Here is a 70,979-nt window from a genome sequence, read left to right as displayed (position 1 = left end):
TGGGTGTTGAGCAAGGTGGAGTTCAATTGCATTGTGATAATCAGAGTGTCATTTATTTTGCAAACAATCAGGTGTATCATGCTAGGACCAAGCTTATTGATATGAGGTTTAACAAGAACAGAGAGTTACTTGCATCTCGACAAATATTACTTGAAAATGTTCATACTTTAGAAAATACTATTGATATGTTGACCAAACAAGTCATCAGTGACAAGTTCATGCATTGTTTGGACTCATTATATGTTTCTTAGTGTTTCTTAGTGTTAAGCGGGAGGTGTACCTTTCTAATTTTCAGGATGTGATCGTCTTGTAAGAAATTTTCATAGGGGTTTGATACTAGACAAGGTGGAGATTGTTGAGTATGACTCATATTATGTGGAAACTCCAAACGGATCTTAGGCCCAACTGTTTGTTGTGGGTAGGTAATTAAGAATGCAGGGACTTCATGAGTATTATTCTAAACTGAGCCTCTGTATTATATATATTTGTGTTATATATATTGTTTGTAATACTCTAACCCTAATTATTAGATAGAAATCAAAGGAACTATAACTGCTCTATAGTCGTAGAGGTAGGCATTATTGGTCGAACTATGTTAACAAAAATTGATTGTATTCATTATCATTTATTTCCGCTTCTCTTTAATCTTCTATACCGGTTGTTATTTTAACAATTTATGCAACTTGAAAAATGAAATATCTGTCATTAAACCAACCTGAGAAAGTATGTAGAAGCAGCTGCAAATGTAAGGATAAATACACCTAAGCATATGAATGCTATTACATAGCCAACAATTCTTTTTCTATTGCCATTATGTACAACTGCATCCATAAACAAAATAGGAGTCAGGAGAAAATGGTATAATCAAATGTAACTAATCATGTTGATGTCTAACATTACCACATATCAGATATCAGACACACATTCAATTTGAAGTGTATAGGTCATGCAAGATAGAAAAACTAAATAGAAAACGAAAATCATAACTCACATGTGTCTATTGCATGATTTTTGGGAATAAGGAGATAATCAAGAGATACATCTTCTTTAACAACTAAGGGTTTCTTTTTTGCATCATTTTCAAATGTTTCCAAATGGCTCCAAACGTATTCCATTGACTCTACATCAATTGGTTCTTGTAGAGAAGGGGGCAATGAAACCTCAATTGGTGGGATATATCTTACAATCAACACCGATATTGCCGATACGGTGAATGCAAGAAGAGTACCTACACTAACCTGTAGAATACAAAGTAGGACTTGAATTCAGTTGACAAATCTAACACTATCAAGAAATTTTCCTTCAATATATATAACACACATACAAACAAATCCATTATATATTCGAAATAAAGAATCACATGGACACCATCTGCATCTCTCCGTTTTTCTTTATTATCAAAAGAGTTTGGATTTACTACAATGGTAGAATCACAAAACTATGTGGTCAAGAAATTTAATCCCACTAGATGAACATCAATTAACTCATCATCATTTGGAATTTGGATTTCTGACTCATAAACTATAACTATAGTGACTTCTTGTTACTTGTACTACAAGGAATCCGGGGCCGTTATCAGAGTCTCTTTGATCTAGTGACCAAGTTCAATATTTATCTCTTTTAAAAGATAAACTTAGAAAAAAATACCATTTGTCAACAAATTTAGTACAACAACCGTTCTAAAAATTGCAAATATAGATTTAGACTTACCATCCCGGCAAGTTGTGAGACGTCCATGAAAAATGCCAAGGCTGCAGAAGCAAGGCCAGTAACTACGGTACTCTTTACAGGAACATAGCTGTGCTCATTTATGTCAGAAAAAAATGGAGGCAGCAGTCCATCCCTTCCCATTGCCATCAAAATTCTTGGCTGAGGCAACATTCCACCAAGCAACGATGAACACAGTGCTGTAATAGCCCCAGCATTTATAATGTATCTGCAATCACAATCAAGAAAAATGAATTTGAAAACTATTGCATACTTGTTTGGCTGTTTGAAAAATCAGAATCGAGTTGCAAATTTATACAACTTACGCTGCCCATTGCATTCCGTTGTCCGCAAATGCAGATGATATAGGGGTGTTAGGATTGATATCATAGTAAGGTACTAAACCAACAACAACAATGGATACTATCATATAGAATCCACAACATAGAGACAAAGAAGCTGCAATTCCTAGTGGCAAATCTTTTTGAGGATTTTTCACCTGTTAGATCACAGTAAAAATATTATTCGAAAGTATCAAGTTACTCTCAATGTTTTAAAATAACGTTTCGCATCATCCGAATTTGACTTAAAAGGTAGGTTACATGAAACATGATATATCATCATAATGTATACCTCTTCAGCAGTGCTGGCAACTGCATCAAAACCAATGTAAGCAAAAAAAGCTGTTGCAGAACCAGCAATCACTCCATCTATCCCAAATGGAAAATACCTATTATTAAAAGTAAAATAAGAGACAAATATATATAAATGGAGTAAGGGAATAGTAGAAAAGAAAGATGTAAATTACCCTGTTGGAAGTTTATATCCAACCCATCCTGATTTGAATCCTAAATAACAGCCAACTACTATTACAAACATCAATGCACACATATTCACCATTGTGAATATACTTTGTATCACTGTACTCTGCATACAAGTAATTACATTCAAATTAAAAATGAAATAACAAAACCGTGACGGTACACTAGTCCAAAATGAACAATCATAAGCAGATTTAAGGAAGGCCTAAACATTAAAAAGCTTTACCTCTTTGATGCCAGTACAAAGGATCCAAGTAACAATGAATACCATAATTGCTGCAAGTGGATCTACAACAATATCAATCCCAGGAATATGTTGATAGGATAAAAATGCTGGCAAGTTGTCAACACCGCCAATAAGTGCAGCCTAGTCACATAAATGTCCAATTAGATCGAAGGTGTGTTTAGTGTCTAATATGTGTGAGTATTAACCACCGACACTACACACAAATACACGTGGTTACATTCAATCACTTTCATCTTCTTAAAATAATATATTGTTGTTTACGTAACGATAGTCTGAGTGTTGTATCCATTATTTGTGTCTATGCTTCGTGGATGTATATCAAATAAAAACTGAATAAAATAATTAAAATAAAATTATACCAAATTAGGAGTTATGCCGCGAGCAACAGCAGCTCCACCAATCCCATATTCCAGAATTAAGGACCAGCCAATCAACCAAGCAACCCTACAAGCATAGTACATAAAATATTTCAACTCTCAATTGATATATTATATAATAAGCTATATAGTCTACACAAGAATTTCAATCATTCAAAAAGCAAATTCAGCATAGCAAAGAGCTGAAAGAGCAGCTGATTCTGAATTCACACATTCTAGAGTTAGGTAGTGCAATCAAGATCTATTTAAAATATCATATTTAAATTTAGACCGTTCTATCTTTGATTGAATGGACACCGATATCACGACTTTGTGAAATCAAGAATGTAAAGATGGTGAATAATTATACCCTTCACCGAGACATATGTAAGCATAGTGATAAGCACTTCCGGCAGAAGGAAAGCGACTGGCCAACTCAGCATAGCAAAGAGCTGAAAGAGCAGCTGCAAATCCAGCAACCATAAATGAAAGTGGTAAAGCAGGTCCAGCATGTTCCCTTGCCACAGTTCCAACTAGAACATACACACCAGCACCAATTGTTGCACCTACCCCTAAATCATATCAAAATAGATTTAATTCATATACACCCTTATGAAAAGCTACATAATTTCAAGAGATATGAAAAAGAGAAAGATGAAATTGAATTACCAATTGCCATGAGATGAGGAATAGTTAACTCCTTAGCAAGTTGTACTCCATGAGAATTGTTGTTGTTGTCCTCAACATGAGAATTAACCTTCTTCCTCCTTGTTAAAAACCTCCATGAACATGATGAACCTTGTTTCCCCTCAAAACCATCAACCCCCATTAAAAAAAACTCCACTTTTTATCTTTCTTACTGAACAAGTAATCTATCAAACAAGTTATGTGCAAGATGGTTTCAGATTTCAGAATAATAGAGGAAAAACAGAACAATGATGCAAATTGGAGTGAAAAAGAAGGAAAATTATTTATTTTCAAAAGTGTTTATCACTATTTTGTGAATGTGAAGTTGTAAGAGAAATGAAACAAAGAAAAATTGCTCTCTTATTATCAATGTGAAGCTCTAAAATTGTATGTACTTGTATTTATAGGGGCATTATGTACTTGAGACAAAAGTTAATTCTTTGTGTGTTTTTCTTTAAGTTGGTCTTTTACTTGGTTGGTTCGCAATTCGTTTTGGTACGTGGTACGAATTCGGATACGCGGTACGCAACTCTCAAAAAATTCAGTACGTAGGGAGAGGTATACATAATCGGTACGCTATCAATATTTTTATCTAAACTAATCAACTCCGATAAAATGCATCTTTATAAGATGTAATAAAAGTAAGAATATTCTGTTAGAGTAGATTTACGCATAAACTTTTAAAAAATTATGTCCCACATAAAACAATTTAGAAGAAGATTGCTATAAAAAAAAAAAAAAAAAGAGTACGCATGTGCTAGTTATTTATTCAAAGATGGGTTTGAGGACTAAAATACTAAGTCAATAGCCTTCTCTCACGTAAATATCTTTAGATAGCTCATTTGTTATGGATAAGTGGCTCCCAATTTATTAGGTGACTTATCATTCTAGCTTGCATGTAGTACATTACTCCCTCCATAGACTCTTTTTACATACTACCATTTTAAAGTTATAATATTTCTGTTGTCTATAATACTTTTCATTTTTTAATCATTTCAATATACTTTTTCTCTCTCATAATAATTAGTTATGGACAATTTTGACAAAACTATAACAATTACTACATTGAAATTTGAAAGTGACAATTAAATTGAAACAAATTTTTTTCACAAAAGTGATACTTATAAAGGAACGGAGGGAGTATTATATTGAGTGTCATTTGAATACGTGTCTTCTAGTCACGTCCTTAGTATTTGGTTCGTGGCTTTAGAAGAATTCTATGTGAATTTTTACGAACCAAATTCATGAAAGTACCGCGAATTGGTACGTACGAATTGGTACGCAGTTCGCAGCCATTTTGGCGAATTATGTGACTGTGTTTCAAAGTCTCGACGTGTCTATTATACACCAAATTACCTAATCGAAGTAGTATTTTAATTTTGCCAAAAATATGGTCCTGATTTCAATTTTCGCAATAATCTTTGCCTGCGTGTTTTTTTGTCTTTCCTTACAATAGAAACAATATTGTTTCAGATTTTAATCTTCGGATTAATCTCTTGAAAATGTTTTACACACTTAAACAATAAGTTAGAAGAATTTTGACATTTTTTAATAAATCTTATATTATAAGTCATTTGTAAATCAATCTGACAATAAACCATACACATTTGTAGGGGTGGCAAAACGGGCTCAGTCCGCCGGGCATACCTGTTTCGCCCAAACTTATGTTTCGGGGAGGGCCAAGGTTTTAAACTTGCACACTTTAATGTGTCTGCTCCGCCCCTTTATTTTATTTTTTTGCGGCCATTTGCGGACGCGAGCATTAACATAATTTTTTGCATTTTTAGGCTTTAGAAGTACAGTGCTCGCGGGCCCGTCGAACTCTGCCCCCATTTATTTTCAAGGCGGACCAAAATTTTAGGCTCGCACCCTCAATTATGCTCGCCTCGTTTTTTTGTGGGCTTTTGCGGAGCTGATCTAAACTGGGCAGGAATGTCCATTTGCCACCCTTATCCGAATGTGTATATCTTAAGTCTATGTTCCTTCTCTGTCGTTTCTACCGTAACATATGTCATGCCTCAGCTGAGATGGCCTGTAGAGTGGCTATCTGAGGAGTGCCTTCCTTAAACTCGCCCATAGTTATGGTCTCTCTTCCAGGAGCCACAATATGGTGACATATCAGTAACACATCAACGACATGATCCACCCTTGCTTGCTCCTCCTCTAAGATCTTATGATGAACTGTCCTAGGAAGGTCTACTTTTGCATCTGGTGTAATGTACAGATGTAACACTCTGTAACCCATTGTATGTATCCATATAGCGCACTCCATAGGCGAGGAGCTGGCACACGGCGTACATCCCCTGGACCATATGATCGTAGTATTATGTAAAAATCTCATCAACATTTGTAAAAGACTATGGTAGCAACGGGTTATCTAGTAATACCCTACATATACTCAAACAGCCGTATGACTCACTTAGGTAACTGCGGGTACGCAATACACAACTCTCAAAAAATTTGATACGTAAGGGATATACATAATCGGTACGCTATCAATATTTTTATCTAAACTAATCAACTACAATACATAAAATGCATCTTTATAGATGTACTAAAAAGTAAGAGTATTCTGTTAGAGTAGATTTAAGCATAAACTTAAAAAAAAATGATGCCCCACATCGGAAATGACTAAAACAATTTAGAAGAAGATTTGCTGTAAAAAAGGGAGTACGCCTGCGCTAGTTATTCAAAGATGGGTTTGAGGACTAAAATGCTAAGTCAATAGCCTTCTCTCACATAAATATCTTCATATAGCTCATTTGTTATGGATAAGTGGCTCCCAATTTGTTAGGTGACTTTTCATTTTAGCTTTCATGTAGTAGTACATTACTCCCTTTTTTTTCTTTTTTTCTTTTTTTTTTCTATAATATTTTTCAATTTTAATCATTTTAATATTTTTTTTTCTCATAATAATTAGTAAGGGACAATTTTGACAAAACTATAATAATTACTACATTAAAATTTAAAAGTGACAATTAAATTGAAACAAATTTTTTTCACAAAAGTGGAGTGTCATTTGAATACTTGTCGCGTCCTTAGTATTTGGTTAGTGTCTTGAAACAAATTTTTTTTCACAAAAATGGAGCGTCATTTGAATACGTGTCTTCTTGTCACGTCCTTAGTATTTGGTTAGTGGCTTTAGAAGAATTCTATGCGAATTTACTAGAACCAAATTCATGAAAGTATATATATATATAATGCGAATTTTGACATTTTAATAAACCGAATTTTCACAAAATGACACCCACGGCCACACCCGTTGGATTCGGGTTATATATATATATATATATATATATATATATATATATATATATATATATATATATATATATATATATATATATATATAAGCAGGAGTGATTTCGGGTTTCGGGTGCAAGTTTCACACTATGGAAAGTCGCATCCGAAATATCAGGTGGCACCCGAACTCAAACTCAGTCAACTCGGGTTTTCAATCTTTGACTCGGGTTCGGGTGCAGGTGAGCCCCGCGGGTTTGGGTCTGCTTGTCATTCCTATTCCTTACAATATGAAAAATATTGTTTCGAATTCCAATCTTCGAATTAATTTCTTGGAAATGTTTTACACCCTTAAACAGTAACTTAGAAGAATTTTGACATTTTTAATAAATCTTATATTGTAATTCATTTGTAAATCAATCCAACAATAAACCATAAAAATTTGTAGAGGTGTCAAAACGGACTCAGCCTGTCGGACATACCTATTTTGTCCAAACTTATGTTTCGGGGAGGGCCGGGGTTTTAAGCCCGCATATTTTAGTGTGTCTGCTCCGCCCCGTTATTTTTTGCAGGTATTTACGGACACGAGCATTAACATAATTTTTTGCATTTTTAGGCTTTAGAAGAACAGTGCTCGCAAGCCCTGTCGCACTCCGCCCTCATTTATTTTCAAGGCGGACCAAAATTTTAGACTCGCACCCTCAATTATGCTCGCCCCGTTTTTTTCTGGGCTTTTGCGGAGCTGATCTAAACTGGGCAGGAATGTCCATTTGTCACCCCTATTTGAATGTGTATATCTGACTGTAGCAACCTGCCCTAAAATTTTAGATTTTAGAGTCGCCATCTATTCTTGCCAGGGCGAATAGGAAACCTTATGAAGATTAGAGATCTGAGTAAGTTATTATAATCAGGTCAAAGGAAGGTGTTAGGCACCCTTAACCCTTTCCTAAGGTTTTGTCTAAGGTAATGGTTTATGACTAATAAAGAAAGGTGACAGAAAGTTAAATAGGGTAAACCTTAAGCCTATTGAAGTTTTGGGGAAGGGGACTCGCCTTGTTACCAAGTGTCTACGTACCTCCTTAAGGAGGATCAGAGTTTACGTAGTTCGGGTATGTTTGTGTTTTTTAGAGGTTGTACGCCTTTGTAATTTGTATGTTGAAGTGTGTTTTAAATTGCAGTTCGTAGTTATGCAATTATCGCAGTTTCGTAGTTCGTAATTCGTAGTTTGTGAAATGTTAATGAATTATTACGTGGCATACAACCCTGTTTAGTATTTTAAACCTTAGTATTGTTAATCGAGTTGATCAGTAGCTTTGATCAACATAATTAACAAATTAACAGGTATCAATTTTATTACTAATTATCATAATCGATTGATTCGATTACAACCGTTAGCAAATTAGTTTGTTTTTTTGGATTAGATTATTTAAATTAAAGTTGAATAACTTATTATTAATCATCGTAATCAATTGATTTGATTAAAATAATAAATAAATCGACCCTAAACCTGAATTAGCTAAATTAAATTAATTGACTAAAATAAATTAAAAGGGAAGCCTAATCCTAATTTTACTAATTATATCAATTTACCTATAAAAACTAAGTCATTGTTTTATTTAAAAAGAAAAAGGGTTTGATTTTGTTTTTTTTTTTTTAAAAGTAAAACAAGTTTTACAAATAAATAATAAATAAATTATTAAAAAGACTTGGGCGCTGGATCTGGTGTTATTGGCTTGTGAGTGTCCATGGTGGGGACTGCATCCCAGGTCCTTTAGATCTGGCTGGAGGATGATCCAGTGGTGGAGAGATGAGGGGTGTATCGTGGTCTTCAGGAGAGGCGCAGCGTAGGATCTTTTACCCACGGTTTTTCGTCGTGGCCAAAAGCCTTAGCCCTTAGAACCCGTGGTGATGGTGAGCGTGAGTTCAGATGCTTTTAGGCTTCGATAGTGATCGAGGAATGATCAGAAGTGCTTCAAGAATATGTTTGAATCCTCCAAAGTCCCTGAATCTCTTCCAAATTCGCAAATTGAATTCACCACTTTCTTGAATTTTGTTTTTGACTATCAATGTGTTCCTCCTCCTGCCAATCCTTGTTTTTTGATCTAAATAAGTCTTGATACTTATAGGGATTGATTTTAGGTTAAAAGCATGAAGCAAATCCAATTCAATCTTGATATTGAAATTTGATTGAAACTTGATTTTTCAATCTTTTCAAAATTGTTCAATTTCAATTTTTTCTTTCCAATCATGTTTTTTGCACGAAATTTGATTAAATATGTGGGTATTTTGATGCTTGATTCTGATTGAAACTCTCCCTCAAATCAAATCTTTGAATATTTTCCAAATTATTTGATTTATATTGTATTTTTAATGAATTAAATTTAATAAAAAATCAAATATTAATCAATAACTCGTGGCCTTGGATATGGACCTCATGGGTGACTTGTGGAACAAGATTGGATCATAAAAAGTTGGGCCTATTTGCAAGAAAATCCAATTTGACCTCTATTTGCTTCACAAAATTCACCCAAAATTAACCAACTTTGACAAGTCATATCTCCCTTAATATTTAAGTTATGGAAGTGATCTTGGACTTTTTGGAAAGCCCAAGATGTCCTCTACGAGCAACTTTTTAACCTTTTTGGCATTTAGAGATTTTATCTTGAAGATATGGCTCCTGACAAAAAACAGCTTTTTGAGAGCTTCTAGAGGAACTAATAACAACAATGGTTTGTTGAGTTCTTTTATTTCGACATCTCCTTCGAGCCTATAAAAGTACTAAAGACCTAGGTGTTCGCATACTTCATAGAAGAAATGACTTTAGTTGCGTTCGAACCAAATACTACATGGACCATGTTTACAGATGGTCATCCAAATATAGGGCAGGCGGCATCAGTCTCACATTTGAAAACGACGCCAATTTGGTAATCGAGATATCTTTACGCTTTGAGTTCCCCACTAACTTTTCATTGAATTGTGTCATGGTCTTTTCCAGTATTTAAACGGGACCCTCGGTAAATGCAACAATGCCTCAAAATGAAGGCGAAGCCACGCCTAGTGTAACACACATTCTCGATAGCTAGCCACTACATAATGTAGGCGGTAGAGCTCCGAATACGTCATCCTCAAACTGGATTTCACCTGGGGAAGGGAAGAGGAACCGACCGTTAATCGTGTGTGGTCCCCAAAGATGTCAAAGCAAAGCTCGACTTCCAACTCGACTAACACAAGCCCATGATTAGGCTGACCACGCCAGAGCAATGATGAAACAAAATCATTTGCAACACATAATGAAGAAATAAAATCATTCAATACATAAAATAATGAATCAAAATCATTCAAGGGAATAAAAGATGAAACATAATCTTTGGTGACGCATAATGATGAAATAAAATCGTTCAAGACATGGGATGATGAAATAAAATCTTTCACAAAGTTAAATGATGAATCAAAATCATATGCGCGAGGAAGGAAAAACAACATTAATCATAAAGCGAGGTCAAAAACGAATATTCACCAAGTGTTTACAGTTACAAACACTGTGGGAGACTACTATTTCGGACCAGGCAAAGGCCCAAAAGGCGAAAAGCCCAATCACATGAGAGACCGGCCAAAAGACACCTTCACAAAGCAGCGAAGGATCGAGTATAATAGTGTTGGAGAGTCCAACACTTAATCCCTTCGTCCAAGGATCACCCCCCGTCAGATTTGATCATATAATTTCACACATCTCACGTCGGAGAATACGGGACAGTTCTAACTGTCTTCGATATATAAATTCGACCATGTGTTGTTCACAGGTATGATCTCATTCTTACTCGCATTATCACTTATGTTCACTGATTTAGACGTTGAAATATTAATCTGATCCATCTCACCTAATCATACAAGAAACTCTCGCCGATGTGCCAAAAGAGCTCGCCCTGGCAAGCCCCATTCCCCTTCTATCTATACATTAGGGTGTTGCATCGAAGAATAGCTTCAAAAAGCAATATAATGTTATACTCACTCTACTTGATTTTTTTACCCATACTTGGAATTAAAAGATGCACTCAATAACACATATCATTAACAAAACTCAATCTAATAACTTTTTAAAACTTCAATTATAATTATACATAAATATATATTAACAATTTTAAGTTGTTGATTGAAATATCAACAACTAAAATTTCGTATACTTTATAAAATACACTCACATGGTCCATTTCTTCTTCTCTTAGAAAAATGACTATGACTATGACCTATATAAACAATACAGATTTTGCATTTTTCTATACAATGATTACATGTACCACTAATGAAGTGAAAATATTTTTCTTAGACTTGTATATACTTAGGCAAGAAAGCTTGAAGGAGTATAATTGGCATCATCAGCTTTGAGAGAACTATGGTTTCTACCATAGAAAACATATATAATAACTCCCAATGCTAGCCATACAGAAACTCTCACCCAAGTAGCACCCCTTCAAAATTATACAAAAACATAAATTAGACATATTAGATCATTTTATATCAGACAGTTTATTTTTTAAATTTATTGAATAATCAATATGTTTGAGCCATATATATATATATATATATATATATATATATATATATATATAAAAGATATATTGATTATTGAATGAATATAAAAAATGAGTCACTTGATCTTTTAGAGAGGAAAATATTAAAAAAAAAATTAATTGAAAAGAAAGTTAAAATGGATACTTACCCAAGACTAATAAGTAAATAGGAATTTATAATAATGCAAATTATAGGTAGCAGTGGCACCAATGGACATGTGAAACCTGAAAACAAATTAATAAGATTTTTTTTTAAATTTTCAAAACTCATTTAACCATAAATAATGTAAAGCATATATATACCTCCTGAGTTTCCAAACTTGTGTCTTGCATCATCTTGATCTATACATGTGAGGAAGACAAAGCCAGAGAAAACAAGAGTGCCACCAACTCCACATAATGTAAATCTAACTGAACTATTAATAACAAACATTAAATGTGTTAAAAACATTGAGAAATATCCCAATGATATCAAAAAATATATAAATTATTAATGTTTTTGCAAGTTGAAAAATAAAATATCAGCCATTAAACCAACCTGAGAAAGAATGAAGAAGCTGCTGCAAATGTAAGGATAAATACACCTAAGCATATGACTGCTATTACATAGCCAATAATTTTTTTCCTTTTAGCATTATGTACAACTGCATCCATAAACAAATATCGGATGTCAGACGCGCCTTTGATCTGAAGTGTCCGTGTAACCTGTAACATAGGTTATGCATGATAGAAAAACTAATTACGGAAGGAAAATCATAATAACTCACGTGTGTCTATTGCGAGATTTTTGGGAATAAGGGGATAATCAACTGATACATCATCCTCTTTAACAATAAAGGGTTTCTTTTTTGCATCTTTTTCAAATGTTTCCAAATGGCTCCAAACGTATTCCATTGACTCTGCATCAATTGGTTCTTGTAGAGAAGGGGGCAATGAAACCTCAACTGGTGGGATATACCTTACTATCAACACAGATATTGCCGATGCATTGAATGCAAGAAGAGTACCTACACTAACCTGTAGAATACAAGTAAAACAAACATTAACACAATATAAGGATTCCTAACAATTGCAAATATAGATTTAGACTTACCATCCCAGCAAGTTGAGAGACATCCATGAAAAATCCCAAGGCTGCAGCAACAAGGCCAGTAACTACGGTACTCTTTACAGGAACATAGCTGTGCTTATTTATGTCAGAAAAAAATGGAGGCAGCAGTCCATCCCTTCCCATAGCCATCAAAATTCTTGGCTGAGGCAACATTCCACCAAGCAATGATGAACACAGTGCTGTAATAGCCCCGACATTTATAATGTATCTGCAATCACAATCGAGAAAAATGAATTCGAAAACTATTGCTTGCTTGTTTGGCTGTTTGAAAAAATCAGAATTGAGTTGCAAATTTATACAACTTACGCTGCCCAATGCAATCCATTGTCAGCAAACGCAGAGGATATAGGGGTATCAGGATTGATATCAAAGTAAGGTACTAAACCAACAACAACAATGGATACCATCATATACAATCCACAACACAGAGACAATGAAGCAGCAATTCCTAGAGGTAAATCTTTTTGAGGATTTTTCACCTGTTTATCAAAGTAAAACAATATTAGAAAGTTTGGAGTTACTCTCGATGTTTCAAAATAACGCAATTGCGATCGTGGTCGCCACAATCGCTTCATTAAGGTGGTGAAAGATATTTGAAATGATTGAAAATCTTCGCATCATCTAAGTTGGACCTAAAAGGTAGTAAGTTAGCATGATATATCATCATTATCTATCTATACCTCTTCAGCAGTGCTGGCAACTGCATCAAAACCTATGTATGCAAAAAAAGCTGTTGCAGAACCAGCAATCATTCCATCTATCCCAAATGGAAAATACCTATTAATAAAATTAAAAGAAGAGACAAATATTATTCAATAAAAGGAAGATACCATAGATAAATATGTATAGACGAAGTAAGGGTAGTACAAAAGAAAAATGTAAGTTACCCAGTTGAGAGTTTATATCCAACCCACCCAGATTTGAATCCTAAGTAACCACCGACTACTATGACAAACATCAAAGCGCATATATTCACTGATGTGACTATACTTTGTACCATTGTACTCTGCATACAAGTATCAGCAATTCAAATTAAAATGAAACTCTTTTCTTACAGTTTACGAAACTAAGCTAAGTTGAGAATCATGCATAAACAGTAAAAAGATTTACCTCTTTGATGCCAGTACAAAGGACCCAAGTAACAATGAATACCATAAATGCTGCAAGTGGGTCTACAACGATATCAATCCCAGGAATACGTTGATAGGATAAAAATGCTGGCAAGTTGTCAACGCCGCCAATAACTGCAGCCTAATCACATAAGTGTCTATCTCATATCAATACTTTGCATCAGATAATCTTTACTTTCAATTCAATCAAGTCAATTTACTAAAGTTTTAAACGGAAAGCAACAGATTAAGCTTATCGTCCACCTGTGAAACCTAACTTCCAAAGGAATTGGGATGGGTGACATGATTACTATAAAACGTACGGTTGGACCTATGGAGGGATTAAAGCATGATGATATTATTTAACCAAACATTTTCAAAATCTACGTAGCACCGAGACTTTGGATCGAAGGTGTATTCAGTATCTGACATGTCTCAGAGCATTAGCCACCGACATGACACATACACGTGTAGTTACATTCAACAACAGTGTCATTGTCGCGTCCATTGTCGGTTTCTATGCTTCATAACTCTATATCAAACAAAAATAAAATAACATTATACCAAATTAGGGGTTATGCTACGAGCAACAGCAGCTCCACCAATCCCATATTCAAGTACTAAGGACCAGCCGATCAACCAAGCAACCCTGTAAACATCGTACAAAAAAATTATATCAACTCTCAATTGATATACTAATAAGCTATGCAGTCTACACAAGCACATCCATCATTCCACAAGCAAATTCGACATTATAATTAGAATTTCAATCATCAATACTAACATTTTAGAGATATCTACAATCGCAATTTAAGATCTTGTTCACTTGATCCAGAAAAGCAGATCTTAATTTTTATTTTATAATTCAAAATGTCAAATTTAAATTTGAACCGTTCTATCTCGATTGAATGGACACCGATATCACGACTTTGTGAAATCAAGAATGTAAAGATGGTGAATAAATATACCCTTCACCAAGACATATGTAAGCATAGTGATAAGCACTCCCAGCAGAAGGAAAGCGACTAGCCAACTCAGCATAGCAAAGAGCTGAAAGAGCGGCTGCAAATCCAGCAACCATAAATGAAAGAGGTAAAGCAGGTCCAGCATGTTCCCTAGCCACTGTTCCAACTAGAACATACACACCAGCACCAATTGTTGCACCTACCCCTGAATCATATCAAAACACCCCCCAAAATCCATTAACAAATTAATATTTAACAACTCATCAACATAGCTGAAATCAAATATAATACACAAAACATAAAATTCAAGTCAAAGGGTAACTTCCTTTTTCTAGGGGTCTGAAAAACCAAAATTCAAACAAGACAGGAACCTTAAACTAGTCAAACAACACCATTAAAAAAATGTTAACTGCCTCTAAAGTCACACATGTAATTGATTCTGATCTGGAATGTGAATTTTTTTTACACTAACAATATTATCAAAATTAAACTCTTACAAAAATTTACAAAAAACTAGAATCAATCAAAAACATGTAAAGCACAACAACAAAATCAGAGTCTGAATTATGAAAAGTGAAAACAAAAGTTGGAACTGAAATTGATCAGATCCAATAAACACCCTTATGAAAAACGTGACTGAAAAGAGTTAGTTAGTTAGTTAGTTAGTTAGTTGAATTACCAATTGCCATGAGATGAGGAATAGTTAACTCCTTAGCAAGTTGCACTCCATGAGAATTGTTACTGTTGTTGTTGTTATTATCCTCAACATGAGAATTAACCTTCTTCCTCCTTGTCAAAAACCTCCATGAACATGATGAACCTTGTTGTCCTCCATATTTACAAGTACCACTACCACTACCCTCTTGTGAATCAAAATCAACAAACCCCATTAAAAAAAAACAACTTCTTTTTCTGCACAAGCAATATATCAAACAGGTTAAGTGCAAGAAATAGATTCAGACTTCAGAGTGAAGTGGGTAATATAGAGAAACATAGCAATCATGCAAATTGTAGTGAAAAAGATAAAATAATTATTTCTTTTCAAATTGATTATTAGTAATAGTGACATATTTGAATTATTTTGTGGATGTGAAGCTCTATGAGAAATTGCACACTCTGTCTCTTTCTGAGTGGTGGTTTAATATCAACCAGATGCTTTTGTTTTTGTGTCCTTTTCTCACTGTCACTCTGATTTCTTTTGTACTATAATCCAATTATCTTGGAATTTTGTGTCATATAGTATCAAATTTGTATTTTTTTTTTTTTTTGATAAGCATATCAAATTTGTATATAACTTATATATCTTTTTTCATACTCTCTTTCTTGTATTATAAATGTTTTTTGAGATTGTCTTATTTTCTATAAGAAAATTATTTTCAAAATTTTAGATATTCTTTTAATAAAAATGTTCATATAAATTTAAGATAAATTCTTATATATGTGAGTTTAAGTTGGATATCGTTACCTAGTGAAAATTATTTTAAAATTTTAATTTATTTTAAAATAAAATAAAAAGTGATATGATATTATAATATTTAATTAGTGAGAATATCGATACTCAACTAAATTTAAAATACAAAAATGTTCGTCTTTAATTAAACGATGTTTGTTTCAGCGTTAAAGTGGCAAAATAGCAACATACTTAATACTACAATTTCTATGTTTTTCATGATGAACAAAAATATTCTCAAAATGAAATGAGTTATCAAACACAAACTAAATTTACTATTGAATAATGTAGATTTTTTTTATCTTTTATAATATTAATAATTATATGAGTGAATATGAAAAATAATACATTTTTTAAAATTTAATACTACAATATATATTTTTTTAATACCTGTGAATTTTGTAAAAAATATATAAATATTGGACACAATATCTCAGAAATGTGTACAACCAAGTTATGACCATTTAACTTATACAAGATGATGAAGCAATAAAGAACACAATATTGTTAACTCAGTTTAGTACAAACCACACATACATCTAGGAGCATCCAACCCAAGAAAGGAAATTCATTCTTCTATAGAATTAGTACATTGTGTCTTAGACGAACAATCTCCTTGTTCAATTCTCCTCTTCTTAAGTATACCCTAGTGACTTTCTATTTAGGGCTCCCTATAGAATTATTTCAGTCTTAATAGTCAGAAGATCAAATGGGCTTACTCTAAACTCTCCTAGTTCAATGCCACTTTCCTAATAATACTTGTGAAGCTTCATTCAAGACTTCCCTTAAATATGAGAATCCTCTCACTTTCACTCAAACACTCTCTCAAGTGTTTAGACAATAACAATATGATTGATAGGATGAAACAATCTAAAACTCCCACCAAAAACTTTTTTCTCAAGCTTATATAATTAGTATCTAGGAATAACGTATTACAACTCAACTAATAAACAAATCCCTAAGCCTTTAGATATGAAACTTTGGCACTTATGCATAAATAACAACACAAACAAAGACTCAAAAGATAAACTCTAACACAAGGAATCTTCAATACTTGCACACTCAACAAAAATTGGGTTTGAGTCTCCTTAAATAGCAATGTTTCTCTTAGGCATTTTTCAAATGGACATAAGCAGCTTTAATCTTGTCCAGAAATCTATGATATTTTGTTTTGATTTACTCCACAAAAGCCTCCAAAATATAATATTTGTTTTAATTCAAATTCAAATTTAAATCTCCAATTAAATTAATTTAATCATGTCCAGTCTTATTAGTTCTCTATTTTGTTGATTGACATTAATTTTAGTCAAACAAATATATCATTAATATGTTAAATAGGATGTGTTAACTTGCTAAGAAGAATAGGTTGATCAAGAAGTCTTATTTTATGAAGAAACAGGTTAAGATGAAATGTTTCATCATTTGGAGCAACATGTCGGACAAAATGTCCTATATAGAGTCATTCAACATCGTGACTGTTTAGGCTGGGCTGTTGGATCAGTTTAAGATTTAACAAATGCAGAATATTCTAAAAATATTATGCAGTCCTATGTGGCGCAGATTGATAGGTTTGGAAATATCAATTCATAATCAAGAAGAATATTCACTTTCTAATTATGGAGATAATTTAGGAAGATTTGATTAAAGATCTATTTTTATGCAGAATCTTTTGCAGATTTAGAGTAGCTGATACACTATGTTTTTGAAGCCCAAATCCAATTGGGAAAATGTTATAAATAGAAGTGTTTGTAACCTAGAAGAGTACGAGTCCAAGATGTAGAAGCATTAGGGCTTAGTAATTGTACTACTCTTTAGTAGAGTTGGTTTGTGTGATACACTCGGGTTGTGAGTTGGACTATGTTATAGAGTTGTAAGTCTCTGTTATTGTTCTCCTCGAAGCTGTAAAGCAAGAGTGAGTATTTTTCTTGATCAAAGCTTTTAAGCAAGATTAAGTATTTGTTGATTAAGGGAGTCTTAATCATGTATTGTTTGTAATTGACAATTATGGTCAAGGGACGTCAATATCAGTAACGTGTGTCGTTAGTGTGAGACATCACTGCGGTGATTGGAAGTGAGAGGGGTCTATCTTATCTAGGAAGTTCTTTGGTAGAAGTTGCATTGGGTAGGGATTAAGTAAGAAGTCAGTAAACTGGAGGTTGTTTACGTGTGAAATGGAGGTTGTTTGTATAGTACTTTGAATTGATACTACTAATAGTGGATTTCCTTCCTGGCTTGGTAGCCCCTAGAGTAGGTGTTGTTGTACACCGAACTAGGTTAACAATTACTTATGTTGTTTACTTTTCAGTACTACTGTTAATTGTTTATAGCTTGCTTGTGTGATGTATCATAACAGATGTCCCAACAAGTCATAGGACATCTTGACTTTGACAAGCCAAAGTTTCAAATCTAATCAAACAAATCTACATAAATGCATTGCTAAAAGATAACAACAAATCTGGTTGAAACCCCACCAGAAATTACGTTCAGAATAACATCCATCATGACCTGGTGTCAAGGCTAGATGTTGCACACATGTAACCATTCTTAATATTTTAAAGTTGTGAAAATTTCTGATGTTTAATATTATTTCGTCTACGTGTAAAAAGTTAATAATATTTTCAATTTGGCTCAATGATATTTGCATATTTTTAAAAATTAAAATGCTTTTTAAGAAATTGATTTTTATGTACTATAAAATAATTCCTCCTTACTAGTACATCTAATTAAAATGTGTCGAATAAATATTTAAATATACTTTATGCAAATGTTTGCTTTTTTGACATCCCACCGTGCAGTCGGTGTCAATCACTTTTATGTAGAAACTTACTTTCCAAACACAAACTAAGTTCACATTATAGGTAATATTTCTCTAATGAGAATAAATTAAATAATATTGAGTCAATTTTTTTGGAATAATATTAGCTATTAATAAAATATTTCAACATATTTATGATTTATAAGGTATGCACACTAACTATTAACAATTAATTTATTAGTTAATTAATTTATAGTTGAGATTTATATCTTACACATTACAATAATATATGTTATAATTTCTCTACCAAATTTTTATTATAAAAAATATTATGACTACAGAAGAATTCATACATGTTACCTTTGTAACTAACCATATAGTTGTTATAGTGGTTGAAATTTGTGTTCATGCACGTAGTTTACAAAAAAATTCCTAGTAGATAAAGATCATAAAAGGATCAAAAAGGGAAATTTAGTATCTAGTACTCCCTCCGTCCCACAATGAGTGACCCAGCACACCATTTCAAACGGTTTAAGAAAAGTGTATAAAAATAAGAGAGAAACTATAGTACCCTTATCATGTATTGGAAGTTGTGAAATTTTTATTAATTAGAGGGTAGAATTGGAAAAAGTGCATTAAAAATTGAAATGAATCATTCAATTTGGGGCATCATTTTATTTCAAATAAGTCACTCATTATGGGACGGGAGGAGTATCATCTAAAACATCATTAGAAGCATCTTATGAAGAAACATCTAAAGAATTAAATGAAGAAGAATGTTTTGCAGCATCAAAGGCTAAGTGTCAAATCAAGAAAAGTTGTACTGAGTATATGTCCAAATATTTCTCAAAGATTTGGTGGAATTCTTTGAAAATGGCTTCATTGGTGGATTTTTTAAAAAAGGAATCTCACAAATAAAAAGATTACATAATTGTATCTTGTATCAAAATATTATAGAGCTTCGAAAGAAAGAAAATTAAGTTTGGTTCAAGAAATAATCAAGGAAAAGAAATCCTCTAAAGTTCACTTTTTGTTTGGTAAAAGGTAAGTCATTTGGTAGAGAATGAACTCAAAAAGCTTTGGTTATTCTTCTAACAAATGCTAATGGATCATTTTAATACATTTATTTTATTTGTATCATTAATTATGTGTTTAACTTTGTGAGAAAAAAAAGGCTAGAGACTTAAAGAGGAAATATATGAAGAAAATTGGTCCAAAGTTCTTATCACACACAAAAGAACTTAAAAAGGTAATTGTTTTCAGTAGTCAATAAGAAATAAATTCCGCGTAATGCTATAATCAATTAGAACACATTCCATATCGAATTTAAGAAATATAAATAGGGTTCGTACCTCTACAAGCACTTCATCATAAAGTTATGGGTATGAGGAATTCTCGTCTCCAAGACAATGGTGTCTTAAAGTAAAGTGCACATGCTAAGCATGCATACTAGGCTCCAAGCAAAAATCTTCTCAACAAACAAGTCCATCATGGGGAGAAATATGGTCTTATGTTCTACTTAAAAATACCTCTACAAGCTTACGTTTCATCAAGTAAGTCATCATTTTTATGAGCTATTATTTATGTGAAATGTGTTGTTTTTTCTCCTTTTTGATAATGTGGGAGAGGGATAAGTATACTCTCATGAGTAGTAGAATATATTTTCTTTATATGTGAAAGGGAGTTTAATCACTCCAAATCATTACCCACATTTCTTTGCTTTCCACCTTTCTGAGATATGTGTTGTCGTAATCAAAAGGGATGAGAATATGGATTTGTGTGATGTGCAGATATAACCATTTTGTAATTTTCGGTTTGTTTTCATGATAACAACTGTCAAGAGATGATGACAACTACCAAGCTATGATGACAACTTCAGTTCGGTTCAAAACGATTCAACTATCAAGTGAAACAAAAGATGTCAACTTCATAAAGTTAAACGACATGTGGTGTTGATTCAAGAAGTCCTTAGTGACAACTGACAAATAGGGAGTTGCTGGCAACCTTCAGTGGTTTTATCATGATGCCATCTACTAATAGGAAGATATATCAAGCCTCATAAGTCAAACGTTCCAAGTTCAAATTAAAGTGTTAGTCAACGATGAATCAAACAAGGAACTTGAAGATCTGAAGTTAGGAAAGACAGAAAGTGCAAAAGATTTCCTGGTCATATGCTTAGCGTTGTTTGAGTGATTAGTTTTTTTGTAAAAGGTATAAGAGTAATTATCGAGATACTAAGACAAATCTCACACACAGAAAGATCTTTTAAACTTCCCCAATTAATTGATAAAACACGCGACAATGTAAAACAATAAAGATTTGTTATAGACAATGCAAAAAAAAAAACAATAGAGTTTTGTTCTTCAAATTACAAGAAAATGAAAGTGTAGAATAAAATCAAATCTAAAATCAGTTAAGTATATAGGGTATACGTAGACCTTGACGAATGTTTTACAAGCATTATTTATAGCCTAAAACTCATTATGATAGGTGTTAACTCGTAATAAACACACAGACCTTTCAATTCATCACATAAATATCAACATAAAATAGTCTGGGTGGTTGAGCAATTTTTTGGTGCTTGGAGGATTATTGTTGTAATGCCCATTAGAGGCTTATTATAATCCCCTCTGGTTCGTGCCAAAATCAACTTTTAAAAATCAAGATTTCAATGGGGTCATTACGGTCTGGCTATTATACCCCTTGTATTATACCAAATTCATTTATTCCCTCATCGGTCTTCTCGGAACATTCAAACGATTATTTGGCTTATCTCTTCTTTCACTTATGTATGGCTTGAATCCCTTTAAACTTCTTAAACATAATTAGGGATGACAAAACGGACCCGGTCTATTAAGCATGTCCGTTTTGTCTGCACTTTAGTCCGAGGAGAGCCAAGAGCTTAGGCGTGCATCCTCTAATATGCCTGCCCCACCCCGCCCTATTTCCCATGGGCTTTTGCAGGCACAAACATTAACTTAATTTTTTTGAATTTTTAGGCTAAAAAGGTGTAGTTCCTGCAAGCCCGCCCCACCCTCATTTTTTTGTCAGGCAGACCTAAATTTTAGACCCTCAGTTTCAAATATGTTTGCCCCGTTTAGTCCAATTTTTCTATGGACTTTTGTAAAACAGACCTAAATGAGATGACATGCCCATTTGTCATCCCTAAACATACCAGAAAATAAAAAAGCAAGAAGTAAATAAAAAAATTAGATAATAAACTATATGATTTAAGCTAAAGACCATGAAAACATGACTTATTACTAAACATATTAAATCAAGAAAATATGTAAAGCATATATTATTATATAAAAATATAATATGATTTCTAAATAAATACTATTTTCCTTCTATTCAAATTAATTAATATCACTACAAAATAAATTATAAATTAAGTAAATTTGAGACTTATCACAACTTAAATAAAATAAAAGGACAGAAATTAAATAATAAGGTTTTATAAGTTTAGAAGGGAACAAACCCGGAGTAAGACTTAGGGTCCGTTTGTTTTACCATTTTTTAAAAATAATTTTATAATATTATATATTTTTATTAGAAAAATTACAATTTTTTTTAATAAAAACTTTAAATAAAAAATTGATTTTAATTGTTGTTATTAAAATGTGATTTTAGGTATTCTATTATTTTATTGAATTTTTTTTAATATTAACATTTTAAAAAATCATTAATTTTTTAAACTATTTCAAATAACTTTTTATAAAAATTATTTTTAAATATAACTTTTTGAAAAAAAAATTATATTTTTGACTATGTCTTTAATTTTAATAATGTATGTTAATGTTATAAGATGTAAAAATTAATATTTCAATTTATAAAACATGAATTCACAAAAATTAACAATTTGAAAAACATTTTTATAAAATTATTTTTAAAATTAAAAAAATAAATAAAACTAAAACAAACATACCCTTATGTTCATTAATGAAATAAAACTTTTACTGAAATATAAAATTGAAAAAAAAATTAAAAGTAAAAGTTGTTTTGTAAATAAGTTTGGTTGACTCATAAGTGACGATAACCTTAAAATTAAATATAAGTTGCTTTGAAATAATAAGACACAATCTCTACTCATATAGTCATATGTAGTGTGTTTGGTTTTTTCTCCTATTTTATTAATATTATTTTATCTTTTAAATATTATAAACAAATAAAATAAAATAAAGAGAGAGACATCAACTGTTTATTCAAGATAACTTCATTAGTTAATAGTTTCAAACAGCATCTTTTATCAACAAGAAATTTGAAAATTAAAAATTGGAAGAACACAATAATTGGTGATTATATTACTCCACTTGGATAGTGACTGCTGGCTAGGAATCAAATCAATAAACATGTGACTGTCTACCTAATAATATTCATTATAAAAAGTATAACCTATGATAATATTTTAATACATTTCCCGGCAAAAACGTGCGTCTTTAAATATTTATACAAATGTATATGTTTGATGTATTAATAGTAATATACATATACATATGCAATAAGGGACAAAGCTAATGCAATAAGGGATAAGATGCAGCTCAAAGGGGAGTATGTGGATAATTATGATCACCATGCCAATGGACGGATTTGGATTCACTGGGATAGTAATAAAGTTGATCTCAATATGGTTAGTAGCTCTAGTCAATACATTCATTGTGGTGTATATGACAAGAGGGGTGGTTTCAAGTACTGGCTTACAGCCATTTATGCTCTCAACCAGTTGGAGTATAGGAAAATCCTGTGGCTGAAGATGATTGATCTCCATAACAAGTTCAAGGGACCTTGGTGTGCAATTGGTGATTTCAACAATGTTGCCACTTCACATGATAGGGTTGGGGGTAAATTGATAGTGGAAGCTGAGTATGAAGACTATAATAATATGCTGGGAGCCACTGATCTTTGTGAGATGGATAGTAAAGGTGAGTTCTTCACTTGGTCAAACAAACAGAGTATGAATCCTATCTTCTCTAGGATTGATAGATTAATTGCTAATGCTGCCTGGTTTCAGAATAATAGTGACCTGAATCTTGATATTCTCTCACCACATGTATCTGACCATGCCATGCTTTATCTTAATCATCCTAACCTCCCCAGGCAGAAAAGAAGGAATTTCAGATTCAATAATAGCTGGACTGATATTGAAGGGTACCAGGATACAGTCAGGTGTAGCTGGAATCAGCCTGTGTCTGGTAGACCTATGGAGAGACTCTGGAGGAAGCTTCAGAGACTGCAACATGATCTCAGGAAACTTAGCAAGCCTATGTCTGATATTCAGGGGAAGATAACTGAAGCCAGGAACAACCTTGACCAAGCATACTCTGATCTAAACTCTAACCAGATGAAAGGGCAATATATGGATGCTGTCAAAAAATGCACTGAAGCACTTGTTAAATGGAATGATATGGAGGAGAAAAGTATGCAGCAAAGAACTAAACTTAACTGGCTAAAAATGGGGGATGATAACACTGCCTTCTTCCATGCTTATCTTAAAACCAGGGGGAAAGCTAAACACATACAATTTCTGCAGAAATTAGATGGAACTATGTTGACTGAGCAGGACCAAATTGAGGAGGAGTTTTTACTGTTGTACAGGGATCTTATGGGGAGGGCTGAGAATAGGCTTACTCACATAGACATTGAGGCTATGAGAGGTGGAACACAAATTACTGCTGAGCAGAGCAATATGCTAACTAGTCATGTTACCATTGCTGAGATTGAAGAGGCTCTCAAGGGCATAGGAGATCAAAAATCTCCAGGTGTAGATGGCTATGGAGCCAAGTTCTTCAAATCCTGTTGGCCTATTGTTAAACCTGATGTTGTAGATGCAGTCAGAGAATTCTTTACAACTTGTAAAATCCTTATGGACTTCAACAGGACTATAGTGACATTGATTCCTAAGCATACTGATGCTAAGCAGGCTAGGGACTACAGACCAATTGCTGGTTGTACTATTGTCTACAAGATAGTTTCTAAAATCATGACTAAAAGGTTGGGTCAGGTTTTGCCTAGTATCATTGATGTGAACCAGTCTGCTTTCATACCTGGCCAGGTGATTCACAATCACATTATGCTAGCTTTTGAGTTACTCAGGGGATACAATAGAAAGGGAGGGACCCCAAGATGCATGCTACAACTTGACTTGCAGAAGGCATACGATATGGTGGACTGGTTTGCTATGGAACAGGTCCTGCAGGAAATAGGTATGCCTATCATCTTTATAAATTGGATTAAGGTTGCTGTTTCTACTGTCACCTATGAATTCAATATTAATGGGAGAGTTACTCAGAGTATGCAGGCTAGAAGGGGGCTGAGGCAAGGGGATCCCATCTCCCCCTTGCTTTTTGTAATAATGATGGAATATTTTAATAGGATCTTGGTGAAGATGTACAGTAGGCCTGACTTCCATTTCCATGCCAAATGCAAGAAAGTAGGTTTAACAAACTTAACCTTTGCTGATGACATTCTTCTCTTTTGTCGAGGAGATATTGTGTCTGTGCAGAATATGATGAATACTGTGAAGAAGTTCTCTGATTCTACAGGTCTTGTTATCAATCCTAGAAAATGTAAAGTGTTTTGTGGTGGACTTGATAGAGATATGAAGAGTATGATGAGCAGGATCACTGATTTTGAAGTAGGTCAATTGCCTATGAAATACCTAGGTATACCTATAACTAGTAGCAGACTCAACATCCAACATTACATGCCCTTGATTGATAAGATTACACAAAGGATGAAGCACTGGACATCCAAACTACTGAGCTATGCAGGTAGGATTCTCTTGGTTAAAAGCATCATCCTGCCCATCACCCAATATTGGATGCAATGCTTGCCTCTTCCTCAATTTGTGATTGACAAGATTGACACCATGTGTAGAACATTTGTGTGGACTGGTAATACTTCAGCAAGCAGAAAAAGTCCAGTAGCATGGACCACTATGTGCAGCCCAAAAAGTCAGGGAGGGCAAGGTTTAGTTAACCTGACAGTTTGGAATAGGATTACCTTGCTTAAGTGTTTATGGAATCTGTGTTGCAAAGCTGATAATATGTGGGTCAAGTGGATTCACATGATCTATTTGAAAGGCCAAGATGTAATGAATGCTCAAATTATCTTGAGCTGTTCTTGGGCTATCAAGAGAATTCTGGAGCTGCGGGAGCAAGTCCATAAATTTCAGAATTTATGGGATAGTATGATGGCTCAAAGGAAATTCAAGATGAGTGCTGTGTATGATGTGCTAACTAACAGGGATCCCTTTGTTGATTGGCGTGGTATCTTAAGAAGAAATGCTGCGAGGCCTAGAGCTAAGTTCACGACTTGGTTAGTTTGCCACAGCAGACTGGCCACGAAAGATAAATTGAAAAAGTACAAAATGATTAGAGATAGCCTTTGTGTGTTCTGTCATATGGAAGAGGAGAGCATTCCACATATGTTCTTTGCATGTAGATATACTAGTGGAGTCTGGAAGCACATTCTTGGGTGGATCAATATACCTCACACACCTTTACCATGGGATGAAGAGTTGATATGGATAAAGGATGCTGTTGGCAAAAAGGGGTGGAGAGCAAACATTCTGAAGTTGGCTTTCGCAGAGACTTTATATGGCATATGGAGAAGAAGGAATGATATGGTTTTTGGCAATACTACTCATACAGATTTAGTTAAGGACATCCTGGACTGTATAGTATATCGAGGATGGTATCATATGAAACTTAGACACCATATAGCGAAGTTGATGTTATAGTTTTTGGTTTTTTGACGGTTGGATCGATTGGATCACCTTTTGTACATAACAGTTTTTTTGATAGTAATATATACCTTATTTGCTTCATATACATATGTGTCCCGCACATGAAAAAATTATTTAATAGTGCAAAATTGTACTGTAAATTGATAAATTGAAAATTATGTCTATGCGTGTTTAATTGTTTATGCGTATGTAATGTGATTAAAATTATTTAATAGTTTGGTTTAAATGTATTTTTTGTCTTCTTCATTTAAAGGTTTTTAAGTTTTAATCCCTCCATTTTAAAAATCAGTTTTTTGTTGGTTCCTAAACTTTATTTCTTTTGAGATTTTCATGGTCCCTCTCCATTTGACAGTCTCATTAATGACGTGACATACAGTACATCCACATCATATTTAATGAATATTTTAATTTAAAATATTTAATTTTAGTTTTAAAAAGCAATTTTAATTAAAATAAAAATTTTAAAATGGATTTTTAATACAAATCCAGAAACACATGAAGATAACCTAGTTCCTCTTTTGAAACCAACAAGCCGAAAGTCGTCTTCTTCTTCCTTAAAATCAAACGAGAAAGTCCCTCAAATCTTAACCTATTTTTAATATTTGTTTGTTACTTTCCAAATTTCAAGAGTTTATTGAACTATATTTAATTTGTTTTTGCTAGTAAGTGTCATCAGTTTGATGACCGGGTTTTTAGCAGGATCTATATGAAGAAACACATGAGAAAAATATTTCTAAAAAAAAGAGGACTATTCAACACTTTAATTTAATGATTCTACATTAGCAGATAAGGATGAACAAGAAAGATTGAACATGAACCTTATAAAGAGTTGTTCACTTGCTTATCTTTTGAATATGAATTACTTTGCTCTAAACTTATTTGATGGTTCAACCTTTAATTCTCAAATTAATAATTCAAATATTAGGATAGCTCTTTTTGTAAAACCTCAGCAAATTGAAATTAACCATTATGAAGCAAATTCACAAAGTAGCATAAAAAATCAATCATTATTTGAGAAGCAAATGCATAATTGTTTAGGATAAGAATTTAGATTATTTAAAAAAAAAAAACTATATCAATTCTTTGTGTGCTTGATTTCAAGGAGACGGCTTGTTGGTTTTTGTGTTTGGTTTTAAAAGAGGAATTAGGGTTCACGTTCATGTGTTCCTGGGTTTGTATTAAAAAGTTATTTTAAAATTATTATTTTAATTAAAATTGCTTTTTAAAACTAAAATTAAATATTTTAAATTAAAATATTTATTAAATATGATGTGGATGTACTATACCTATGTCACGTCATTAATGAGACTGCCAAATGGAGGGGACCATGAAAATTCCAAAAGAAATAAAGCTTAGGGACCACGTACGTCATTAATGAGACTGCCAAATGGAGGGGACCATGAAAATCCCAAAAGAAGTAAAGTTTAAGGACCAAAAAACTAGTTTTTAAAATGGAGGGACTAAAACTTAAAAAACTTTTAATTAGGGGGGACCAAAAGTGCATTTAAGCCTAATAGTTTTTTAAAAAAATATGTATGCAATTTGATTAAAATAGTCATTATGTTATTAATTAAATGTCTTTTTGTGAGTGTAAAAAATTTGACAAAGAAGGACAATTTAAGAAAAGTGGTAACAACTTATATTAATGGCTAAAATAGTTTATAGTTAATATATTTTGTTCATTTTGGTATACGTATTATGAATGTTTTTGTGCCTTTAAAGTCGGAAATATTTATTTAATAAAATAGTGTTATATTTGCAAATAATCTTGTCTAGGGCGACGAAACGAGTTCGCCCGAAGGGAGATATCATTTCACCCTTAAGTTTTCCTCGTTCAGGAAAGAGAAAAATGTGGGATAAGTGTTAAGTGCCAAAATGTAGTTATTTTGTGTTTGTAAATAGTGGCACTTATCGATACTTTTTGTTAATACCGTTCGAATAATACCCCATTTTGTGTATAAATACGTATACTTTGTGAATAGATGTATTTTCATATACTTTTATACTTTTTGATAGTTTTCTATTCATTTTGTAGGTATTGAGGCGTATTTGGAGCATGAGCAATAACGTGGCGAAGACACGACTTCAAACGCGCGACTTTGAGCGGCGGAATCAATTCATTCGGCGAATAAAGCTCAAAACCAAATAATAATAAATCACCAATTTGGTTGATATTTATTCATTTTTAGATAGAGCATGGAATAAGCTTTCCAACGCTTCGAACCGGGCGCAAATCGGAGTTACGGTTCTCAAGATATGACCAAAACAAGATTTGCTGTTCTGTTGAGCGCGCTAAGCGGGCTTGACCGCGCTAAGCGCGGTCTGGGCGGTTTGGAAAGTCATTAAATAGGGAAAAATCACATTTTTTAGGGTTATGCTTTGGGGTATTTGTTCCCAAAGTCATCATAACCATTTTTGAGTAGGGAGAGCTTAAAAAACAACATTTGTGGCTTGTAATCGGAAGATTCTTGGTCGGGAGCTCGATTGATCGTGATTGACACCGCGAAAGATTTGGTTTTCTTCTCCTCCTCTTCTCTTTGTAACCACTTTTGTTGGGTTTGTTTGTAAGTTTACTCTAAACACATGGATGTTTGTTACTCTTTGTACTAGTTGTATAATATATTTGCTTTACAAATCTTAATCGGTGTTTCCTTGATCTTTTTGCTTAAATGCTCTGGATTTATGTTGTTGTAGACATAGACATCACAAATCTTGATTAGGGGGATATCTGTTAGCTTTTGATTCTAGACATAGGATTGGGGTTAACATCCACATAATATCTGAGTTTAATGTCTCTGTGTTGTTCGATAGGTTGAGACATCGTCGAAAGAGCAATATAGTTGAATTTCCGTCGATGTTGCAGAAATGGACATTGATGTGAGGGATATGTGGTGATTCTGACGAGTATTGTAGATTGAGTACGGCGGAGGGATAAATCTAAGTTTGTGAGGAGTAGTTTAGATTCAAACCAGATAAGCTATTCTCTATCAAGAATGAATTTATTTTATGTTCATATGTTATATTTTCCCTGTTTACTTTCAACCCATTTAACCCGAACTCAAGAACTAAGAATCCGTCGAACGGCGGTTCGGTATCACCAATCTCTGTGGACACGATAATTCCCGGATAAATATTTCCAAATCTTTTGTTGCTTGCCGCTATATCGCTTCAACAATAAGACGTGTCTTGGGCAAAGAGAAAGTTAGAGTCGTTACTGACTCACATTTCCCATGAAAATAAGGATTCAACTGTCCAACATTTGACTAGGTGGACGATGACCCTTTTCGAGAAAATCCTAACTCCTATAGACCCTTATAAACACCTCATCGCTCAAGGGAAATGGGGATTCTCAAGTGATACACATTTTCCACTACACGAAGAGCATTAAGCTCCTTGTAATGCTGCCACTCCATTACTCAAAGAGTAACACACTCATCACCACTGTGACATACACAACCACTCTGACCACCCGCCGGCCACCCAACGATGCCTTTCTTTTGCAAGACCTCTCACATCACGTGTGTTAACCCCTTAAATAACCTCAAAAACCACCATACATGACTACTCGCCGCCGTAATCTAGCCTTCATCCCCATAACTTGTAATATACCTACTATGGGCTCTAAGTCTCCATGCCCTTACAGGGGAAGACACACACACACCTGTACTTTTTGGACAGTAAAATGACACCCGTTATGGACCCAGATAAAATTAACATGGGCTAACCATTTTACTCCCACCCTATCATCCTCTTTTTTTTTTTCTCTGGAGATGACTGACGAGATTCAACATAATGCTGCAAGCACCATTGTCGGAGGTTCCTCCAAGAGGGGCCTCTCCAGGGCCGACCAACAAAGATACGTGAGGATAGTGTTCTCCGCAAACGTCATATCCTCTATTTTTCCATAGAACACCACAGGAACGACGGGGTCAACATCATTTTCTCTAAATAATATGCCATGGGCATCAACCCTTAAGATAATGACCCCTTGGTCATCAAATCAAGATGGATCCCCTGAATGCTCTCAGAATCGACTTCATGTTGAACCATGATAACTACTACTACAATGTCATGTCATTCGGCCTCAAAACACTATCGCCACATACTAGCGATTCATGGACGCGGACTTTGGCCACTAAATTGGGCGAAACCTTTAGGTATATGTCGACGACATGGTTATCAAAATGACGGATGGGCATAGTCACGCCAACAATCTGTAAGACGTCATGCAATCATTAAGAATGTATGATATGCGCCTAAATCCCGCCAAATGCTCTTTTGGGGTACATGCGGGGGAAATATCTGGGATTCATGCTAACAGGGAGGAGGATAGAACCCAATCCAAAAAAGTTCAGGCAGTCGTCGATATGAGGAGCCACACTAATGTGAAGTAAGTTCAACAACTTACTAGACGCCTCGCCGCCCTTTCTCGCTTCCTCTCTCGTGCAGGCAATGCATATTTCCTTTTCTTTGTCGCCCTGAGGAAAAAAGGAGAAATTTGAATGGACCATTGAGTGTGAGTAACCTTTCACTAAGATCAAGGAGTTCCTACCTTCGCCTCCGATCCTTACTCGCCCGAAGGAAGACTCGCCTCTGCTCCTTTATCTCTCGATCACTGAGCGGACGATGAGCTTAGTCCATGTCCAAGAGATATACAAAGTAGAAAGACTTGTAAATTTCGTAAGCAAAGTGTTCAATGGAGCTGAGATACGCTATCAGAAGATTGATAAGCTCGCATTTTCCATGGTCACTGCAGCGATAAAACTCCGACCATACTTCTAGGGGCATACCATCCTAGTAAAAACTAACTATCCCATCCGTAAAGTATTGAAAAAGCCTAACCTAAATGGAAGAATATTATCTTGGTCGGTAGAGCTCTCTGAATATGACATCCAACACGTCCCGAGTGGGAGCATCAAATATCAAGCATTCGTCGACTTCGTAGCCGAACTCAGCTCGCTCATCGAAGAAGATTCACCTTTAGAATGGACGTTATCCGTGGACGGTGCTTCCAACGTGAAAGGAAGCAGTGTAAGAATAATCCTCGAAGGACTAAGCGATATAGTTATTGAATAGGCGTTGAAGTTCGCGTTCAGCGCCAATAACAACCAAGTAGAATACGAGACATTCATCATTGGTATGATCTTCACCCTGGAAATGAGAGCCACCAGACTAAAATTTAAAAGTGACTCTCAGATGGTCACCAACCAAGTCTCGGGACAATATTAGGCCAAGGAATCCCAAGTGATAAAATATTTACAGAAGGTACGAAATTTTCCCTCACGTTTCCTCTCTTTTGAAGTAGAGTACGTCCCTTGTGAATAAGACTTCAAGGAGGATCTCTTATCCAAACTAGCCACCTCGAAGAACACAAGGTTAAATATGACAATCATACAAGGAACTATTGCCTCCCATAAAAACGAGACAGAGGAAGCATACTCCATAGAACTCGTCCCCGAGTCCATCTAGATGTCGCCCGTACTACGTTACCTGCAGTCTGGCGAAATACTGATGGATGCAGGGGAATCGAGGAATATTAGAAGAAAAGATGCCAAGTACACCCTACTCCTAAAGAATACATGATTGAAAAGGGTTGACTATTAAACTTCTATATTTCATATTACATATATTTATGAACATAGTTTTAAGCATCTAATGGCATCATCAAAAGAAGAGGGTGTGAATGTGTGATTGTTCCAAATTCTTTTGATAGTTATTAGTTTGAAAATTATAAGGCGGAATTTGTTTCACAATTTAGTATTTATCAACACAAAAAATTAATGTGAGAGATGTGATCCCGTGGATAATGTCTAGTAAACTCATAAAATCCATAAAACACTGAAAACCTATAAAACTCATAAAACCAAAGCCTAAAAACTAGGAATACATTAGAAATCCATAAACCTCTTATGTGAAAGAAATCTCAAGTAGCTAATACATTTGAAATGCAGCGTAGAAATGAAAATCATCATCCTTTAGCCGAATGTTGCAATGAGGAAGGATTTATAGACGCTCATGAGCACGACCACAAAGGTTGCAAATGAAGAAAGATAAAACAAGTATTAAGAAGATTGAAGATGATATTAAAATTCAAGAAAACTTATTTTAGTGACCAATTTTTTTTTGTCGATGAACCGGTCATAGAAGTTTAATGTTCCATGTCACTTGCCACGTCGGCGAAAATTGACGTTGTTACTGCGATTTGGATGGAAATGACTAACTTGATACGATTTGAAAAGTTGAGAACTAAAATGTTTTTTTTAGTTAAGAGTATTGAGAAACTCCTCAATTGCTTGATAAGAACCATTCAATACAATTAACTAAAAGTGATCATTTCTTCTAATACAAAAAACAAAACTTCACAAAAAAATATTAGATTCTCTAATGTATCTTGAATATACCTTTCACACTCAATCTTTAGAGTTGAGCACCACAATAATGATTTCTTGATACAAGGTTGAAGATGATGAATGGTATCTAAAAGATCTCACACAACACAACCGCAAACTCTCGCAATCTCAACATAATGAGAAATTTTTCACATGGTTGAATCAAGAATATAACGTGTTTGTGAATGAAGAAACTCTCGTTGTTTCTTTCAATATTATTGACAAGGAAGTATTGGGTTCTTAGTGAATATCCTCACTAATGATTGTTTTTCAACAACTCCCACTATACTTTTATGTACATCGAAAAAAGATAAGACAAGAGGTTTAAGTAGGTGATAGAGATTAGGCACAAAAAGATGATGTGAACTACAATATGATTTGAGTCAAATCACGAGGTTGTAATTTGAATCAAAGAAATAATTATTTGAATTAAAGGTAGTAAAGAATTTGTTACATTTGATTTGAATCATGTTTTGTGTATGTGATTCAAGTCACATAAGGAATGGTTCAAACCACAATTCATTCTGAAGAGTATTTTTGGTCTCCATGATTTGAATCAAATATTTTGTGATTCGAGGCAAAAAGTGTTGTGATTCAAATCATACAGTTTCTTGATTCGAATAAAGGATGGATGACTAAATTACTAACTTCCAAGTGATAGTTTGATTCAAATCATAACATTTAAAAGCCTTGATTTAAGTATTCTAACTTGTGATTTAAGATACACTCGATATTTTGACTTATATCAATTTGTAAAGGCTAAAAAACACATTATCATGAGTCCAAATCCAATGGATTAAATGTATGGGTGTCTCAAGGTACATGTCTATCAAATAAATGAATTAATCAACTTACACACAAATTACGAACGAATTACAAATACATAACAAATCAAATTACACATACACACATACTAAATTTAGACAAACCATCAAAATAAAACGATACCAACTACAATGCAACCCAGTCATGTCAAGCCCAAGGTTCATTCTACTGTTGTCAAATTTCATCCATTTACATGGTGGGGTCATCTTACAACGATCTTCGTTTCTCCAGTAATGGTGTCGTTCAATTTGTGTATATGTTATCTCAGTTAGAATATACCTTTGTTATAATTCTCGCTAACTTGTTAGCCGGGAAACCCCTCTTTTAAGAAGCAAACAATGATCGATAAAAAATGAGAAGATATAATAAATAATATGTTTTAAGCATCAATTGCAACATTGAATGAAAGTTATTTAAGGATCAAAAGGAAAAGGAATACCGAGTGGGATCCATGAAACTAGCAGACTGATCACTAAGAAGGCTACGTCCATCTAAAGAGGAATGCTGCTAAGAGCAAATATGCCACATCTCTTAAGAGAAAAGTCTCTAAAATGTTCATTCAATAGGTAATTCATTGAAAAGACCCTCATCACATTTGTCACAAAGACGTGGAACTTTTATAAAGAAGTTCTTTCGCCGCTAGCATGCGATTTAACGTCTCATTTGATCACTTATGCCCCTTACTAAAACAAAACGTTTAACATCCCAAAGGCATAAGAAATCATATAAGATAGGCTCCAACCAAAAAAATAAAGATAAAAAAGGAAATATAATGATAATGGATTCATGTTTTCTAGATGAAATAACTTGTGGAAGCCCTATTATGAGCATGAGAAACGACGTTTTGAAAACCCTTTATACCCCACTCGAACACTAAGGATCATACAATCACCCACACTATCAACGATTGAGACCTCCTCGAAAGCGGTTCAAAAAACACTTAAGTACTCTTTAAATAGGAGAAACGTCATTAATGACTAGTGTAGGAAGACGCGTCAGTCATTCTTAGCATCATATTATGTCTTGCAAGAGAGGCATTTAATGCGCCTATTCCCAAAAGTGATAACGTCCCGTGAAAGAGTTCCACATCCACGAATTATGTGGCCGAGCAAAGATACATGTCACAAACCCTCGCCCTACAAAGTAGAAACAAAGACTTGGGGGACAATTGTTTCAGCTCGGCCATAAAGCCCAAAGAGGCGAAGGTCCAATAACATGCAACAAAGCATTTAACTTATAACATGTAGACCCCTTTTTCCTACCAAAGAGGTAATACTCCACGCGAGTGTTCTACCAATTGTCCAGATCGATATGACGACTTATGACATATCATGTATTATCACACACGTCCAGTTGCCAACCACTTATTTTATTTAAAAGGAAAACACAACATTTTTCAAATATTCAAATCTTCTCATTCAAACACTATTTTCACTCTCATTCTGATTTGAGGGTTAGAATACGAATCTTACTGGTCGCCCCCTCTCCCTCGCATTGGAAGCTCCAAATCTCCACAATATACTCTAAACCTAAACTTTTAGATCAACTATAATTCTAACACGAAACACCGGTATTTTAGCTTTTGCCCGTGTATTCTGACATTTATGCTTTGTTTGGGTTAGAGAAGAAAGTTAAAGGAAAGAAAGTGAGAGAAATGATTGTTAAAGGAAAGAAAATAAGAAGAAAGTGAATGGAAAATGAGATGATTTTGTAGTTGTTTGATATGAATGAAAGTGGAAAGAAAATGAAAGGAAAGAAAGAGTTGTATTTGATAAATGACATTAATATCCCAACTTAAAAATAATGTGTATATACTAATTTAATATACAATTTTTTTTTTTATTTTTCATACAATTAAGAATTATTTTAATATATCATACCCATAATAAAATGACATGTATGTGTAAATAAATTATTTGAAAACAACATATTATATGTGCATATAAATATTATTTATTATGTATGTTATAAAATAAAATAATGGTTTTTATGACATTTTCAGCTAAATATGTTTCGGGCACACTTTCTTCTCGAGAGAATATTTTTTCGGTGGGACCCACGGAAAAGGTTTCTTTCCTTCCCTGTAACTAATGAAACCAAAGGATGGAAGCACAATAATCTATAAACTTTCTTTCCTGGATTGTTTCCCCCCTTTCCCATTCTCTTGTTCCAAACAATGTGTTAATGACAAATACAAATGTAATTGAAACTATCTACACATAAATAATTAAAAGTAGTTTTTTATAATAAATATATTCAAACCTAAATTATTTAACCTTAAATTCACTTTCGATCAAAATCAATTTTTATTTCCATATATCTAAACATTCATGATAAAAATGAAAAAGAAGCTAAAATGGTTATTGTTATACACCAATGTGGGGATAAAATTTGATTTCCCTCCTAGTCTCAGTGACTTTACTTCCTCACCCATATCTTACTCTCTCTCAAAACTACACAACTTACAAAACCACCTCCTCCCTCTTCCTCTTCAGCTGAGTTTCCCGATAACCGAAACTCCACTGAATGAAAACTCAAACGAACTAACCAACTAACCAACCATGTCCACGTCAATACTCTCTCTTTCTTCTCCTCTATCCGTCTGTAACAAACTCAATCCTCTCCTCTTCTACACGCGCCGTCGCACCGTTTCTCTCTCCTCTCGTTATCCCCGTTCTCGCTTCAACCGCTTCGCAACTTCAATTCGTCTTCTCACAGGTTCACCTCGCTTTCCATTTCTTACAATTTATCTCTCGTCTCGTCCAATTCTCACCGCGCTTATTTGTTTTTCATATGCAAATTTATGTATCGGTTTAGGAGTGAGTGAGATTTTGCTTTTCAGTAACTCAGGGCTTGTTTGAATATACGTATTTGAATTTCGTTGTTTTGCTGTTCAATTGTCACCATTTCGAACACTTATATTTGCATGAAATAATTATGACATAGATTTGATATCAAATTAAATGGTTAATGCTGTTTAAATATGTTGTTAACTGTGAAGTATAGGGACATTGGAAACACGACACCAGTACTGACACAACAACACGGACAATAATTTGAAAAAATGAATAAATTAAACTTAATCACAAGTTTCGGACACTGGCATTGGCACGGACACAAACACTTTTTTTTCTGAGATGTCGGTGCTTCTGAGGTGGTTAATTACATTCTAGATTCTTGAGATGGTTAATGAATATAACAAATTATTGCAACTCATGAACCATACTAAACACAATTAATCGAGATTTTGAATGTCATTAACTGCGATTTTTGAAGTGTATATTTGAATACAAATTGTGATTGATGAATATCTTGTATATGTTTAAACATCTAAAAGTCATTGTAGAATTTGGATGGTCAATGAATATCGGTTTATTTGAACACCTGAAAATTATGGTTAAGGACGTTCGAAGTTATGGTTTGTTGTGTTTTGAGGATAGTTACAAGATGTGTATGGTTTGTTGTGTTTTGAGGATAGTTACAAGATGTGTATGGTTTGTTGTGTTTTGAGGATAGTTACAAGATGTGACACATTGTTGTATGTATTAATCATCTATTGAATGTGGTTAACCACACTGAACTGTGTTAATTAATCGACTTAACTATTCAATTTGATGCCAAATTTGTGTCAAGTTATCATTTCTTAGTTTAATGCTGCTAGTTTTTTTATTTCACTTCCGTTTCTTGATAAAATTAGGGCTTTTTTGGATTTAGTTTTTCAAATTTTGTTTCTAGTTTTCTTTAATAATTACAATAATTACAAGTTGTGTTTAGCTATGATGAAATAAGACATTGGATACGATACTTTCATAAGCGTCGGTGTGGGATACTAAACACCTTCAATCTCAACTGTTGGTGCTACATATGTTTTCGATTTGAAAATTTGTGCATAAGTGATGAGAATAATATATTTGGTGAAGTTATGAACTCAACAATATTTTGTGTGTTTTCCAGTTACGGGTTCTTTTTTGTTTATTTTTGTTGTCAATGTTTCAGTTGCTGCTGCATCAGAGAATAATGGTGTTTTCACTTCTCCTGAGATAGCAAAAACTTTTGACTTTGCTGCAGAAGAACGGATATATAATTGGTATGTTAGTTTTAATGAAAATTAGTGTTGGCATTTGGTATTTCTGTTGTTTATGTATTTTTGGTTCCACGTGATATGTGCTCTGTGCAAAGTGGCTTACTTTCTCTGTTTTCACACTAGAACTATAGTATTTCTTGATTAAATGAAATTAACTAAAGTGAATTGTTGAAGTGGGATAATGGGGATTAATAGCTGAATGGGTGAAGGTTGATATAAATTGTATTTGTTGCAACATTTAACATAAATATTTGTATGTGAAACGTTACGAGTCACGAATAATAAAAGTCAGATGTGTCAACATTCTAGGAGTATGTCAATGGCGTCTCAAGAGAGTATTTGAATTTGTTTATTTAATATTTTTTGAAGAAATGGTCTCTGATACCGCCCGGACACGTATCGACGGGGTAAAGGTATTAAGGTTTGCCGGTTCATCATAGGTTGCTGACAAGAGGGAAAAATTGGTATAGCCTGTTTCTGTTTTGTGTTGTATTGATAACTTGTTTTGGGTCATGGATGGGAATTTTGAACTCATATTATGCTATTTTTGTATATTTTGTGTTGTTGTAAGTAACATTTTAATTGACTATTGGATGCTAGGTGGGAGTCTCAAGGGTATTTTAAACCGAACTTTGACCGGGGAAGTGATCCTTTTGTGATATCAATGCCACCTCCTAATGTTACCGGTTCTCTGCACATGGGGCATGCAATGTTTGTGACCCTTGAGGTTTTTCAAGTTCTTTAATTATTTTTGTATTTCATGTATGTTTTATATATATATATATATATATATATATATATATATATATATATATATATATATATATATATATATATATATATATATATATATATATATATATATATATATATATGTTTCTGAAAGGAAAGGCAAGATGTTTAGTGGTAGAGATATACCATTTCATCTTGCAGGCCTCTATTTGTAATGTTTTCTGTATTTCCACAGTGCTCAGTTTTCACTTTTATTTTTCGTAATATTTCTCAAGATAATTGTAACATTGGATTTTGTTCTGGCGCCAACTTAAAACTGCTTGACGTGATTTTTCTAAAGTCATGAAATTTTGAGGCTAGTTGCTTGTTATTTATGTGCATATGATGTTTGGCATTGCATTGGCAAAAGAAAATAGATCTTTCTTCCTTACCTTATGTTCCTTTCTGTCTGTTTGCCTAGTGATACTGTTTGCCTTGTATGAAGTATCAACAATGTGATTTTTTTAAGTGCTATTGAGATATTAATGTTTTTGTTGAACTTTTACATTAGTAAGATATATATATATATATATATATATATATATATATATATATTTATTTATTTATTTATGATCATGCTTTTCCATCCAGGATATTATGGTTAGATACAACCGCATGAAGGGAAGACCAACACTTTGGCTTCCTGGGACTGATCATGCTGGTATTGCAACTCAGGTTTGTCAATTTCCAAAAACCCCAGACTCATCAACTTTCATTACTTATTGAGAGGAATATATATATATATATATATATATATATATATATATATATATATATATATATATATATATATATATACACACACACACACACACACACACACCCTAACTGTAACTTACTTCCTGAGTTAGGTATCGCTGTATAATCAGCAACTACAACATTCAGTCAACTCAAGAAGAATTTTTCACACACACACACACACCCCTGCATAAGCTCAAAGAGTGTTAGAAACAGTAGGGGGCTCATGCACATTGAGTTTGTCTTTGTCCCTAAGCTGGAGAAAATTCTATGTTAGTGAACAAGCCCACTGATCCTAAGCTGGAACGTGCTACACAATAAAGGTACACGAGCTCATGTCATGTTAAGGTAGTGGATTGTGCGAGCATGTAGCTCCAGATTCTTGGATACAATGAAACAACACTAAATTTTAGGGTTTAGGGTTTAGGGTGTAGTCTTGGAGGGAGGAAGGACATTGAAAGTTCTAAAAGTAAGGTCTGAATCCATAGTAAATCAGCAGTGGCAGCTGCTAAGCTCCTATACTCAGATTCAGTAGATCAAGAAGATTGGGACCAAGTTAGATGACTGCTCTAGAGGTAGACTTTCTATCATTTGGATCAGCAGCCCACTTTTTGCATCACAAAATGCAGCAAGAGAAAAGGGCCGGATCTAAGACAGCAGGCTTGTGCTTTGTCAATACTTCAAGTCTAAAGGTTTTTGCCTACTTGGACAAGTTAGAAATATAATAAAAAAAGCATTCACATGGCTTTCCGTAAGAACTTAAGCTTTTGGGATAGTCAAATCGTAGCAAATGGCTTTCTAACCCCTTATTATGCAATTTTATTTTGTTTCTGAGAATTGTATGCTTCTTGCACTTTCTTAGTTTATCTTTTCAGTTGAAGCTATTAGTTATCCACTCTCAATTTTGTTCTCCTTCTACCAGTTGGTTGTTGAAAGAATGCTAGCTTCTGAAGGAATCAAAAGGGTTGAAATGGGTAGAGATGAATTCACAAAAAAAGTGTGGCAGTGGAAAGAGAAGTATGTCTTCACATCCTTGTTTATCTTCCTGCCATCTAAGTTTTTGTTTTTCCACAGCCAGTGGACTGCCCTTCTGAATTAGAAGGGGTTGAAGCTCACTATTCTTATTATTTGTGTTAAAATTTAAAATTAGAAGAGATTAGAATCCAGAATAAAGGAAAAGCTTAAATTTATAAATCTTATAAAGATGATAAATAATAGAGGCTAAGAGAGGCCACTATGAAAGTGATCCTTTGGTTTTCATTTTTGGCCCAAATCTAAAATATACTCTCTCCAAAGTCTTTATGATATAACCTAATTTGCAATAGCCTAATGACAAAGGAATATTGGAATTTTATTGATTTTTTTGCAGATTTACTTACATTCTTTTTAAGGTTAGATGAGTCATGATTCATCTCGCGAGTGTTCTTCATCTTCAGATCATAGATATTTTCTATGATTAAATTAGCATTTATAGAGGTGCAAATTCTTCAGTATCATTTTCTTAACTTCTCTCCTCCTTCCCATGAATTTTCTTTACTTTATTCAGGTATGGTGGAACTATCACAAATCAGATCAAGAGACTTGGTGCTTCGTGTGATTGGTCAAGAGAGCACTTCACCCTTGATGAACAGCTAAGTCGTAAGATAGTTTTCTAGTAATTGGAACTTTACCTTTTGCCTAGAGAGCTTTTAGGCACATATTTGAAATGATACGGTGATGCAACTAAGATAATAAATATAGTTGGTACAATTTTATAATATTCGTACATGCCTTATTATTTTCCAAACTATTACATGTATCTTACTTTGTCTCATCAATGTATACCCAGCATGATTATGTATTAGCATTTATTTACTTGTGTAACATATACTGATGATTTGTAATTTCTGCAGAAGCTGTAGTTGAAGCATTTATTAGGCTTCATGAGAAAGGCTTGATTTATCAAGGTATAAGCTGAGGTTACATACTTTCACTATGATATATATTTCATTTTTCATTAGACTTTGTTATAGTCTTCCGTATTGCTTGAAATTTTCTAAATCTTAGACGGAGTTTGATAACTATGCTCAGTCAATTTTGTTCAAGGAATCAAGTGGAAAGCTCTGCTTTATAATGGAGTTTATGTTGATATGATATAACATATGCTTGAACCGTAAATGGTATCTATCAATGACAAGCCATCAACTAGTACGTGAAAATGATTGTCCCTTAACCATTGATTAGCAGCAAGGGTTGACCTTGAGTTGGTATATCACCTTGGTATTGGATGTACTAAGTGGGCCTGCCCACGAGGCAGTGCATTTATCCATTAATTTTATGCACCCCTATTGCTGAGTTGTTAGAAAGGTGGGGAAAATCTTTGGCACTAAAAAAAGTATTCTCAATTGCATGGAAGAATTTATGGTGAGTGCAATTTGCCCAATCATGCTGCTGCACAAAAATCCAGAGAAGTTTTATTAGAGAATGGTATGTTACAGTGCAGCAGTACATCGTGTTAAAAGGAGTCCAAATTGAACCACATGTCTATGTTTCCTTTCTACAAACCCATTTTGATTATGGGTATATCGAGATACTACACGATGAAGAAAACCAGTATCAGGGAGCGATTTATAGAACATGCGAATCTTCCTCCTCTAACTGTTTGAAAAGGTTTAAGCTGAGTGTATTTTCCTGAGCAGTATTAAATAGCGGTGCTATATTGCTACGGTGTAGTGTATTTTCCTGAGCCCAATATGAAAACTGCTTAGCGTTGCAGGTTTTCCTATAAGGAATTAAGAGCAATATTAACGACCACTATAGTGTTTGTTTGCAGTTATATCGGATGTCTTGGCCATAATGGGAAACATGTAATTTTCAGATTTGAAAAATAAAAGAGAATGCATATATTTTTGGGTTGTATCTTTTTTGTTTTTTCTTTTACTATTACTAAAAACATGTCAATAACAATAAGGGTTAAATAAGTTTTTGGTCCCTATAAATATTGCAGTTTCATTTTTAGTCCCTCATGGGTTTTGGCAACGGTTTTAGCTGGTTTTGGCAACGTTTTTTTTTATAAAAATCGTTGCCTAAAGGCAGGGAGGGACTAAAAATGAAAACTACAATATTTATAAGGACCAAAAACTTATTTAACCCTAACAATAAACTTGAAGACAGTGCCAAAAGCTTCATGGCATAATTTAACTCGTAATTAAGTTGGCATTAAGTTCAAGTAACTGCAAATTAATTGTTAAGAAATGTGGTTAGGCCTAACTCAACCCTACAAAACCGGCTTGTAGGGTGAGGATTGCCCCCACTTATAAGGACATGTCCAGGCCATATATTGTCCGATGTGGGACTCTTAACACACCCCCTCACGCCCAGGATTAGACAACTGGAGCGTGGAAATAAATGGCGGGTGGCCCGATAGCGGAAACCATAGAAGGTGGCCCACCGGATCTTAAATGAGGCTCTTGATACCATGTTAAAAAATGTGGTTGAGCCTAACTCATCCCTACAAAACCGGCTTGTAGGGTGAGGATTGCCCCCACTTATAAGGACATGTTCAGGCCATATATTGTCCGATGTGGGACTCTTAACACACCCCCTCACGCCCAGGACTAGACAACTGGAGCGTGAAAATAAATGGTGGGTGGCCCGATAGCGGAAACCATAGAAGGTGGCCCACCGGATCTTAAACGAGGCTCTGATACCATGTTAAGAAATGTGGTTAGGCCTAACTCAACCCTACAAAACCGGCTTGTAGGGTGAGGATTGCCCCCACTTATAAGGACATGTCCAGGCCATATATTGTCCGATGTGGGACTCTTAACATTAATAAAAGCAACAAATGAAAATTCAAAATGTATTCATGCTCTTGCTTTTATCCGAGAGGAGTCAATGAATTGAGAAAAATCACTGCTCGAACTAGGAGAATAAATATGGGAGAATAACAAGCCGTACACAAAATATGAGTACAAGAGGGAATAAGTGAGAATAAAAGAGTAACCCAAAAATGGAGGAGATAAATGTTGAATTTTGCAAGTGAGAATAAAAGAGTAACCCAAAAATGGAGGAGATAAATGTTGAATTTTGCAGACACACATTATATTCACACTTCATATGTTATATAGTGGGGTACGTAATACTCTGTCTTCCCTGTGCTTTAGGTTCTTATATGGTAAACTGGTCACCGACTCTACAGACTGCTGTTTCTGACTTGGTAAGCAGATTTTTGTTTTGATTTTACTCTTGTTACTCTACTTAATTCATATATTCTTGGATGTTTTCATTGAACCTTTTCTTTATGCTTAGGAAGTTGAGTATTCAGAAGAATCTGGATATCTGTATCATATTAGATATCGTGTTGCTGGAGGTTCAAGGTACATGGTGGATGTGTTCTAAATTATTCAGTGTTTCTATATATTTTTTCTCAGAAGCATATCATATGAAGCAACCTTTAAGCTCATGTTTTGATTATATTTTATATTATAAATTTAGTTTAGTTTGACCAACATTTGAATTGAGCTTTCTGTTATTTTGTTTGGAGGGACATATTTTGCCTTTACCAAATAGTACATCTAAATTTACTTGACTTGGAATAAAAAATTATGATCTATGTTGTCTGACCTTTTTAATGTTATCATCTTTCATTTTGAATTTGATTCTTTATGTAGATTTTCCATACTTCCTTACTTTAGAATAACTTTTTCTTTCTTTGTAAGGTTGTGCCTTGTGGTTTTCAATTAATATTTTTTTAATCAATGTTTTCAATTTATATTAGCATCTAAACTTATATGATTACTCATTTTATAGGAATGACTGGCTGACTGTAGCTACGACACGTCCAGAGACTCTATTTGGTGATGTGGCACTGGCAGTTAATCCACAGGTAGGATAGAATCTGCGTCTTCGTAAGATGTTGTACCCCTCTGGATTGAATTGAATACACATGAAGTGGGACTTATATTGTGTTGCCATTGGTAATTGAAATCCATTCACTTGCCCTGCATCCATGGCACGTGGAACATGATTAAACATTCATATTGCTCAGCCCTCTGTAAGAAAATAAGCATCAAACAAATTATTTTCAACTATTTTTTGACTTGTGTACTTAAATTATGTTTCCAATACAATTAGCATAATATTTCCTGTTATTTTATCTTTGTTTATTTCAGTATTTTTAGTATATTAACTGATTCCACAAATGGTTGGGATTCACCAAACCAAAAAATGTATTATCATGAATTTCTCATAAAGCCAGAACAGCAATAAGTCAATAACAAATTGCGAATGCTAATTTCTTTGGTATTAATTGTATTGATGTTCTAGCATTAGCCATTGCATGATTTATGTATAACTAATTGGAAACATATATTACTAGTTGGCTTGACTTAGATACCTTGTATATATATGCAATCTATTTCAATGTGGCTCAGATTATGTTATTGAGTTCCAAGAGAGCTCAGAAAAATATCGTTGAAATCGATGATTAATATTTTGTATTATTTGCTGAATTGTAGGATGATCGTTATTCCAAGTATATTGGTCAGATGGCAATTGTGCCTCTGACGTTTGGCCGTCACGTTCCTATAATTTCTGACAAGGTAAAAAAGTTTCAATTTATTCAATTGGTTTATATTTGAGTTATTATTGTAGTGCTTGAATACATGTTATTTACATGGATTTCACAATCTCTTGGTAGTATCATAATAAAATTGTGCACATGAAAATTTGAAGTGGATAATAAATTCATTTGTTTGAGTTATTTTCTATGTCTTGCTGTGATGTTTTGCCCCATGGGCATTTTTAAGGAATCCTAGGTGTTCAAAGGATTTACTGTGTTGTATTTTGTGATATAATTTTTTAATATTTTGAGGGAGGATCACTTATCCCCCTATCCTTGTAATATTACTTTCTTCCTAACTACATTCAACAACCAACAACATTTTCCCCACCAAGCTGGTCAGTTACATGGATGAAAATGAAATAATGTAAAGTACAAACAGCATTTCTAGACTTGTGAATTAAGTCAAATACAAATGTAAAACAAGTACGGTGCCAGATAGCACTAATAATTTCTTATGTACCTCTTTCTAACTTCTTCTGCTTGTAGTTGTAGCAATAATATTTCCTTGTTACCAGTTTTCATACATTCTTAAAAGTCTCATCTTTTTAATCTAGTAATGTTGCCAAATTTATTTGACAATGCTAATAATGTTAGAGATTGATTGGTTAATATTGATTGGTGTTGTGTGTTACAGCATGTTGATAAAGAGTTTGGAACTGGAGTTTTAAAAATTAGTCCAGGACACGATCATAATGACTATCTACTAGCTCGAAAGCTTGGTCTTCCAATACTCAATGTGATGAATAAGGACGGCACACTAAATGAAGTTGCTGGCATGTACAGGTATTTATAGGAATTTTTTATTTAGTTGCTGAAGATTTAACATATATTGTTAGACTAATACATGAAGTTAATATCCAATATCAGTGGCCTTGATCGATTTGAAGCCAGAAAGAAACTGTGGACAGAACTTGAGGAGACAGGGTTAGCTGTGAAAAAGGAACCACACACTTTACGAGTTCCCAGATCTCAGCGTGGTGGAGAAGTGAGACAGCATTTTCTTAGTTAATTTTAAAATTATGACTCGGCATTACATTCTGTCTGACTTTTGAATTATTAGTTGGTATTACTTTAATCTCACTTGTATGTTTTCTTCCTCTTACAATCATAGATAATAGAGCCACTTGTTAGTAAACAGTGGTTTGTAAGTATGGAGCCTCTTGCTGAGAAAGCCCTTCAAGCAGTTGAAAAAGGAGAGTTAAAAATAATTCCGGAAAGGTTTGAGAAGGTTTGTCCTCTCTTCTATACTTTTCCCATTCCCACTTCTTCTCTTTAGCTTTCTCTGCCATGTTTTCATTGTGATGTGACAAATCTAAAACAAGTAAAGGAATTATAGGTTATGGATTTGATACAAACTACCCAACCATGCCTGTCGGGGATTTATTTTCATGACAATCTTTTTTGTTTATATTTCTCACACTTCTTCTCTCTATACTTTCCACTTGCCCGCCTTTATCACTCTGATGGTCCTACTTAACACTTATTATTCTGCTTCCTCGCACAGATCTTTTCCAGTTTAATTTCTTTTATTAGGACAGATGGTGTAGCTCTATCATAGGAAAGTAGTAATAAGGATTAGTCTATTTATATGTAAATTCTTATTTTACATTTATGCTTCAGAAAATAATGTACAGTAAAATTACTTTTCTAGCATTATTTTATTGATGGTATGAAATCTTAGGTTATGCTCTACTCTTACCTCATATACTTTATGCTCACGGCAGATTTACAACCATTGGCTTTCAAACATTAAGGATTGGTGTATTAGCAGACAACTATGGTGGGGACACCGGATACCTGTTTGGTACATTGTTGGAAAAGACAAAGAAGAGGATTATATAGTTGCTAGGAATGCTGATGAAGCACTTGGAAAATCTCACAAGAAATATGGAAAGGAAGTAGAAATATATCAGGATCCGGATGTTCTTGACACTTGGTTTTCAAGGTATTTTATATTAGATATATCTCTTTGTTTGAAATGTAATATATGAGCATAGCATCTTGTAAAATAGTAGAAATGAAAATGATGTCATAAGACTAAATAGTATTCTTTAATGTACATTTTTCCTAGCTGATGCTGGTTCTTTACTATTTGTGCAAGAAAGGGCACTCAGCAGATAGTTTAGGCATACATTAAGCAATATATATAGTGTGCGAGTATGGACTAAATGTTAAACATGAAATAGTAAATATATCTAATACTAGAGCTGTTGTGTCTTATGCTAGCTATATTAGCATACTGTTTTTCTTTCCCTCACTGTTCTGTTTGTGCTCCATTATTGTTCTAGTTAACCTTTTTACCTTCTCAATACATGGAATTGTATACCTAACCCATCTAATGAACAAGTTAGGTAATTGAAGTCAACAGAGCCATCTCTTTTAAATTCGTGTTCTTTACCTATAGCTTGTCTCTTTACTAGCTCTACCTTAGCTTGTTATTTCATATGCAAAGATTGTTTAATCTTTTAAAAAACTGTTTTAGATTGGGTTTCTAAACACATGATGATAGTGCCTTCTGTCCTTCGGTTTCCTCTTTTATCTTTGTTATCTTGTGTCTTTCTAAACACACCTTGTGTCTTTATTTTGTAGAGGATTCTTATCCTCCATTTTTATTCATCTCAACTAATTTATCCCTTTTTAAGAAAAAAGAAAAAAAGAAATGTGTTTGAGCAATGCCTTTGAATTATGCATCCAAGTGATCTGTCCATATCTTGACATCGACATATTTTTGTAAATGAGTACGGATGAAAAAGAAAACAAAATGTTTTGAACTTTTGTACTGTTTTTTATTTCCTTATATGATCGTTTTGGAGCTGTCTTGGAGCTATCGAAATATTTTGGAAGCATGCTGTTTGATACGGTGGCATTTCTAACTTATAAACATATGTAAACTTAATATTTTGGTATTTGAAATTTTGCGTTATGATAATTTTCATATAACTAGCTTTTTCAAATGCCCATTTTTGCTCGTTGTGTTTTGTATTGAGTTTCTATTTTCTAACCAAGTAATCATGCACATCATTACATAGTAGGTAGATCAGTTATAACAATGCTGCTCAAATATTTTGTTTAAATATGATGCATATTTTTTTTTTTGGCAAATGATACAATGATTAATGTAATTCATCTTTTTCTAAACATTTATGCGTAATAAACAGGTTCAGAAACCTGATGTTGGTATTTTCAGTTCTGAAACCTGATCTAAGTCGCATGTTGAATTTTCTTTTACTCCTGTTAATTGTATGGACTAATTATAGACTCCTACATTTTTTATCAGTGCGCTGTGGCCTTTTAGTACGCTTGGATGGCCAGATTTGTCTGCCGAAGATTTTAAGAGGTTCTACCCAACTACAATGCTTGAAACAGGGTATGTGGTTACTTGCATGTTTCACATCCTTGATGGCTATGAATATTTTCCGTTTTTAATAGCCTTTTAATATTTTAAATAATACATACTGCTGGACTATATGTGTTTTCATCTTCTTTATGCGGTTGAGGATATTCCATTCCCATTTGATTAAGAAGGATTTACTTCCTGGATGTTCCTTTCGTAGTGTTTGCTAGAAGAGAAGCAGTCTGTACACTGTTGATTTTGGGTGTCATTAGTAAGTTTATCATATGTAAGATGTAATTGCAATTTAGTTTAGGAAGGGGTATTTGATTTGTTTTCTGTTTTCATTATAGTTGATCATTTTTCATTATGATTGCAAAAATATAAATTTGTTTTCATTTTGATTTTTGTTTCCAAAAGTTTTTCCTCTCTGAAAAGCTTGCAAAGTTCATTTAATATGAATTGTTGTATAAAATATATTCAATTTATTATTAAGTATTGCTCATATATAAAGTGTAGTTTATATATTTACTTAGAAAAATGCTAATGAGTGTCTTTAGGGCATTGGTTAAGAAAACAAATATAGCAATGTTATGTTGGAAAATTTTGTATTCAACTTTTTAAAAGTTTCAAAATTGTTGTTTCCAATACAAAACTTCTATTTTTGGCTTCCTTAACTAGTGCCTCCAGGGCACTTGAACTTTTTAGCACGACTCTTTTATTTATATGAGAAGTCTACTATTCTACCATTTGTTCCATGTAGTGAATGTGATTGCTTATGTAAGTAAGTTAAGCTTGTATTTTATCTATTGTAGTCTTGTGTTAGCATTGGTTTCATTCAAATTTATTTCAATATTCTAACCCATTTTCTTTTGTGAATATTCTCCCAATTTATGTTGCATTATATTTTTTGACAGGCATGACATATTGTTCTTTTGGGTGGCAAGAATGGTGATGATGGGGATTGAATTCACAGGGAAAGTTCCATTTTCTTATATTTATTTGCATGGACTCATCAGGGATTCACAGGTGACTTCACTTTTGATATGCATTTTAGATTGTTTTCCTCTCTTTTATGAGTGTGATAGATAAATTTATGCCATGTTTGTAGGCTGATTTTGTAACCACTATTTTTTTCAGGGGAGAAAAATGTCCAAAACATTAGGAAATGTAATCGATCCCCTTGATACTATCAAAGAATTTGGGACAGATGCTTTACGGTTCACAGTAGCTTTAGGAACAGCTGGCCAGGTATCTTTTACTTTGTTAAAAAGATGGGTTCTTTTTTTATCTAATGAGGAAGTTGATCACGTTACTAAGATATTTATGTGATTTTTAGTAATTTTTTTAATTTCAGGACCTTAATTTGTCCACTGAGCGGTTGACCTCCAACAAGGCCTTCACAAACAAATTGTGGAATGCTGGCAAATTTGTATTGCAGAACTTGCCTAAGGAGAATGATATATCGGCTTGGGAGAATATACTCTCTTATAAGGTCAGATGCAATCTTAGCTCCCAAGAGATGGAATGGTATTTTTTTTTTTAAGAACACATGTTAGCAATGATGAAAGGTTAATTCTTTGTAAATTTCTTGTTAATTTTTTGACGAGTTTTGTGTTCCATCAGAAAGTTATTTATTATTTTCTTTTGATAAAAGACAAAATTCATTAAGATGAAAGGAAAACAAAGTTACAGAGACCGGAGGATAAGGAATACTTTTCTCGACTAAAACACAAATTTAGTTCATACCGCTCCTTCTGTTCATTTTAGTTCAACATATGTTTAGCTAATACTAGTCTAATTTTTCTCTATGCTGATACTTTTGATTTACTTTCTCAGTTTGACACTGGTGACTCTGTACTTAATCTTCCTTTGCCAGAGCGTTGGGTGGTAAGGAAATTTTGTTTTAACATTTTCTTATGCCACTATTTGGATATCTGTGTGATAATCTTACTTCCACTTTTCAGATTTCAAAACTTCACTTGCTAATTGAATCTGTTAGTGCTAGCTATGACAAATTTTTCTTTGGAGAAGTAGGAAGAGAAACATATGATTTCTTTTGGGCTGATTTTGCTGATTGGTATGTTGTTTACACTGGTGGTAGTTTATTCTATGTCCCAATTTGATGGTTGTTTTTAACACATCCGCAAACATTTCCATATGATCTAGACTCTGTAGGGTTTTCTTTGCCTTCATTGTGAGTAATACTCTGAATCTTTTTATTTCCTTACTCTAAGGTACATTGAGGCTAGTAAAGGGCGGCTTTACAACTCTGGAAATGATGGAAACTCAGCTGCCTTTATGGCACAAGCTGTTTTATTGTATACTTTCGAGAACATACTCAAAGTGCTGCATCCTTTCATGCCATTTGTAACAGAGGAGCTATGGCAGGTAAATACGACAGTCTATTTAGTACAGTACTAACAGATCTATTGGTATTCTCTCCGTGCATTCTCTTATTCATTTATTACTTCTCTCTGTGCATTCTCTGTTTGTGATCCCCCGGCTACATTGTTTTCTACCAAAAACCACCTATGTAGCGATAGTTATCGTACCCGACAGACTTAATGGTTTCTCTATGCCGTATCTACACTAGGATGGAAAACCCTGTTTTTTTTTTCCTGCAGCACATCCTCTGACAGTGTTTTTCTCTCCATGGTCACAATGCAATTGTGTGTCCTCTCCTCTTGTCTGTGCTTCGTCAATGCTTGTTTTTCTTTGGTTTGTGAATTTAGATATAAAACCATTCACGTGCTTTCACTTAATACATTGAATTTTAGGATTGGTTGTTCATGAATCATTGTATAGTATCAAGGCCTTGATGACCATATTGTCTAGAGGTTGAACCTTGTTAACCCCCATTATTATAAATGAAAGAAGTCAAATTTCAGTGCAAATTATGGAAGTTTGAACCTTGTTACTTCCATACTCTAGCGTTCCTTTTTGAAGGTATGGATAGGATATAAAACTATTTATGTACCTAAAGCAGTGCCAGCTGAAAATTGCAAGAAAACCCTAATTTATCCAATATTCCTTCCAAACCAGTGACTATTTGTGCTTAATGATAGGAAAAATATCGTTGATATTATCTTACATTTTCTTAGATTAATATTGTTGATACTATAAAAAGAAACTTCCTTATTTGATTAGGATTAGGAGTCTGGTATTATATATAAGAGTTTGCGTGTACTCTTTTGTATCATAATAACAAACTAATCATAATTCAAAGCTTTGGATTCTTTATCTTCCCATCTTCCTTTTCTAAAACCATACATAACTTGAACAATATAATGCAAGCTTGTTAAAGTTTCAATTTCTTTGTTTTGTCAACAGGCACTCCCTAACCGGAAGCACGCCCTTATTGTTACACCATGGCCAGAAACCCAACTTCCAAGATGTACCAGTTCTATAAAAAAGTTCGAAAATTTGCAAACTTTGGTGTGTTTATCTCCTAATTCTATTCTCTCATCCCATTTACACAACTTCTTAACATGATTTATTTACAGTAACTGTACTGATGTAATGGTACCATGATAGCTTATTTTCTAATATCTTAGGTTAGAGCTATCAGAAATACTCGGGCAGAATATTCAGTTGAGCCTGCAAAGCGAATATCAGCATCCGTGGTTGCAAGCAATGAAGTTATTGAATATATTGCTGTAAGTGTGGTTTACTCCTCATTTCTCAGGGCCCTGAGCATTAGGAGAAAGGAACTAATTTTTCCGCCTTTCTTTGTATTGCAATTTTTTAAACCCCATCTTAAGTCTGATTTTGCTTTTTCAAGTATAAACCATACAGAGTATATATTTTTTTACCTTGCTGCTAAGAACATAACCTGCCTGGTTATTAGAGGAGTGAGGACTCAATTGATTTCTAAGCAATGACGGAACTGTCAGCCTTGTGATGGAAGTCTTACACTTCCTCTTATGTTTTTACTCTTGGGATATACTAAGTAATGTTATGTTGCATCATGTGTTTCTTCAGGAAGAAAAAGAGGTTTTGGCACTTCTCTCTCGGCTGGATTTACAAAATCTGCATTTTATGAATTCTTCCCCAGGCATGCTTTCTGCTACGCTCTGTACTCCCTGGGTTAAGAGTGAAATTATGTTTCCTTTTTGTGTTTCTCATGTAAGTTGTTAACTGGTTCATTTATTTGGTGGATGTCATGTAATATCCTTCAGGAAACGCTGATCAATCAGTTCATCTTGTGGCTGGTGAAGGACTAGAGGCATATCTCCCTTTGGCCGATATGGTTGATATTTCAGCAGAAGTTCAACGTCTATCAAAGCGCCTTGTGAAGATGCAGAAGGAGTATGATGGAATGCTAGCTAAACTCAATTCTCCAAAAGTATGAAATAGTATATCTTACCGTCTACATTTTATAGATTGATGAACAATATTTTCCTTGTTTCATGGTCCGTATATGCTGTTTAGCTATCAATATCAGTTTGTGAAGCCATTTCAATGGTCAACGGGTTATATCTAGATGCAAACCTTTTTGTTTGCTTTGAAAAGGTGCCCTTGGTCTAATTGGGCATTTTTCTTATGGAGATTTTGTCTTGAATTTATGCACAAAAGTAGTTCTGTCCCCATAACATTGGCTAACACTTTCTGCAGTTTGTAGAAAAAGCCCCGGAAGAGGTGGTCCGTGCAGTGCAAGAAAAAGCAACAGAAGCTGAAGAAAAGATCACTTTAACCAAAAACCGCCTTGAATTTTTGAACTCTAATGTTTTAGTTTCAAAATAGGTCCATCCAGAGTTGCTACTTCATTACCCATTCCAGCTACATCAAATGTTGTAACCTGTTGTGGTTAATAACATCATAGCATCCGTTACAGTAAGTGCCCATTGCAGATCAGCAAAATTTATCGCAGCTCTTCTGCTGTGTATCATCATCACAAGAATACATACAGATTTTTCAAAATGCCGGTTACTCTGCATCATTGTATCATCCATACCATCTTACCCTTGTGTTACAAAATAACAAGAGACATAATATTGTTAAGAGGAGGGACAAATGGGAAGTCTTGACAGGGCGCCGTAACCCTCAGATGGACTGTTTATCAATGTATTAGATTATTTGAGTTAGATATTTCAAATTTTATTCTACCAAAGTTAATGGATGTAAAGTTGGGTAATGCTGACTTTATTCGGTAGAAGTTTTCCAATATATCCCCTTTGCCTAAATTATTTTTCTTGTGATTAACAGTCACTGTGTTGGTCCATAATATTTGATTAAATTAGGTGGGGAAAAAATGTTGAATTGGTTTTTATTGTATTATTTTGTTTCTAAGCAAATCAATAGTGTAGTAAGAGGACATCATTCTATGATTGAGTTACAGTCCATAACAAAAGCAAAAGTCTATAAAATTAAGCCATTTATTCAATTCATAAATACAAGTTACATAAAAATGAAAAAAGCGTTATATAAATGACTGAAGGTTTTTATTGTATTATTTTGTTTACAAGCAAATCAATAGTGTAGTAAGAAGACATGATTCTACGATTGAGTTACAGTCCATAACAAAAGCAAGAGCCTATAAAATTAAGCCATTTAATCAATTCATTCATACAAGTTACATAAAAATAAAAATAAAAGCATTATTATATAAATGACTGAACAAACAATATCAATGCTGGAAGATTATCAAGAAACACAGTAAAAATTGCACCAAGAACAAAAATCAAAATAAAAGCAAATATTATTTTAACAATATATACAGAGCCTATTTGGTTAGGTTCTTTGTTTTCACCACCTGGGACATTTGAAACCTGAAGAAAATGAAAGTCAGCAAATAAAGGTTTAGTTAATTATTCCTAAGTTAAATCTATGTATAAAAAAATCTACAAAATTATATGATTTATACTTTAATCTGAAAGTAAACTTACATGTCTTGGTGTTTGCTTTGCCATTCCTTGAATAGGTCCTTTCCTCTGTTCTTCTGCAAACAATAAATGGAGAAATTCTCAATTATTAATACCTCTTATTTATTCATATTATTCTTAATATTGTATTTTTTTATGCTTTTTCTCATGTAAAAGTAATTTAAAAAATGAAAAAGAATATTGCTGGAAAAATTGAATGAGGCAGAAAATTACCAGAAGAAAGAACGGTTTGAAGCTTCCAATGTTGACCAAAATTGGAAAGAATTGCGTTTGGTCCAAAAGCGATAGCTTCTTCTTCTTCGCCATCTTTTACAGCTTCTATGTGCGTTACCAATGGAACTCTTCCTTTCAGTTTCCGATTTATCAGCGCCACCGCGAATCCTGCATCGGTGCCCGGAGCGAACCGTAGGATCTTGCCGGAGGTTATACAGTTAACCTCTAGGTACTGTGGTGGCGGTGGTGAATCTTCTTCAGTCATCGGGATTCAACTCTGATTGGCTGTAGTTTGCGTGCAGAAAGAGAAAGAGAAAATTTTGTCTTGTTTTCAAAGTCCAAAGGTTTGGGATCCTCAAATAATTTTGTTTCTCGTTTTTTTTATTTATAAATCTTTTATAATTTACACTTATAATCAAAGCATTTTTTACACCATTTATTTGACAAAACTACTATACTTAATAATGAAAAAATATCTGATAAAAAGAAAGATATTGAAATAACAAATTTATCAGAATGTGTGTTAGTTTTATATATTTATCTCTTTAATTATTAATATTGTAAGAGAGCAAATATACTCATATTTTTAATAATAATTTAAGTATGCACATGTAAAAAATTCATGTGTCAAATTGTGTAAATCATTTTACTATTAAAAGGCTTTTTTTTTTTTTTTTTTTAGTTTTAAAATTAATTACTAGGTGGTATTGATATGAATAGTTTAAAGTTTTTTTATTAAGTAACCTAATGATAAAACTCTACCGTTCGTTCTAATATATAATGTTTAAGTATAATTATCAACTGAATTTTTAGTTGGATATGATATGAATAGTTTAAAGTTTTATATTGTCATAATCAAAATTATTCTAGATTTGATTATAACTTTCGTCTTTCTATTTTATTTTATTTTTTTGATTTTGGTCTCCCATTTTTAAAATTACGATCTTGATCTTCTTTTGAGTTTTCTGTTAAAAAATGAACAAAAATAGAGACGTATTTTACAGAGAAAAAAAACAAAAATAAGAGGATGAAAATTACACAGAAAACTTAAGAAAAAAACTAAAATAATAATTTTTAAAATAAAATGATCAAAATAAAAATAAAAAAAAAGGCAAAATAGAGAGACCAAAGTTACAATTAAACCATTATTCTAATCATTTTAAGTAGGAAACTAGAAACATGAATTCTTATAACATGGTTTAAGTTATGCAGGATGATTTGACTCATCCACTAAAATGCTCTAAAGACTCAAATATTTAAAGGCATATTTATCTCAAATATTCAATATTAATCATTAACCATTTTTTACTTTTTCTATCAAACTTTTTCAAATCCTGAGTAAGGCTTGAACTTTGATCAATGTAATGATAAAGTGAACACATTTACTTAATTATCTTTTGAAGCAACTTTTCCAACTATAACTTTCTTAGAGTTAACGGCATATATCTAATAAAATGTAACTAAATGTTAACTTGGTTTGTCTTTTTACGATACATTTGGTAATTTGGGAAACAAATTGCATTTTGGTTATCACAATGCACCTTTACACTTCTTGAGTAATTCTAACTCTCATATCAAATTTGACCCTGTGTTGTTTTCCTGGTACAAAATTATCAGATAATTTTAATCTATTCAATTTATTTATTTTTTCTCTCTAAATGTTAGTATTAAAAGAAAACACATATTTGCACTCGAAGAACCAAACATAATTTGAAGTGCCCAGAATTTAATGAAGCATACCACCTCTACATACCAAAACATCATAATCATATCATGATAATTATAGTATGCATCCAAGATGAGGAAACCTTAATTAGAGATTAGAGAATAAAAGAAATATCCAGTAATTAATTCAGATAAAATACAGCATACAAAATAAAATCATTATCCTTCAGCCAAATGTTGCGATCAGGAAGGACTTATAGACGCTCATGAACTTCGCCACAAAAGCTGAAAATGAAAAGAGAAAAAATAGTTCAGCATGCAGTTAGATATCTCAATCTATAATCTATAACCACTTTGGAGTAGTGTCTGTGTCTTATGCATGTTGCATGTGTTCCAACACGCAAAAACATCATTAAACAAACATCTTAGGCGACACATTAAAGTCAAAGTACCTTCGATGTGAAAAATGGCCTTCTGTCCAAGGCGCATCCTATGTTCCTGATTCGACGAGGAGCAGAACAAAAAAGAATCAGCAACTCCACAATGAGTAGATAAAATCTTTAACTTAGATTATTTGATTTCAAGAAAACGAGGGATGTATAATTCACTTACGTAATATGCTGCCCAATGGCAGACTTCATGCTTAAGTTCCGCATCCAGTTTTCTCAATAGCTCATAAAGTAGCCTCTGAACCAACAAAAATATCCTCAAAGTTAAGTACGGAAAAAGACGAGAAAAAAACTTACCTAGGACATTGTAAAGCAAGAAATTTACCTTCAAAATGATTTCGGGAGGGATACAATTGATTAGAAGCTCATACAGTTTCCCTCGAACTTGAAACAACCTAATAGCATATGACACGTGTGATGAAAAATGCATTGAATGTATGCAACTGAAGCAAGAAGATAGTTTACAAAGTAATCGGGTTGGCAGTTCATAAAACCGATCAACGTCGTCAAGGTTCAACATCAGATTTTGTTTATCATGAAAAATCGGAAAATTGTATGCAAAGTGCAAACCTTTTTGGGCTCTGTTCCTTCATTATGTCGGATGCGATTTCTGAAATGTATTCCTCCCAGTCCATTGGGGAAATTGTTTGTTTATCGGTGAAAGGATACCTTCAAGTAACACATTGAGGAAATTATTGAACATCAAATTTTTTTTTTATAATCTATAATAACAAATGAACCCTAAATGGGGAGGCTTGTGGAGCTTACTGTTGGACGCGGCAAGTCTCAAATGATAGTATGGCCCTCCTTAAATTTCGATTTGATTTCTCTGCTATGCGAGCAGCAAAACTAGAAGGAAGTTGCAGCCCTTCTTTCTTCCCAATGAATTGTAAAACTTCAACAATCTGCAACAGATCTCCAAAGATTTAGTAAAAGTGAACATTCAGCGTAACAACTTTGGACATTCAATGTTAAAATTTACTAACCTGTTCTTCACTTGGTGCATTTACTCGCACATTAAGACAACGGGAGCGGATGGCTTCTGTGACTCTAGAAGAACTATTGCAACACAAAATCAATCTGCAATAAGCGCTATATTTCTCCATCGTTCTGCGGAGAGAATGTTGGGCTTCTCTGGAGAGTTTGTCCACGTCATTTAGGACAAGCACTGACAGAGAATAAAATCAAACATGAGCTTATTTGACAAAGTCATAAAATGCGGAGACCGAAACAAAAATCCAGTACATAATCAACAAGAGAATGTTCACACAACACAGATAAGATCGAAAGACAGACAGTTACCTTTAAATCCTTTCTTCCCTTTCGTATCAATGGGTCTATTTTTAGCCATTTCTTTGATTATTTCTTGAACAATGTATCTGTCCTGAAAGCCTGCGTCGCTTGGAGTCATTTCAATATGATTGGCACTTGATAATGTTGTCAGCTCTAAATCAATAGATCTACTCCCAGCCTGAAACCAATTCCATATCACTTAAAGATAAAAACAAATAGTCAAATTAAAAGCAACGATTCAATTTAACTATTAATCAGCCATGTATTCCTCCTAATCACAACAAAAACACAAAAACAAAGGGGTACAGTTAGAGAAAGAATGAAGCTTACATCCACTTTCCATGCTCTATTTTCCACCTTCACCTGAAACACAACAGAGAACAACGATTTAAAAAGGAAACAAATTTACAGCACTAATAAGTAAACAACACTAACTCAACCATGGACATGATATCTATAAACACAAAATCAAATACTAAAGCTACATCATAACAGCAACTGACAAAGATAACAAAACACTTGCTAAAATTGTTCTAATTTTATCTAAAATCCTTTATTAGTAAGGGAACAGGTAAGGCGCTTACACAGTGATTGCATTCCCTCTTGGAATAAACAAAAAACTAATTAGTACATTCCTTCAAAATCAACATTCACTCTAAAATTTCTTGTCTAAAATCCCAACTATCTAGAAATCACATTAGACCCTCACTGTCTGGAAATGTCAACGCTCTCATAACACATTTGTTCACTTCACTCACAACTCACAAGCAAGTTATTAATAAAATGTTTGCTATTCGAGTCCATGTTTTCGAAATCTCCACAATTGAGGTTAAGATCACGTCAGCCACATCGGCATCTATGTGACCGTGATTAAGGCCCTCATCATCCGCATTGATATCTCTGCATCTATAACTAAGGTCATCAACCTAATTTGACAGTGATTCTCTATACTACAACAACAACAACCAAGTCTTATCCCACTAAGTGGGGTCGGCTACATGAATCAAATTTCGCCAGAATTTTCTATTCAAGACCATATTTCTATCCAAATCATTAATTTCGAGATATTTCTTCATAACTTCTGTTATAGTTTTTCTAGGTCTTCATCTTCCTCTAGTCTCTCAACTTCTATCTATATAATCTACTCTTTTTACCACAGAATCTACATGTCTTCTCTCTACATGCCCAAACCACCTAAGTCTATTTTCTACCATCTTCTCTACGTGCTACCCCAACACTCAAATATATGATATCAAAAAAATCACGACACAACTGCAACCATTACCATTACCGCAATTGCAAATTAAAATCACATTAACAAGGACCCAGTTTTTCATTAAAAATAAACATGCTTTAAGGTAGCCAAGCTCCTTAAAACTTGAAGCAATACCTAAACCATTAAGCAATGTGTGTTTTTTTCCCCTAATTCAAACAAACACATAAAGAGTAGAAAAAAAAAGACCTTTTCAGCACCGGGTCCAAACATTTGGCGGAGAAGAGCCATGATTAGGGTTTTCTTGCCAGAACCTGATGGACCATAGAACAGCAAATGAGGACAATCATGTTCTGAAACCTGCAATGGAAAACACATAAAAACCCTAAGAAAAATGACAAGAATAATGCTTAAGAGAATTAAGGAGATTGATTGTGTATTGTTACCAATTTCTTGAGATTTTGAGCGGTATCGCTGTGAACCATAACATGGTCTAGGGTTTTGGGACGATACTTGTCTACCCACAACATTTTCTTCACTCTCACTGCTTCCAAACTGTGCTGGCGGGAAACTACTTACAGCCTTTTATATACGCTCTGAGGTTATTTTTATTTTTATTTTATTTATTCTAATAAAATATGTATCTTATATTAGTCTACTCGAACTCGTATGAGTTCAGATTGATCCAATAAGAATTGATCAGTTTAAAAATCGATCCGATAGGAACTAATTTAGTTTAAAATGTGATTTTGACAATGAATCATTTGAAGCAACTTTGACTTCCTTGAAGGAGAATGTCTCTTGAAAAATACGCTAGTCTGTTTACTAAACATACAATGAGAACACTTCTCCAAATTTGCATTCTTTAATTCTGGAATAACATCTTTTTTGGCCAAAACATTCAGCCCCTTTTCACTAATATGACTAAGTCTTCAGCAACCAAAGATTTTGTCCAATACAGTTTAGAAAGCTTTTCCTCTCTAGCCACAACCAAGTTACCTTTGGCGAGTTTCCACTTTCCAGAACCAAAGTGATTTTCATAACCACAATTTTCAAGCATATGCACAGAGATCTAATTTAAGCGGACATCTGGAGCATGTTTGACACCTCTAAGCAACAATTGCATTCTCATGTTAGTGTACAACCAAACATTAAGATAATTAGTGTTGGTGATGTGAAGAAATCCAAAGTCATCAAAAGTATTAAGATATGAAGGAGCATGTTTAACACCGCATTTTTACCCATCTTCAACACTCCAAAGTTACCAAAAGTATTAAGATATGAAGAAATGCTTCCTTGGTATCTATCAACTATCCACATGCTCTCGTCTGATACAAGATTAACAAACTCATGATCACGAAGAATAACAAGATCATCACTAGTAGCAGCTGTAACGCGATCATCATCGTGATCTTCATGATCTCTTTGTTAAACTTACCTTTCTTGCCTTTGTTATCCCTTTTCCACGGATAATAATACTTTTGTACGTGTTCTATTTTGTGATAACAATGATACTCCAGATTCTTGTATTGTGGCTTGGACTTGCTTCTGCTATACTCTCTACCACCCTTTGGTTTCTTTTTCTGACTTTCCCCTATTTTCAGTGACATGTACCTCGGATTGAGACGAAGAACCTCGTGTCTTCCTTCTCATCTCATCATTAAGAATACCACCCATTATCGTTTTCAAAGAAACAACGGATCTAGGAGCAGAACTTGTGATAGAAACCTGAAATGTCTCCCAAGACTCCGGTAAAGATAACAATAGAAATAGTCCCAAAAGTTCATCATCAAATTTAATACCCATTCTTGATATCTGATCAAGGACCCATTGAAAATTACTCAAATGATCTGAAATAGAAGTCCCCTCCTTATACTTCAAACTTACGAAGCTATTAAACAAGAGCAATTGATTATTCCTTGATTTAGAGGCATACAAGGACTCTATCTTCTCTGTTTACGGTGATTTCCGGTAAACAACCGCTAGTCTTCCAAATTATAATAAATATGATTTGGTTACTCGCAGGATCGACTAGATTGATCCTAGGACATAGTCAAAAAGATTGTTATTTATGATGATTCGAACCATGTTTATGATTTGCCTTGAAAATAAGAATTACTCAATCGAAACAATAAAGGTTAGCAATCACTTGGTTATACACGTAAATATAACTTCAGCGAAAGGTAAGTCAAGATAAAACATAAGATAAAAACTGTAAAAGTGCAAGAATCTTAAAGTGCAGAAATGTTAAATACTTCAAAGATAAATAACATGAAAATAAAGAGTGCAGGAATGTAAATGGCAGGAAGTAAACGAAATGCAATAATATCGAAAGATACTTGAAAATAAAGGAAAATACACATGTATTAAAATGGTGGTGGTGTCATACGTACATTTCTCAGCGAACTCTTTCTCTTAACACTTGATACTTGAGTAATATGTGAGTGATTTGTACAAAATGAACACACTGAATCCTAACATTAGAACCCTTATTTATACTAGTTTCGACCTTAACGGTCCTACGCTAATCTAATGCCACGTTTCTTATGAGAATCCCTGGAAAGCCATCTGTCTCTGGACAGTTATGCAAACTTCTTCGAATTTCAAATCTTCCCGCCTGAATCCTCCTTCGACGCGTGGCAATATAACTTAACATTAAAATACCACGAAAACACGCTAAGCATCAGTACTTAACATATCTCGTAAAATTTGTCTAAGTCTCGAAGATATACACTCCTACTAGTTTCAGCATTCACTATCTTCGTTATGACTTAAAATTCTTCATCCTCGAAACATGGCCATCAGGAGCCATTTTATCTTCAAAGACGGTTATCAGCAACCATCCTCCTTCGAGTCTTCACCCTTCGAAGGATCATATTTGCAAAACGAAATCTTCAGCTAACAAATTGCCCCCAATAAATGCCTGTTTCGAAAAACAAGAGAAATAGGCGTTTCTTGTCGTCATAAGATTTCGTTTTTACTCTTTTTTGAGAGTTCCAAGACTGTTGACTGACGTCATAATCATTGATGACCCTGTTTCCAAAACGTCTTGTCATTTTCATAGATGTCTTCTCATAACTTACATTCCCACATTCTGACCTTACTTCTTGATCATTACTCCTATATACTAGGAGTAAAGCTAATAACTATTCGACCGCCGTTGGATGAAATCAACGCCTGCCGCGTGTCTCTTGGCTTTTACCCAAAAGATTTGAAAGGGTTTCCGTTAAACCTTTAAATACCGAAACTTTAACCTTCACATAACTTTCACCTCTTATTTCCTTATTTCTCCACAGAAAAGAACACTCCTGATTATATTCAAACCCATTCCAAAAAATCAAACTAACTCATGGCGTCTTCCTCAAATATTCTTCAACCAGCTCTGAAACTTCAACAATCTACACAGATGGGGGATCAAGAGTACATACCAAACCCAAATTCTGCGGAAGTGCGCGTCATTTACGCTTCTCAGGTAATCATTCCTTTTGAACTTTCTGGGAAAACTCATGCTTTCATGGGTCCTTTACCAGGAGAAACTAACCCTTATCTGAATAAATTCTTTCCTGCTTATTATAAAACTAGGCTGTTAGTTAGTAAGAACAAAATAGATGAAGATGGCCGTCCTATTTCAGCAAAGCCTGATGATACGGAAAACACTTCGACCGAAAACCCTTCAGCCCTAGAGAAAATTAGGTTAGACTATGTAACCAATTTTGTGAAAGTTTTTAGGTCAATTCCCTTAGCAAAAGACCCTGAACTATATTATGCCTGGTTGACAAGAGTAGAGAAACACAAGGCTGCTTTCTGGAAAGAACTGGGCATTTATGATTTAATCCAACTGTCCAAGACTGGTTTAAAATACAACCAAACCATGTTAGTTGTGTCAGTTTATTTCTGGGATGCTTCCCACAACACTTTCCATCTTCCATGTGGAATGATCACCCCCACGCTTTTCGACATAGCTGCCATTACGGGGCTTCGACCAACCGGAGAACCCTTCGACCCCAACGTCATGGACACTGATACTATTAACTTCAATGAAGCAACTGTTACTTATACTGCATTCATTCAACAGTATCATGACGAAAATAATGAGGTAGTCTCAGACGAAGAGCACATTGCTTTCTTAGCCTTATGGCTTTCGAGGTGCGTCTTCTGTTCTAGGTCCATACAAGTGGCAAAAAGATATCTCTGTATGGCTAATCAACTCCATGCTGGAACAAAACTAAACCTGAGCCAGTTAATTCTAGGGTTTCTCTACGAGAACCAAGGTGAAGCAACAGACTTTGTAAAGAATTACAAAACAGGTTCTTTGCTTTTCGCTGGCCCCTTCTGGCTGCTACAACTGTGGCTCAATGCTACTTTCGAGGCTCAACTCCCATTTCGAGGTGTTGTGAACGAAGAAGATCCAGATATTAAAAATCGAACTGTAGAAGGAACCAGGTTGGCTTCGCTAACCCCAAAAGAAGAAACTGGTAAACTTCGCGAGCACTTTCTAGCATATGTCATGATGTTTGCTCGGTGTCATCAATTCAGCCCTTCGATGGCTCCGTTCATAAACAGGACAGTGGGTCCCGAATGGTTCACTCGAAAGTTTCCACCAACATCTCAAGATCATGAGACTGAATCTATGACTATTTAGGGAGCTTTCCTTACCCCAAGGTTATTTTATCACCGTCTTCGCCCCTCCAAAAGCCAATACGTTCTCCTCTGCTACCAACCAAATCTCACCCAATTTATATTTTCAGAGTTCGAAACCTCCACCACATTCGAAGCGAAAAACCTCTCCAGTAGTTGTCTCAGATGATGATGACAAATCTCCACCTCGAACCAGACAAGCCCAAAAGAAAAGGCAGAAGGTCGCTACTCCTTCAAGAAAAGAAAAGGGATCTGGGTCTTCGAAACTTACTTCTCCGGGTGACAAGGTATCTTCTGAAGAATCACCTTTGAAAGGTGCTAGTAACGCTTTCGTTGTCGAGAGCCACAATTCGAGCCCAGATAACATCCTAACTAAGGTATTTGGATTTCCCAACCTAATCATCTTTATAAATTTTTAACTTAAAATAATTAAGTTAACATTTTACCTTATGATTGTAGGATGATGTTGGCACAGCCACTTCTGACCTCAAATCCTTCACTCTTAATATTGATCTTGATAACCTCCAAGGTAGATGCATATTCTTTTTTTTTTTACAGCGAAGAGATTTCTTGCAAATTTCCTTACCATAACATGTTCTAATTATTTCATGCAGGTAAATCTCATGTGCTTTCACCAGTGATCGAAGACGCTCAGCCTCTTGCGACTATCATTCCTAGTACAGCAGTCGAAGGGAGCCATTCAACTGATGATTCTCCACCTACCCATAAGAGCGGAAAAACAGACCAACAATGTTCAGGTAGCAACAATGCAGCTGGTCATCCATCTGGTAGTGAGGACACTTTATCTGAACAAGATGTCATGGAAGAAACCTCCAAGCTAGCCACAGTAGTTCCCCACGAAACCACAACTTTTGGGACCATAGTTTCTCCTGAAACTACTTCGACTCCTACCCCAGCAAAGCCTACTCCTTCAGAATTGAAGCAGCTTAAACAAACTGATCCTTTCAGCTTCCTTAAGGCTATGATGGATATTGATAATATTTCGCCTTCTGAGCTCGAAACTTCTCCAGCTGTACAGCCGGAATCTGGTAATAAAGAGGATACCTCCGTCCTTCTTCATCAGATAAAGGAAAAGTTCTTCGAAACCAACCTCGTCGAAATTCTTAGCAAGGATCCTATCAAAAGTCATAGCTTGAATCAACTTCTGAAAAAGGTGGATCTTCTTTTGGTTTCGAAAGAAGTCTCAGAGGTGATTGTTTTGCTGGGTTCCCTGATCAAACAACTCCAGGCCAATATTCTTCGAAAACAAAATGTCGACGAACATCTGACTGCGAAAATGGCCTCTCATAATTCTTCGTGGAAATCTGCTATTGATGCAACCAAACATGGGTGAAGCCCTTAAGCTTAAATATTCGAAGAACCAGGAAGCATATGACGAATGTGAGAAGAGCATCAACTCCTGGAAGCAAAAAATGCTCAAAGAGAAGATAAAGGAGGCTAAAACTCGTCAGGAAACTATTCAAAAGGCCAACCAACAAGATCTGCTCGACGTAGCACAATTAGGGATCCAACACTTCAAAACTGCCCAGAAGTTAGTGCCAGAAATTGAAGAATTGAAGAAACAACGGGCGTTGCTTGAACTTCGTATGTCTTCATGGGAAGCTCAGTATTCGAAGATCAAAGATAGTCTCCCTAAAGATTTTAATTAGTTACCTCAAACTTTGTACTTCGTTATCATGCTGTACTTTTGCTTTGTAATCAAACTCTTCGCAGAATATATATGTATGCTTAACTTTTATCTTCCACTTTGTCCATATTTTTGCAATCCTCGCAAGCAGTATTTTTAGCAAATCTTCCAGATTTCGCCAAAATCTATTTTCTGATTTGTCACAGTAATTTTAATTAATGTAAAACACGTGATCTGACCATCCTTCGCACCCTTTAGCTTAGACTTGACGTTTCTACTCCCTTAGCCGTAATCATTATTAAGTGATGACGTCACTTTCTCCAAAACATCTCTTTAAGACGTGCGTGCATCAGTTTTTCATGATTGCATCTCAACTTCCAAGGGCGGAAAACGGCGGAAGCCATAACTTCTCTTTGGAATACCAAACGCAGTCTAATCAAACATTAAAAATTAAACCGTTCCACTCCTGCCCCCAGGTCTATATAAGGGCTTAACATCACACTTCTTTTCTTCACTCTTGTTCCATAAAACCTTATCTTGAAACTTCGTTCCTCCCTTTGCATTTTCTCAAATACAAAACCAGAAAAACATTTCCAAATTTTTCTCTCCAAAATGGCAGTACCCCTTACTTATAACAATATCAGAGCTTGCATTAAAAAAGAGTTCAAAGTTTCTGAAGAAGATTTTGAAAGCAATTCCATAAGCATTAGTGCTTTCTTTGTTAACCAAGAGCTTGATTTCTATTATGAAATCTTGGAGGGACCTGTTTATCCTAACATGCTGGCTGATTTTTGGATGTTTGCGTCTCTACGCATAGATCCAGAAGGTAGAACCACTATAATCTCTGAGGTTCGTGGTGCCCACATTAGGATCACTCCCACCACTATCTCTAGCCTTATGAGATGTAACAACTCTGGGGAGACCTTTGATGATAACAGCTTCAACATGACCACGCATCTTCTGTTGAGGACTCTCATGGACAATAACCCTTTCAGCGCCAAGGTCATCAGGATTTGGCACCAACTCCTTGTGGGTAATTTTCGTCCACGAAACCATGATCAAAATAGCATCATGTTGGAAGATTTAGAGTTTATACTCTGTGGCTTTCGTGGGAAGAAAATCAACTTTCCTTTGATGATCTTCAAAGGGCTTGTTGAGGCAGTCTCTATGGCTGCTGCTCGTCAAGGGGTTGTGACGTGTCTTCCATATGGGAGACTCCTATCTTACATATTCCTCAAAAAGGGTATAGTGAGAAGGATGCGCAGCTCTGGGTCCATGGATATGTTCGAGGCAGAAAGCTTGCCCCTGCTATCCCTAGAAGGTCTAGACCAAAGGATCAATTAGCAAGTGGTTTGCCTTAGGTTTTCTTTTTTTTATTTGCTTTAGTTTCCTTTTGTAATCTTCCATGTTTTGGACACCAAACCTCTTGTCATGAATGTATCCTCTTAATATTTATGGAAGATATTTTGAAATTTACTCATCTTCTTCTTTTAATTTTTTTTTCTATACATGCTTGTTTGGATAACAAAGCCATTTTGGTGTTAGTTCAACCATTTTGTCTTATGTAGTATACTCTGATATCTATGTTTTTGCAATCTTCACTTCATGCATGCTTGGTTTGTATTTCTTCAGATACTTCCCGTTTACTCTTAAAATCCTGCGATCTTCCGCTAACTCTTCTATCTCGTAAGCATTATTCGAAAATACCTTTAAGATTCGAAAGGGTCCTTCCCAGTGTGGGGACCATTTACCAAGTGCCCGATTCTTTCAATCTATAGGTAAAATAACTTTCCAAACTAAATCATTATTGATAAACGTTTTACCTTTCACCTTTTTGTTGTATGCTCTGGATACTCTTTCCTTTTGCCTTTTTATCATCTCCAATGCTCGAAGTCTATCTTCGTCCAGGTCTACTAATTCATTCATCATTAACTCCCAGTATACGTTGGGAGGGATTTCTGCCTGTATTTGTATCCTTACTGACTGCAGGTATATCTCGATTGGGAGTACTGCGTCGTGACCAAACGTCAGTTGGAAAGGCGTTGTATTTGTAGCTTCTTTTGGAGATGTTCGACAAGCCCAAAGTGCTTGGTCCAAAGTTTTATGCCAATTCTTGGGTTTTTTCCCCACATGTTTCTTGATAAGACCAATTATTATTTTGTTTGCTGCTTCGACTTGTCCATTTGCCTGAGCATAGTAAGGTGTAGAAGTGAACAATTTGAAACCCATTTCTTTGGCGAAGTCTTGCATTTTCCGCCCAGTGAACACTGATCCTTGATCAGTAGTTATACTTTCTAGGATTCCAAATCTGTATATAATATGTTTCTGAATAAACTCAATCACGGCCTCTTGATCCACATTCGCGAGTGGTATTGCTTCGACCCATTTTGTGAAGTAGTCTTGTCATACCCCAAAATTTGCCCATACTCTTTCTCCTATTCAAACTCAAACCAATACACAAAGCTCCAAGACACACTCTCCTATACAAGGCTCTGAACTAGGGTTTGGTTCATTCAAAAGAAAATCACTGAATCAATGGCTCCAAGGCATCTCATATGGCTCAACATATCCCACTTCACCTCCATGACAAGTATCAAGGCCTATCTCAAAGTTTTGGTCATTCAAAAGCTCAGAAGGTCAACAGTCGACTGTTTAACCTAAAAAGTCAACTGTGGTCAAAGTAAAGTCAAAACTCCTGATTTTTCGCCAAGATCCTCATATTGAATTATCATTCACCATTTGATCAAGAATTGATCATGATTCATCAAGGAAAGATCAGAAAAGTCAAAGGTCAGAAGTTACTATTTTTGGCATGAACTGAAAAAGTCAACCAAACTTTGAAAATTCACCAAATATTCATACTTCATCAGAAAAATTCCCACCAAAGCTCATTTTATAGGAAATTCATTCCTCTATCCAATGGTCCAAGAATCAGAGCTCATAGATCAATGGTTTAAGAGATATGGCTTCATACATTATAGGTCCTTTTCAAAAGTCAACAAAAAGACACTTTTTTTAAAAGGACATAAAATGAGCATGAGAAATAATTTTTATATGAGACCAAAGACATTGGTTAGAGGACTCTCTAAGGTTTCTAAAAAATCTTAGAACACTTCCATACCTCAAAAATTGAGAGAGATAGGCCTTGTCAAAATTGGACTATTTTGGAGGGAAAAATATGAAGAAAAGGGTTCAAATTAATTTTTTTTTTACAAAGGAGTCCAGCTCTTTTTAGCCCAAACTTGCTCCCCAAGTATCCAAGAGCTTCTAATCCAAATGCCACGAATTTCCAACAATTATTTGATTTTTATTGAATTTCTATTCATTAAAAAATATAGTTTAAATCAATAAATCAAAGAAATTTGAAAAGATTTGGTTCAATTATATTTTTCAATCAATTCAATCACCAATAATATCCAATAATTATACAAAATTCGTGCAAGAGTTAATTGGTAGAAAAAGATGGGATTTGAATCACATTTAGAAACATGTTTCAATCATATTTTCCAAAATTGCCAATCAAAGATTTAAAAGAGATTTGTTCATAATATGTTACCCTAATCCATCCAATATAAATACCAAACACATTCAGATGCAAGGGGACGAGATTAGAGAAGAGAATAAGGGTTTCTAAAGAGCCAAATATTCAAGAAACTAGGGCTCACGATTTTCTAAAAAGCAGCCACGTTCTAAGCCAAATATTGATCCTATTCAATCCTTGAAGGTTCCAGGAGATCAACCATACGATTTTTGAAGCTTGAAAGCGTCCTCTATTGCCCTCTCTAAAGTCACGGTTTGTTTACTTTCTTTCAAGTCGTGGTTTTTATCATGTATGCATCATGAACATGCTTTGCTTGTATATTTATAATTTTGAAGACCTATGCAACGTTCCTGGATGTTTGGATTTAAGTTTAGACGCATGAATCACAAAGTACCATTGTTAGGGCAAACAAAAGCTCACACTCGTATTCCATGATACAGTCGCTTTCAGACAAAATAAATACCACGATTGAACTCAGGAGGGTCGGTTTATGTAATCTGGGCTTTTGTTTCGCATGGCTAACGTGTTATTGTTGAGTTTCCATGTTGCAGAAAATACCAAGAAAATTCCGCAGGTAAAATCCTAGCTATTATCGCAGGAATTTCCGCAGGTACTCATGAGGAAGACAATGAATAGTGATCTGGACTTTTGGACTAAGGCGTGGAAGCATACGATTCGTTGGTCAAAACGTACATTCCCTCTCTCCAAAATTGATTCGTCAATCCAGCCAGAAGTGGACCCCGGTTCTGATCACGTTTGACTTTCCCATTAATGTGTTTATTTAATATTTATTTTATCTCGTGCGTAATCCTAACAACTAACAAGCTCAGCGCCTTTGGTGGACAAAGAGGGGGTTGTACCATTAGTACAGGGGTTCGATCCCTACCTGCTTCAATAATTTTGTTCAAATTTTCTCTTATTCTTTGTCTATAGATCCAATATGCATGACCAGCAAAAGCTTATGGTGCGCCCTCATCTCATCACCATCAGATTGTAACCAGATCAAATCCAACGCCTCTGATGCAGCAGCACACCATAGACCTTCAAGACTCAAACACACTAGATCAGAGCTAAGTTCTCTTTATTTTATTTTTTATTTATTGTATTTTATTTATTTTTAGTTCTAATTTATTAATTATTTCTCTCTTGCTTTTTCTTTTATTTGTTTAACTTATTTGATTAAAACATTTTACTTTATTTATATAACCATTTATTTTCGAAAACCCGATTTTTTTTTATAATATTAAAAATAATAATAATTATATTTTCAGCTAATAATTATTTTAGGCTAATTAAATCATATGCCTTAAAACTCTGGTTTTATCATGATCACTAATCACTGCTATTGGTAGGTGTTATCCACTAATGCATCTTTTAGCCTTACCAACCCTGTAGGTTACAATAAGTTTTCTTAAACAAACCCTTTAGGGTTTGTAAACTTTTAGGGTTTGTAATCAATTAGGGTTTAGATCAGTCAATGCACTAACCTTTTTCTTCCTTTGTTCAAATTTTCAGGATTAATCAAGATTCTCCGATTACGCGCCTTCAATCAAAAAGCTAAGTTTCTGGCTCTTTTTTGTTTAAATATTATTTTAATTTTTATTGTGCCTTGTAATATAAATTAGGATTTATTTTCAAATGTCGATGAATCTCTCCTACACTCACCCTTTCGTTTTTCGTTTAATTCTCAGATGATCGGAGTCAACCAAGGTTCGAGGAAGACCAAGGTTCAAGATGAAGATGATAAAACTAATTATTGATTTTTCTTATTTTCGTCTTTTAATTCCCCCATCCCCGCAGGTGTTTATTGTAATAGCGTAGGAATTTATTTTCTGCCTTTAAAATTATTAATTGCTGTGGTTAGTAATTTAGGGAGTGATAACCATGAATTGAACATAGATCACTAATTTTTACAAGATAAATATCAC

At 34.3% G+C, this 70,979-nt stretch overlaps 6 protein-coding genes across 7 annotated transcripts in view; 2 read left to right on the top strand and 4 right to left on the bottom strand.

Annotated features, from left to right (window-relative positions):
* The window catches only part of LOC131598827 (cationic amino acid transporter 2, vacuolar-like), a 5,243-nt gene extending 1,150 nt beyond the window's left edge, over positions 1-4,093 (bottom strand). Inside the window, exons 1-10 of the mRNA XM_058871391.1 lie at positions 3,801-4,093; positions 3,502-3,703; positions 3,135-3,219; positions 2,755-2,895; positions 2,516-2,634; positions 2,341-2,437; positions 2,034-2,206; positions 1,711-1,936; positions 992-1,238; positions 716-821 (exon numbers count right to left, since the gene is read on the bottom strand). Of these exons, the coding sequence (XP_058727374.1) occupies positions 716-821; positions 992-1,238; positions 1,711-1,936; positions 2,034-2,206; positions 2,341-2,437; positions 2,516-2,634; positions 2,755-2,895; positions 3,135-3,219; positions 3,502-3,703; positions 3,801-3,960 (1,556 nt within the window). The 5' untranslated portion in view covers positions 3,961-4,093. The remainder of the gene's footprint in view (positions 1-715; positions 822-991; positions 1,239-1,710; positions 1,937-2,033; positions 2,207-2,340; positions 2,438-2,515; positions 2,635-2,754; positions 2,896-3,134; positions 3,220-3,501; positions 3,704-3,800) is intronic.
* A 7,052-nt stretch (positions 4,094-11,145) lies between these two features.
* Positions 11,146-15,915, bottom strand: LOC131594502 (cationic amino acid transporter 2, vacuolar-like). The gene is made up of 13 exons (XM_058866653.1): positions 15,491-15,915; positions 14,815-15,016; positions 14,411-14,495; positions 13,848-13,988; positions 13,625-13,743; positions 13,418-13,514; positions 13,044-13,216; positions 12,720-12,945; positions 12,394-12,643; positions 12,165-12,270; positions 11,930-12,042; positions 11,776-11,851; positions 11,146-11,524 (listed from the first exon to the last, which is right to left on the bottom strand). Exons 1-13 carry the CDS (start codon positions 15,699-15,701, stop codon positions 11,395-11,397), a joined length of 1,929 nt encoding a protein of 642 aa, XP_058722636.1. The 5' UTR covers positions 15,702-15,915; the 3' UTR covers positions 11,146-11,394.
* A 20,423-nt stretch (positions 15,916-36,338) lies between these two features.
* Positions 36,339-53,711, top strand: LOC131594500 (valine--tRNA ligase, chloroplastic/mitochondrial 2). 2 transcript variants are annotated; one of them, XM_058866650.1, is made up of 27 exons: positions 36,339-36,695; positions 37,974-38,064; positions 38,662-38,788; positions 39,424-39,507; positions 40,493-40,587; positions 41,117-41,208; positions 41,463-41,516; positions 43,716-43,768; positions 43,861-43,928; positions 44,362-44,437; positions 45,069-45,152; positions 45,810-45,958; positions 46,043-46,160; positions 46,287-46,403; positions 46,900-47,120; positions 48,453-48,542; positions 49,424-49,535; positions 49,647-49,757; positions 49,864-50,001; positions 50,346-50,396; positions 50,474-50,586; positions 50,744-50,897; positions 51,840-51,944; positions 52,064-52,165; positions 52,491-52,563; positions 52,688-52,854; positions 53,124-53,711. In XM_058866650.1, the coding sequence occupies exons 1-27, from the start codon at positions 36,539-36,541 to the stop codon at positions 53,250-53,252; spliced, it is 2,931 nt and encodes a 976-aa protein (XP_058722633.1). In that variant the 5' UTR covers positions 36,339-36,538; the 3' UTR covers positions 53,253-53,711. The 2 variants fall into 2 exon arrangements, with proteins under 2 accessions (XP_058722633.1, XP_058722634.1); XM_058866651.1 differs by lacking the exons at positions 36,339-36,695; positions 37,974-38,064; positions 38,662-38,788 and having other exon boundaries at positions 41,117-41,200.
* Positions 53,712-53,846: 135 nt separating this feature from the next.
* On the bottom strand, positions 53,847-54,971 carry LOC131594501 (uncharacterized). The gene is made up of 3 exons (XM_058866652.1): positions 54,605-54,971; positions 54,395-54,447; positions 53,847-54,277 (listed from the first exon to the last, which is right to left on the bottom strand). The coding sequence occupies exons 1-3, from the start codon at positions 54,867-54,869 to the stop codon at positions 54,110-54,112; spliced, it is 486 nt and encodes a 161-aa protein (XP_058722635.1). The 5' UTR covers positions 54,870-54,971; the 3' UTR covers positions 53,847-54,109.
* Positions 54,972-56,292: 1,321 nt separating this feature from the next.
* On the bottom strand, positions 56,293-59,805 carry LOC131598826 (replication factor C subunit 3). Its single transcript, XM_058871390.1, has 11 exons — positions 59,671-59,805; positions 59,474-59,584; positions 58,342-58,374; positions 58,021-58,189; positions 57,705-57,886; positions 57,487-57,623; positions 57,289-57,387; positions 57,044-57,113; positions 56,882-56,956; positions 56,722-56,767; positions 56,293-56,554 (listed from the first exon to the last, which is right to left on the bottom strand). The coding sequence occupies exons 1-11, from the start codon at positions 59,752-59,754 to the stop codon at positions 56,496-56,498; spliced, it is 1,065 nt and encodes a 354-aa protein (XP_058727373.1). The 5' UTR covers positions 59,755-59,805; the 3' UTR covers positions 56,293-56,495.
* A 2,768-nt stretch (positions 59,806-62,573) lies between these two features.
* Positions 62,574-65,216, top strand: LOC131596783 (uncharacterized). Its single transcript, XM_058869524.1, has 5 exons — positions 62,574-62,696; positions 63,973-64,239; positions 64,322-64,391; positions 64,477-64,931; positions 65,112-65,216. The coding sequence occupies exons 1-5, from the start codon at positions 62,574-62,576 to the stop codon at positions 65,214-65,216; spliced, it is 1,020 nt and encodes a 339-aa protein (XP_058725507.1).
* Positions 65,217-70,979: the final 5,763 nt, after the last annotated feature.

This window comes from Vicia villosa, linkage group LG4 (genome assembly GCF_029867415.1).
Source record: "Vicia villosa cultivar HV-30 ecotype Madison, WI linkage group LG4, Vvil1.0, whole genome shotgun sequence".
NCBI lineage: Eukaryota > Viridiplantae > Streptophyta > Magnoliopsida > Fabales > Fabaceae > Vicia > Vicia villosa.
The sequence above is the reverse complement of the archived record's forward strand: the minus strand, read 5'-3'. Positions and strand labels throughout refer to the sequence as shown.

What these genes read in the sequence shown, in the direction of transcription:
- LOC131594502 (XM_058866653.1), bottom strand. Translation starts at nt 15,701, where the DNA reads ATGGGGTTTGTTGATTTTGATTCACAAGAGGGTAGTGGTAGTGGTACT. An exon ending in TTTGTACTGGCATCAAAGAG is followed by an intron (nt 13,744 to 13,847) that starts GTAAATCTTTTT and finishes ACTTGTATGCAG; the next exon opens with AGTACAATGGTACAAAGTAT. An exon ending in AAATCTCGCAATAGACACAC is followed by an intron (nt 12,271 to 12,393) that starts GTGAGTTATTAT and finishes TTATGGATGCAG; the next exon opens with TTGTACATAATGCTAAAAGG.
- LOC131594500 (XM_058866650.1), top strand. Translation starts at nt 36,539, where the DNA reads ATGTCCACGTCAATACTCTCTCTTTCTTCTCCTCTATCCGTCTGTAAC. An exon ending in CTTGACACTTGGTTTTCAAG is followed by an intron (nt 47,121 to 48,452) that starts GTATTTTATATT and finishes ATTTTTTATCAG; the next exon opens with TGCGCTGTGGCCTTTTAGTA. An exon ending in TAACAGAGGAGCTATGGCAG is followed by an intron (nt 50,898 to 51,839) that starts GTAAATACGACA and finishes TTTTGTCAACAG; the next exon opens with GCACTCCCTAACCGGAAGCA.
- LOC131594501 (XM_058866652.1), bottom strand. Translation starts at nt 54,869, where the DNA reads ATGACTGAAGAAGATTCACCACCGCCACCACAGTACCTAGAGGTTAAC. An exon ending in TCAAACCGTTCTTTCTTCTG is followed by an intron (nt 54,448 to 54,604) that starts GTAATTTTCTGC and finishes TATTGTTTGCAG; the next exon opens with AAGAACAGAGGAAAGGACCT. An exon ending in CAAAGCAAACACCAAGACAT is followed by an intron (nt 54,278 to 54,394) that starts GTAAGTTTACTT and finishes CATTTTCTTCAG; the next exon opens with GTTTCAAATGTCCCAGGTGG.
- LOC131598826 (XM_058871390.1), bottom strand. Translation starts at nt 59,754, where the DNA reads ATGTTGTGGGTAGACAAGTATCGTCCCAAAACCCTAGACCATGTTATG. An exon ending in GAGACTTGCCGCGTCCAACA is followed by an intron (nt 57,388 to 57,486) that starts GTAAGCTCCACA and finishes TGTTACTTGAAG; the next exon opens with GTATCCTTTCACCGATAAAC. An exon ending in AAGGAACAGAGCCCAAAAAG is followed by an intron (nt 57,114 to 57,288) that starts GTTTGCACTTTG and finishes ATATGCTATTAG; the next exon opens with GTTGTTTCAAGTTCGAGGGA.
- LOC131596783 (XM_058869524.1), top strand. Translation starts at nt 62,574, where the DNA reads ATGGCGTCTTCCTCAAATATTCTTCAACCAGCTCTGAAACTTCAACAA. An exon ending in GCGTCATTTACGCTTCTCAG is followed by an intron (nt 62,697 to 63,972) that starts GTAATCATTCCT and finishes TTATATTTTCAG; the next exon opens with AGTTCGAAACCTCCACCACA. An exon ending in GTAATAAAGAGGATACCTCC is followed by an intron (nt 64,932 to 65,111) that starts GTCCTTCTTCAT and finishes AAACAACTCCAG; the next exon opens with GCCAATATTCTTCGAAAACA.